Source organism: Lichenostomus cassidix, chromosome 13, assembly GCF_008360975.1.
Source record: "Lichenostomus cassidix isolate B80296 chromosome 13, HeHo_3.0, whole genome shotgun sequence".
Lineage (NCBI taxonomy): Eukaryota > Metazoa > Chordata > Aves > Passeriformes > Meliphagidae > Lichenostomus > Lichenostomus cassidix.
In genome coordinates, this window is record NC_139494.1 from 12,892,064 (window position 1) to 12,964,152 (window position 72,089).

General features: G+C 41.8%; 1 long non-coding RNA gene across 1 annotated transcript; it reads right to left on the bottom strand.

Annotated features, from left to right (window-relative positions):
- Nucleotides 1-33,761: 33,761 nt before the first annotated feature.
- Nucleotides 33,762-38,706, bottom strand: LOC146431294 (uncharacterized). Its single transcript, XR_014854831.1, has 3 exons — nt 37,096-38,706; nt 35,603-35,760; nt 33,762-35,177 (listed from the first exon to the last, which is right to left on the bottom strand). It is a non-coding gene; the product is annotated as an uncharacterized LOC146431294 (long non-coding RNA).
- Between the last annotated feature and the right edge of the window lie 33,383 nt (nt 38,707-72,089).

Sequence of the window (72,089 nt, forward strand, 5' to 3'; positions counted from 1 at the left end):
TGAATTGATTCTTATGAGGGCAGGATTTTAATAAAGTGGAAAAGGCAGCAATTGCACGGTGCAGGCTATTGATTTATAGTTTCCCTTTTGAGCAGAAAGGGATGGGTTACAGGGCAGAGAAAAGCTAGGAGGGAAGGCAAAAGGATAAAAAAGGGTTAGAGAGAAAGGAGGAGAAAGAAGTCTGAAAAGAGCAGCTGTAGAAGAGGGAGAGACACTACAGACAATGGGGCTTGCAGGAAAAGGGCATCTCCAAGAATGCTTGGGGAATTGTGTGGGCAGAGCAACAAAAACAAGGAAAACAGCAATTTAAGTAAAGGGTAGGCAAGCCAAGCGAGAGATGGAATAAAAAAAGAGGTGTGGATAACAGGAGCTGAACCATTTCTTCTCAGTGGTGAAATCTAATCATTCTCTGCATTCCTAGGCTGTTCTCCACACGGGCTGAGGTTCTCCAACACCCCTGCTGGAGGCTCCTCCTGCTCAGCTCCACTTGGGTTCACTGCACTGCCCAGCTGCACCAGTCATGGGTCTGACCAGTTTTCCTGGTCAGTGTTCCTAGTTAGTCTTTTCTAGGGCCTGGAGAGTTAAAACTGTGAGGGCAATTAAAGAAACAACTGCACAGCTTGTTACAGTACAGGCAAAATTGACTCATTAATATAAAGGCCTGAAAGGTAAAAGCAACAGTTTAGGATATGTGTTTAGAGCTCTAGTCCAGGAAACACATCCATCTTTGGAAACAGCACTTGTGGGATTTAGTTTTTGGCTAGAAGACAATGGAAGGCCAGAGTTAAGCCAAATGAACTTTCTCTCGAGGCGCATCGGAAGTTAGGGAGGTGGGGAATGATTCATCATTCCCAATTCTCAGAATAGATCTGCTAAATTTACAAATTCCATGTTAATTCCGATTCTCTTCTCCAGCCTTGACTGGCAACAGCTGTTCCCTTTGTTCTACTCTACTCCTTGACTTCCTAATTGTTCCAAAAGTACCTGTTTTGTGCTGTGAGATCCTGAATTGGTTTGGAAGATGATGACAGGAAAAGGATCAGTCTGTGCTTAGAGAAGGAAAGGAAGACAAATTTTTCCTGGTTTGTTTCATTTTCCACTGCCCATTTTCTGTAATTATTCCAGCAAAGACTGTAGGCGTAATTCTGGAAAGAACAAAGTTTGATGATTGCAGGATATTTGGGCAAAGCCAACTTGCATCTGTTTGGGAAGATTCTTTGGGAGTTCTTTGCCCTCTTTCAAACACAAAGCCACAGTGTGCTGTGACCTTGTTGGTCAATCAAGCAAAGCAAATTGAATTTGAAGTAATTAATCCTTGCCACAACGTGCTTGGGAATATGCTAACAACCGAGAACTATTTGCAACAAATTAGTTCAATTAATTAAACAGACAAAGATTAAACTATTCAGATAAATTATTCCTTTTGTCCAGGTTTAATAATGAATATCAGTGACAGGTTTCTTTTGGCTATTGCACTGCTGATTCCTTCATTGATGAATCTTCTCTCAAGTAAGCAAGAGAAGCATAAAATGTAACATTTTCACAGCATTTTTATTCTGCTTTGATCTGGAATTTTGAAAATCATCTCCTGTCTTGAACTTGTATGTTTTAGAAAGAATGAGGGTTAACTAGTGCTAAGTGATAGGAGGTCTAGTAGCCAGAAATATAAGAATAACTTGGGCTGCTCAACTTTTAGAGAAAGAGGATGCACAAAGATGACACCTAAAAAGTGTGAAGGAGGGAAAACTTTTGTATATTTGATTGAGTTGGGGAAAATTACGATGGAGTAAAATAACACTGAGAAGTTTAAAAATAAATATTCTATGTGGAAGGTTAATTAAACCTGTAGGGGAGTTTCTATAATCTCCATCCCAGGAATATTTTAAGAACAGTCCAGGCATAATTTTAAGTCTAATATGCTCCACCTTGGGACACGGGGCACAGGCACCAGGACCTTTATTGATGTTACTGCCATGTCTGTGGTTCTGGTACAAGCTCTGTGAGAAAAAAAGAATTTAAACAGGGAGAATATTTGTTTTGACTAGTAAAATCTCAGGATTAAAATTCATCTGCGCATCACCTACTTAAAATTGGTAGAAACAAAACAGGGGGGTCTGTGAAGGAAGAGAAAGTAGCTGCACTGCTTTGTACATATATTTTGGGTAAAGTTTTTCCTGGAAAAACTTGTTTTCTATCTGTAAGCCAAGTTTTGCATCTCAAAATCCTCCTGTGGTAATGCATGTCACCTGTAATGAGACAAGTGGAGAGAGAGATGAAGAATGGTGATTCCTTTACCAGGAGCTGCACCCTTACAAGGACTGGGAAACAGAACCATGAGGGTTTGGGTGGTGAGATCTGCCTTGTTCTCCTCATTGTGGATTTCAGGTTATTCCATCAGGGTCTTTGAAAGATCACTGTCAGTCCTGCCAGGCTCTCCTCCATCACTCAGTGCTTCTGATGAATCCCTGGCTGGAGCTGAATTCCCTTCTGTCTCATCCTTCTCCTCTGACAGTGAGAGGACCTTGAACCACCTTCACCCTTTTAGTTATTTTGAGAAGTCTCTCCCTTTCCCAGGAGCCTCTTTTGTGACTTGTGCTTTCTCAAGGACTCCTCCAGAGGATTTGGGGGTGTCTCAGGAGCCTTTCTTAGGCTGCAAGATGGTGACACAAAGCTGAATGTACCAGAATGTACCCAAGACAAGTTTTGACACACCACGTTATCACAACCAGAACTAACTCCGAGACCATTATATGCATTTATCATACACTACTAAAGTATGAAAGACTCAATTAAAGTTTATTTGATACGAAATTAACGCTCCTTTTTTCCTCCTTACTGTGCTGATTACGTTAAAACAAGAACAATGAGGCAGCTGCAGTGGAACAGCATCAGAGAAATTTCTGTCAGCATTTACTATAGGCAAAATTACCAGGCTGGGTTTGCTCAGCCAGTTCCTCCAGCCAACTGGCTGCACATGTTGCAAAGGCTTTTTCATACTATCACGGGCTGCAGAAAAGAATACATTGAAATTTTCCTCCTTTTGAAAAAGTAGGAGAATGGTGCAAACACGGGAAAAATTGCCATATTCAGCTCTTGCATTGTGCTTCTCCTCCACAGCTTCCCAGGGCTGGGATTGAGTGATTTCTCTCAGAGTTTGTGTGACTTCAGGCACCATGCAGGGGCTTTGAAGTCACCCTGGGTCTCTTTTAGAAAGTGCAGTTAAACACATGTCTCACTTGAACTTTAGCTGGATTTGAATGTTGGAATTTTCCAGAGGAAAAGGCTGTGTTTTGCAATTAATTCTATTCATGTGATTTTAGCATGGAGGGGAAACGGAGTGGTAATGATCACCTTTGAGAACCAGTCAATGAAAAACAACCACTCGGACTGTGTGCCTTTTATTTACTGATTTATTTTTTAAATATTGGAACAAAACTTCTCTAAACAGAGTTATTTTTACAGGATCTTTAGTGAAATTTCTCAAGAAGCTTTTTGGGTCTACTCCAATTAAATTTTATGCACTTCTATTCCATGAGAGTGAAAAATAATATTTTGAAGGATAAATCTATCGAAACACTCATTTTTTTTATCATAAGGATTTTTTTTAAGAACACATCCTTCAATTTATTTTTTCATCTATGATGGAGTTGGAATAAGAATAGTAATTTGACAATGTAAATTTGCATGGAAATATGCTGCCTAAAAACCCATTTATTACACTAGTTATAACTCAAGCAGATAGGAAATGGCCCAGAGGTAAAGCAGAGTTGATGGCAGAATAAAAATGTGCATGCAACTTTTTATGAGCTGAAGTTTGTTGACTGTGTGGTTATTTTCATTTAATATGTCTCCAGATGAGTATTAACTTTTTTTTGCTGGTTGTTTCCTTCTGGTTCACTCGTACTGAAATAAGAATAATGGGTGAGCTGATTAATATTTGGTTTAATTTCAGCCTTTGTGTTCCTTGCTGAAATAGAACTTTATGGCTTCTTTTTTTAAGGGTAATTTGATTTTGCTGCTTCCCAGTGGAAGTAGCAAAAAATACCCCTTGGAAGGGATATTCCTATGCCAAAAGCAATCACAAATTGTAGTTAGCTACTATAATTTTTCTCCTTTGCAATAGTGGACATGTAATTCTTTCCTTACGTTCAGATTCATTGAACATGATGTCAAAAGAACAGAATTTTATTCTAGTTTTGGTTTGTTATTTTTAATTTTTTCTATTTTCCATCTATATTATTTCCTGAATTAAAGCTGAGGCAATTAATTCACTATGAATTTTATGACAAAAGTAAAGTGATTTAGGGTTTAATAACAGAGAGCAGCAAAGGCACCTCTTTCAAAGCTATCCAAGCCTTCTTCCACCCTTCTAAAACACACTGAAATGTGTGTGCTCTCAGCTGGTTTGTGAGTTTGTGCTTTCCAGGCAAAGATGACACTTCCTGGAGGGGAGGCAGGAGGAATCTTAAGGAAAAAAAGAATTCTTTTGGATGAGATTTTAAATATTTTTATATATTTATATATATTTAGATATATATATTTATAAATATTTATATATTTTTCCCACTTATGATGCAGTATCTTTTCTCTCTGATGACACAGCTGACTCTGAGCCATGGCTCTGGGGGCTGAAGCCACTTTAATGTTAATTCTGTGCATCTTGCAGCTGCCAGTCAAGTCAGATATCTCATGTAAATTCTTGCTATCCTTCTGAAGAGTCACCAGGCCATAAAATCCAACTTCGAAGCTGAAAATGAAGCTGAAATGTCTTAAAATATTACAAGGGTTAATTGGGCAATAATTGCTTTTCTAGTCTCTTACTCTCTGCTAATGACAAACTAAAAAAAAACAAAAAGAAGGCAAAATTGCTGATGTTCCTATACTGTAGACAATAATGACTACTACAAGGGTTGTTATAATCATCATAGGCTTGTGGTATTTTTCAGCTGAAATAGTTTACTGGTTTTTATCACTGACTAGTCATGTTTGCTGTTTTAGAAATTAGCTCTGTAATTTAAAATATCTTTTGCTCCCATGTATTATGGACATATAAATAGGGTAATATTTTTCTCTCGTTGCTTTTGCTTGGTTTTCTGACTCCTTCCATATTGATTTGTCTCAGTGCTCTGTGAAATTGATTACATTTTCTTGTTTAGAAATGAGGCCTCTGGAATTCTGCATTATATTTGCCACTCAAGAAAAAAACTACAACACAGAAATGAGTTTCTTTTAGAAATTAAACAAAAGCCTCATTCAGATGAGACTCAATTTAATGAAAGTATTTAATCTTCCCCTCCTCCCTATCCAGAAGCAAGAAGTTATAGCACTTTTTTATTTTAAGATCTCCTTGCCATGTTTATTCTGAGCCATTCTCAGTGTACTGGCAGAAATGAATTTTTATTCTGTTAGGCCTGCTGAGATTATCCTGCTCTGTAACACAGAGCTTTAGTCCTTCTTCTGCTTTGAGTATCATCCACAGGCAGAACTGAAGATCTTCTTGTAGTATATTCACTTAAATTTAATATTGTTTGTCACATGAATTTCTATTCCTTTTTGCATGACTGGAAAAAAAAATCATAGAATCATTTTGTCTGTAAAAGACCTCTATAGTCATCAAGTCCATCTGAAATAAAGCAGAAGATGGCAATTGCTCCTGTAGTTCTGCCACGTTTCATAGAATCCTGGGAAGGTTTGTTGTGGAAGGGACCTCGAAGATCATTTATTTCCAACCCCCTGCCATGAACAGAGACACTTTCCACCAGAGCAGGCTGCTCCAAGCTCCATCCAGCCCAGTTTTGGACACCTCCTGGGATGTAGCAGCCACAGCCTCCCTGGGCAACCTGTGCCAGGGCCTCACCATCCTCACAGGGAAGAATATTTTCCTAATATCTAATCTAAATCTACCCTGCTTCATCTTAAACCCATTCCCTTTTGTCTTATCCCTGCATGCCCTTGTAAAAAATCTCTCTCCAGCCTTGTTTTAGGACCCCTTTAGGGGCTCTGAAGTTAAAGCTCTAAGATATCCCTGTTTCATCCCGAGGATTTCACCCATCCCATCCCATTCCATTATCCCATCCCATCCCATCCCATCCCATCCCAGTCCCTAGAAGGTTTCAATGCATCACCACTCTCAGCAAACCAACCTCTTCCTACCAGCTTGGCATGGTAGAACAGACTCATCTTCAAATCTCTTGGGAGCTGCAGCAGTTTGCAGACAAGCTGATACCTAATTTTAAAGACAAGAGGCAAGGCAGCTGCAGCCCAGCTGTGTGGAAATATTTTAGAAGTATTGGGACTGGGATGTGGATTTTTTTTATCCTACAGCCTAGAACTTCTGTTGGAAATGTTTCCTTATGGCTTTTCTGCTTTTATTTTGTGTCTGGGCAGCAGAGGAAGGCCGTGCTTTGTGGAGATGTCACTCAGATCCAAGAAAGCTTCTTCCCCTCCAGGTGTAACCATGCAAATGGGCACAGGAGCCCTGACTTTGAGCTTCTCTTGTAAATCTGTATCTTTACATACCTGTGACAGTGAGCATTAAACTTGACCTCAGGTTCTGGAGATCCAGGAGAGCTGAGCACATTTATTTCCTGACAGCTGATCTCCCGCCAGGAGCTCTGCCAGCAGGTTTGGTTCCTCCTCTGGCACTCCAGGACCTCTACCCAGCCAGAGTGCTGACAAATGTAGAGCACGATAGGGATCTTTAAGAAGAGAAATAGCTTTGTAGCTATGCATTGCAGTTCCATTTAGCTTTCAAATTACTATTGTGTAAAAAAAAAAAAAATCAGATAAAATATGTTTCATGGAAAAGTTCTGCAGATTCATATCATATGCCATGATTTTTTCCCCATTAAAACCATATTATGTCATTCAGATGCTGTGAGAGGGAGTGGGGAGAGGTGAGAGTGAGAGAGAAGTAAGAAACTCTGGCTCTGTGGGTAAGCTATGTGTTTAGGGATCCAAAGTTTGAAGTGGAAGCTAAATCATCCCTCAACGTAAAACATATCCTATAGTGGAATTAAGAAATTCCACAGAAGAAAAATGACCACAAGTCAGGCAATTCTTTCTCTTTCTCCCACTTCCTGCCATGTTTTTATAGCTATTATTGAACAAAATCTGTGTCACCAGATTAATCCCTTGAATGATCCTCCCTTGAGCAGGAAAAGTCTGTGGCCCTGTTTGAGTGTGAGCAGAGTGTTACAACAACCTGTGCTTTATCCCAGGGGACTTCTTTCCAGGGGATCACTGGAAGAAGCAGGAGATGAGAGACTTCTGTGTGGTGTGGTCAGTCAGAGGCTCAGACACCCCTCTGCTATGGGACAGAGGTTGGGAAGCCAAGGGACAGGAGATACAACACCATCATCCTGGCAAAAGGGTGGTGGTTGGAACATCTTGGTGCCTCAGCTGGGAGAGCTGGAATGCAGTGTCTGCAGAGACACAGAACTGCAAGGGCAGCAGCGGAATGGAGACAGATGGAAATGTCCTGCAAAGTGGTTTGCTTGTGTCAGAGATGGATAATACATGGTCGGTTGGGCAGAGGTCATCAGTCAATTCTTGTTGAATTTCCACCAGCTGGAGAGCGTTGCAACCAGGGATGAGATCCAGAAGTGGCTTTTAACACTCTGGAATATCTTAACCCTTTCTCTCTGCTCTATTGCTTGGGGGAAACACCATAGACCTTGTCACCTGCTCACTGCTGCTGGAGGCTGCAAGTCAGTAATGACTGGAATACTCACTTTGCAGTACTTGTCACTCCCACCACAGACTGTTTCAGATAATAAATAAAAGCCTGACAGTACCTGGTTCAAGAAAATATTAATTTGCCTGCAGGGAGAACTTTTGTAATCCTTGGTCCTGATGAACAAACCATTACAGTTGGAGTATTTTAAAAATGGAGGCAATCTCTTCATGTCAAGCAGTGAAATTACCGTCTACTGCTTCAGTATCTTTTAAAATCTGTATTAACAAATATAAACAAATCACCAGGGGATTTTTTTCAGTGTATTATTAGTGACAAGAGAGTCCAGGAAGTGTGTGCTCTCAATCCATTACTAAGATGTAAATCCTTAATGATACCATATATGTCAAGCCTGTATATTACTTAGACAGCTATAATAGTTCTGATGTTCCAATGAAAACATGCTCTGAAGAGAAGTCACTGCACTCTTCACCGCATACTTAATCAGATTTTCAGTCAATGCATTGTGGGCAAGATTTTAAAACTCCCGAAACTACAATTTATAGCAAATTATAATGTTTGACATAGTGAAAACACACTCCTCTGCAAGTCACTGTCTTCAGCTGAACTACACCTTCAGAATATTTTTATGAAGCAGAGAAAATTCATAAATGCTGTTTTGTAGATGAGGCAAAGTGGCTGCAGGGAGCATAAATGATGTTCTCGAGGCTGTGGCAGATTTCCTCCTGTTTGCTCCCCTCCCTGGTGGAGGTCATGGTAACATGATCAGCATACACCACCTTTTCCCTCCTGCAGTTTGGTGATCGTGGGAGTGTTGTCTTCAGGCAGGACTAGAGCTAAGCAGAGCCTCAGACTCTCATTTTGTGCTTCCTGCAAGAAGGAGAAGGTTGTTGGAATAACCTGAGAGTAAATCAGAACAGTGTAGCATTCACTAAATGAGAGTCCAGTTAACAGAGACAAACAGAGCATTTTAACAGAGACATTATATACAAATGTAGACAAATATAGACAAATAAAGCATTAATTATGGTTCCTTCTCAGCTTTTTTGCATTTCCTTGCCTCCCTCTCTTCTTTGGTCTTGTGGTAGCTTTATGTCTTGTATCCCTACAGGAAGTCAATATCCCAGAAAATCTTCCTCCAACGTTTCTTCTCTTGGGTGTTTATAAAAGAGATCCCTCAGCTCCATCATGTGAAGGATTTCAATAGTTTCATCAGGGAAAAAGAAATTAAAAATATGGCAAAATAAATTTTATATTCAGAAACCTTGAGCAGCTTTACTGGGAGAGAGTAAAAGGGGCTGTGCATCCTCCTCATTTCCCTTCCTACTCCAAAATAATCTCTCTCTTCATTTATATTTGGTCTTTCTGGTTAATCTTCCCTCTCATCTCACATGTGCTGAAATATCTCTCTTCTAGAAATGCTGCCTCCTGCATCCCTCCATCTGATTTCCTCTTGGAAACCAGCCAGTCTCAAATTAATCTTCTGGATAGAAAGCTGGCCCTTCCTGCCTGCCTTGATGGGTGACTCATGTCTGTGCTTCTGCCTGCACCCCAAACACAGCAGTTGAGTCACTGTCCTTCACCACATCCCTCTCTCATTTTGCTTCCTCCTCAGTCAGAAATTCCCAGCCGATGTGGGCATGAGCTGCTGGAGCTGTCAATGACCTGAGGGCTCCTGGGGACCCTGGGGTGCTGCTCTTGCCCTCCAGCACTGCCCTGCTGAGCTCAGGGACAGATCTGCCTCACTCCACATCATTGGGAAAGGCTTCTGCTTTCCTTGGTGAACTCAGGACAGAATTGCCTCACTCCACATCCTCTGGGAAAGGCTTTCCCTTCTCTGGTGAGCTCGGGGATAGAACTGCCTCACTCCACATCATTGGGAAAGGCTTCCCCTTCCCCTTCCCTTCCCTTTCCCCTTCCCCTTCCCATTCCCCTTCCCCTTCCCCTTCCCCTTCCCCTTCCCCTTCCCCTTCCCCTTCCCCTTCCCCTTCCCCTTCCCCTGGTGAGCTCAGGACAGCACTGCCTCACCCCACATCATTGGAAAAGGTTTGCTTTGCTGATGGATGTTAAAGAGCAAGTCCCATCTCAGGGTTTGGTTCTTCAGGCACTTCTGGACGTTATCACTGGAGCTAATCATGTAGTTAATTAAACTGCCTCAAATAAATGCCGATATTGGGCCTTGGCCCAGACCTTTTGTTTATGTTTTTGACCAGCCCAGATTCTTCATTTGGCAATATATCAAAACATACAGATGGATCAAAATAGATCATTTCCCAATAAAATATGACTCTTTGCAAATAGTTACCCAGCCCGTCACAGCTGGTACTCACAGGGCTTGAATTATACATGTGCAAGCTGGAAGTGCTTGGAAGGCTCAGCCATCCAGAACAGACACAGAGTTAACGAGGAGCATTCCCCATCCCATCCCATCCTACCTGCTGCTCCAAAGAAGTCCCCTGTGGATGTGGTGGGATGACTTTTGTCCTTCAGCCAAGCTGTGCTGGCCTCGTGCAGAGCTCAGCCAGTGAAAGCTGCCTGTGTCAGAGAGCTGCTCCCCACCAGCTCATGGGCACCCCACATCCAGGAGTTGTCTGGCATTTAAATACTTAAATACATATATATTAGAGGGTTTGTTAGTCTTCAGCAAGCTGGAAGCATCTAATTTAGTCAGATAAATTATTCATAGTAAATAATTTGTTCAGCTCCTGTACCCAGCAACAAAAGGGTTTACTTTTCCTTCCTGCCATGTAAGAGGATTCTTCTGTCAACATTAATGGGGGATATCCAGAACAATCACGGTAATATTGGGTTTTTTGCTTACCTGCATATTCTTTAGAAATGGATACAGTGCAAAACTATACATATATTTGTGTTAGATTTCAGCACAGGGAGCTGTGCCAAGAAATCTCTCCTGGGCAAATACAGTGATGCACATTCCAATGAGAATGTATTTCACAGTTTAGTGGCTACTAAAAATTACATTTTTTTGTTATAATATGTTCATAGAAGTAACACTTTTAGCTGTGTTATTAAGTCCCTTCTCTATTCCTCTAATTAAAAACAACATAGTGTAAGAACTGGGTGAGACTGAACCTCCAACTGGTCGAGTCCAACTCTCCAGCAGAGAGGAAGCCAGGACAGAACAGAATGGAAGAGCTAGGCAAGCACAGAACAGTGCTTCCCTCAGCTTCCAAAAATTTATAACTTGGGGTCATTATGAGTTCATGTTTAAAAATCGCTGAATATTTCTTCTAGGAGTTGGTCAAATGTATATGTAAATTCATCTGTGGCTTTGGTCAGTTCCTCCCTTTCTCCTTCTTTAGATTTACAAATGTCATCTTCTCTTGCAAAAAGCCAGAGTTAGATTTTTTTTTTATGCATCCATTTTAATGTGCCACTACTCTGAATTTCCCTTCCAACCTCTCCCAATGTGCTTGCAGAGTCTCCAAAAAAAGTAATATGTAGCCCCATGCTGTCCTGACTCTTTGAGATATTTGAAAAAGAGACTGGGATTTACAAGAGAATATGTAACAAATTCCAAGGCCAAATAACTTACCTATATTGGTTTTATTTCTCTTGGTGCCTGCTTATCTCAGTGGCCATTCTGCCTCTCCAGACAGAAAAGTACTTTGTCTTGTGAATCAATTATTAAGCCTTTGATGAATATTTTTGCATTCTATATTCCTCTGCTGTCATTACCTTCTCCCTTTCCTTGTTCTTCCTCTTTTCCTTGTAATCTCAGCATTACTATTCGTCTGGCAGTCCCATCCCTAAGGTAGGCATGACTTCAGAAGCTTCCTGGGTAACTTCAGAGGAGATGTTGATAAATAATACTGTATTTAGGCTGTGTAAACCGAGCTGACCTTTGCTCTGTTCGTTCTTTGCAGCCTCCCAACTAAACAAGCAGAGAAGAAAAGTCTGTATGCTCAGCCACCTCAGGCTATCCCTTACTGAAAGCTTTGCTCCAAAGGTTACTCGGAAGGGGAGAGAAGCAAATCTATATCTGTAAATAAACAGCAGGCAAATCAAAAAGATAAACATCAGAGGATGTTCATCAAGGGTGAGCAGCAGAACAGTTAGCAAGAGAGAGAGAGAGATAACTTCTTACACACCAAAAAAATCCCCATGGTACCAATAAATAATTTGTCTGTGGCAAAAAGAATAATGAACAAATGCTGGGGATTCAAGTGCAACAGGCCCCAGAGCTCAGTTCAACCCATGGGTGAGTTTCACTAAAGAGCTGGCAGCCTTTTCCAGCATTCAGTGTCCAGATATCCAGCCTTTGAGCTTTCCACTCAGTTTGGGTGTCCAGGTAGATTTGTGGACAAAGAAAACTGAATAACAGATCATGTGGTGTGGTACTTTGTTATGAATGCACTGGATTCGTCATGGCCAGATATCTTACCAGTTCACCTGGGACAGGAATCCTCAGAGACCATTTCAACCTGGCCCTCTGGTTCTTAACTGCAACTGAAAAGGAAGAAAATTATCTATTTCCTATTCATTTACCCTCTCCTGTCCCTGACACTGACTTTGAGCTGGGCTAAAAGTCACCCCAACCATTTAATCTGCAAATGATCCTAATACTTACTGAAATCAGCATTTCTGAAAATATTTTTGCATTTCCTGTGTGCTCAGTGATGTCACCCCTGTGGCAGCTTTGCTTTATTTTCTATAAAGCAGTTGAGATTTATGATGCATGCCACTCCTTTTTATGAGCTTATTTTATGGTGTGGCTGATCTTATGGCAAACAAAGCTTTTGCTCATATTTCCAGTTGTCTTGGGTTTTTTCCCCCATTCTGTATTCAAGAAAGACACAGGAAATGGGGCTGTTTGGAAACTGTAGCTTTTAAGAGTTAGTAAGAATTTTTATAGCCCTAAAGTATAGAATTCCCTCAAAATGATCTTGTGGCAGCCAACTTTTCATTATGTTACGATTCATGTATGAGCTGACACCCATTCAGCTGTTGTTAGTGCCTTCACCGAAGTGATGTCCAGGCATTTGCTTTCTAAAAGAAGTAGAAATCATAAAAGCAAACAAACAAAAAAAATACCCAAACCGACAAAATTTCTTCTCTGAACTGTTTTAACCACTTCTGTGGGAAGAAGTGTCATCTAAGAAACAAGGTCACAAACTGTTTCCCTGGGAGAATGGTAAACACAAAATCTTTTTGAAAGGAAGGAAGAAGAGAAGGTTAGGAGTTGGATTGCAAAAATACTTTGTGTTCCTTGGATTGCAAAAATACTTTGTGTTCCCAGCCTGGTCCAGTAAATGTAATGGTAGTAGCTGGTACTTCAAGACCTCAAAAATGTATATTTATTACTCAAAACTTTTTATTGAAACATTGCAAGACAGCAAAATCTTTACTGCTCCACATTCCAAAAGAGAGGCTGTTTTCTTCCTTTAAACCACATTTTTTTACCATGAGTAGCTGTTAGTTTATGTTTTAATGCTGCAGAGGACATAAAATGAGGAAAGCTTTGCCCTAAAATATTGAATAGGAAATGGATAGGAGAAAGGAAGTCAGAGGGGCAAACGGTGTTAGCTCTACTTTATAGACAGGAAATTGAGAGTAAAGGATGAGTGGTTTTGTTAAGTCTTTCCAGAGAAAAATGGTGATGCCAACTGTGTGTCTCTACCACATGAGACAGTGAGGGACAGATGGGGATATTGGATTCTGCAAGAGTGTAACCAGTTACTTTGAAATAAAGAGGAACCTCTGGATTGACTCAGAAGAATCTGGTTTTATTTGTAGTGATTTAGTCAGTGGCCAGGGATGAGGATTTTACCCTTAACAAACATCTGTCTCATTTTGCTGCACTCATATCCATCTTGCCTTTCAGCATCCTTAATGTGGTTCAGCAAAGAGCATTGTTTCTTTGTGAATCTGAGTGCACAGAGTGTCCCAGGACTAGTGCAGTATCCATAGGAATGATAATAACCAATTACATGTTCAAAATCTTATATTCGATCTGCAGTGCATCTTGAAGCTGAATTTCTGCCAGTCTGGTGGCTCAGTGCTTTCCACCCCAATTTTCCCCAGCTGACTGTCCCAGTGTTCTGCTTTGCAAACAGCTTGGTTGGAGCTGTCGCTGCCTTTTGTCTTGCAAGTCATTCTCTGTGTGTGGCAGTGGCAGGGGTGCATCGCATTTGAATTTCACTTTCTCATGTGGCTTTTGCAACTCAGAGTTCAGACCTTGCCCAGATGGTCCCTCTGTGTCACAATCCCTCAAGCATTTTCTTTTCCATCACTCATGAGCAGGATCTGGGGACTTGGGCACATGGTACTGTCAGAATAAAAACAAATGCCAAACACAGAAATCTCTTTCACCTTCCCCTTCCCCTTCCCCTTCCCCTTCCCCTTCCCCTTCCCCTTCCCCTTCCCCTTCCCCTTCCCCTTCCCTTTCCTCTTCCCCTTCCTCCTCTTCCTCCTCCTGCTGACTGCAGGTGTTGGTCTCACAGGGTGGTCATGTGAGTGGTTCAGCAGTGACCTTACATTCAAATCTTTTCTTTAAAATATTTGGAATCCATGAAAAGCCCCCATTTGTATTCAGGGCCTTTCAGCACTGAGCAGCATGAAGGCAAGAGATCAATAATCACATTGCATGACCCAACTTCTTGCTGTGCCAAGCTAACTTTTACTAACCATTCTAATATTGAATCCAGTCCTCCCTGATTTGCCCTTCAAGTAGAGTATCCCACCTTCTTCCCTTTCACTTAGCTGTCCTCGCGGGATATTTTCCAACTCAGCTATGATAACCTTATTTTACTTCTTTGCAGTTTATTCCATATCTGTCTTTCTGCTCCCTGATGTATCATTTAAGAATTACTACTGAAGGGCTTCATGCCTCACAGTTATCTTTGTACAGCCTTTATTTCAATGCCACTCTCACTCATTCTGACCCTACAAACTCCCTCCACTCCTTCAGAGGTGTGTGGCAGCTGGAAGGAAAACTCTGATTAAACAGCAAATATGTATTGGGAGGGAAAAGATGGTAGGAGATCTGTGGTGAGCTGACAATATGGCCAAACTAGGCATTTTTTCCTAAGGGAAAATTGTAAAAATGGTAGCTAGGACTGGCTTTTGATTTTCTATGGTCTTCTTCGATGTTTTCACAACTCAAGTAAGTTTTTACCCAAGATTTATGATCATTAGCTCAGGTCCCACTCCTATTCTGTTCTGCCTGTTACCTATCCCCAGGCTTTAACAGCACTAACAAATCTCCAAAGTTGTCTGAAAGTATTTAAAGTGCATTTCAGGTACTTCTGTTGTTTTTGAAAAACCAATTAAATTTTTCCCCAAAATATCTCTTATACTTCTTCCAGCAACAAAGCAACAGCCGTTGGTATCCCCAACTCATTAATGCTCCAGGATGGGAGAAGTAGAGGAGGCAGACATGTATCCAAAACTCAGAGTTGCACAAAGGGAATATAGTGTGGGAGGATGGAGGGAGAGAGAAAAACTAAATGTGGAGTCAATGCCAAAATCTGATGAATGCAGCAAAAGCACCAAACGACCAAAGCGAGGTGCCCTTCTGAGTGACCATGAGCCAAGGCAGGGAGAGAAGGATGTGTTGATGTTTGATTCAGTGCTGCTTTCATTTCATGAGGAATCTTGCAGTCACACAGTTTCTGCTGTGTATCACAAAACTCCTGTAGTAAGAAACCACATAAAAAAAATTATGGAGGGCAAAAACATTGGCATGAGTATTTCAGGCTGTCAGACCCTGTAATGAAATCTTGCTTTAAGTCTGGTATCAAATCCCTCTAGTCTACCCTTACTTCAACCTTATTTATGACCAAGTCTTATTTTTCCACTGTTTCCAATTGCACAGACATAAAAAAAGCTTTGAATAATGACACATGAAAAGTTCTGGTCTTGCAGCATGCCATGCTTAAATGGCTCCTGCTTTGTGCCCATGCGAATTCCTAAGCCAGGCTTAGGCCAAGAGATACCAGAGAGTGTTTGTTAAAGACTGGGGGAAGACCTTTATAGAGCCAGGCCTATTTCAGGGCTGGAATCTCAAGGGTTTGGGGTACTGAAAATGTTGGATCCTGTTTGTCTGAGTTTGTATAATCTGGAGTAATTTGGAGGCATGCTGAATGACAGCATTTGTAACTGCTTCATTGTATCCTCAAAAATAACCATCAAGCCGTGCAGGGTTTTCAATCTTTTTCTAAAAACAGGCAATCTAGGGAAGTGCGGAATATCTGGGACATGATTTGAAAATTTGAGACCCTGAGAGAAACTGCTACCCCTTTCTGTGGAACAAAGATCCTCCATCACTTTCAGCACAGACCAAACCCTGCAAGAGTTACCAAAGAGCCAAATATTTCCTTCCTGCACTGTTTGTTTTCCCTCTCACTTGCACAGTTTTGTGCTGGCTTTAAGTGCAGGAACCAAAATGCTGAGCAGGGATGGTGTGGGAGAAGAGCTGTTGCAATGCAGTTTGAAGGTTAAACATCAAGGTATCTTTGAAATGATGGAAGCGGGTGGTAGGATGTTCTCCTGAGATTTGTGAGCTCGTTTTGCTCTTCTAGCATAAAAGAATCCACACCCAGACTTCCCTTGGCCTATTCTCCAACTCAGCACTGATCCTTCTGGGTTTCACTCATGTCTTGTTTTTGAGCAATCTTCAAATTTGACATTGAATCTTCATCCATAAAAGGCAAAAAAAAAAAAAACTTGGATGTTTCAGGTGTTTTCAAGATGGATAATAAATAGCCAGAATTCCACACTGTTTTTCTCATCACCCACTTGAACATCCAAGGGCAGAGAACTGAATTTTGCAAGTAATTACCAGTGTGCTCTACAGTGAAATTTCCATCAGTTAAAATAAGGCTTTTATCTATTTTTTTTTTTGGTAGTGAGATGGGAAATTCGCTTGCTCTGAACAAACTGAACATATGTTTATCCCATGTGAGAATCTGCTATTAGCGCCCACAAGGCTCTAGTTTACACAACATCTATTTTCTTTTTCAGTGGGTAATGAAAGAAGTGTCAGAGACACCCAGGCTCTGCTTTAGAATCACAGACAGTTATTTCAAGAACCTGGGAGTGAAGGCCATGGCATCCATTCCTCTCGACAGATTCACAATGTTGTGCACAAAAAATAATCAAACTTTTACATATTTATTTTAAAATCGGTGTTAAATCCCCTTCAAAAAGCCAAAAATAATGCAGAAGGGGAGAGCTTACTTAATTTTTTTTTTGTTCTGTTTATTGAATGTCACATTATAAGAAAAGGAAAGTCTTCTGTTGGATTTTGCAGCAAGGTTTTGGCCAGCATTGTTAATTGCTGTTTTAATAAAACAAACTGCCTTGGGCTGGGGCTGAATCTCATAAACCACATGAGGCGAGATTAACTTCTTGTCCTTCTGCTTTTGTGAAGCTGTCAGGGAAGTGTCACTTTTGTTTTTTACTGTTTTTTCCCTCCTTAAAGTGTTGCACAGCATCCTTCAGAGCTGCTTCCCAACTTCATTTGCCTGTTACAGTGCAAGGGGTAAGGGCATTCTCACTGCATTTGAAGCAAATTGCTCTCCAGGTTCACACTCCAAGTACAAAATCCTTTGTCATTTCCAAACCACAGACAGCAGTGTTTGATGAGCTGATATTAGGAGCGCTAACAGCACAACAGGCTGATGCCACTGTAGTACAGCCTGTGAAATCTTCTCACATGCCAGCATTTGCATTTTTAAAGGTCCTTCCTACACAGTGGCACAAACTCCTTCAGGCTTTTCGCTCAGTGGTCTGTTGTAAGCTAATAGGAAAAAATCGACAGTGGGAAGCTGTGCAGCAGAGGTGCAGAGAGGCTCAGAGACAGGGCAGCTGTCAGAGGGGTTAAAGACACTGTTGCTTCAAGTCTTCCCCAGAGTGATCAGGTTTGGATCATTGAACAACTGTGACATCCAAGAGAGCACTGCTAAAATCCCACTGTTCTTGTCATGCCTAATGCTGGGGAGGTGATGACCCAATACTGCTCTTATGTTGGATTTTTTCGCCCAGGGAAAAAGATGCTCTAAGAAATCAGAGTATTTTTTGTCAGCATGTTTGCTGTGAGGAGTCCCACGATTTAAATTGCAATTAATGAATCTTAGTGCATTAATCTGTAGAATTGGAATATTTAATAGAACAAGAAGAGAACATTTCTAACCTCTGAGAATTAATGATTCAAAATCCAGGGACACAGCCTTCAAGTCCAAAAATAACAGGGCAGGAGGTTCTGAGGGTAAGCTGAGGATGCTTTTTCCAGAACAAGTTAAAGCTGAATGAAACTAAAGTATTGGGAAAAAAATCAGAGAAAAATAGCCAAATTCTTTCAGAACTTAGGTAGAATGGCTGGTTTGAAATTTGGCTGCAATTTCTAGAATGTTGTGCATGTTATTCCATGTGACTCAGCAGCGTTTCAAGCATAAAACATTTCAAATTGAGAGAAAAATGTTACTGAAAGGAGGGGATGTGAAAGAACATTGGATTTGTGTAATTTTTTCTATTTTTTAAAAAAATAAAATTATTTATTTTGATCTTGAAAACATGTCTATTCTTTTTAGAGAGGCATGTTCAGAAGGGAAGAGCAATCCCTCCCCAGCTAGTATTTAGTATTGTTCCTACCTGCTAATTAAGTGAGGGGATTGTCAGGGAGCCTGACAGACACATCCATAATCCCTACTTGAGAGCGTTTCAGCAGAGCTTTGTCCCTCATCCCATCACACATTCACACAACAAAATGGCTCTGTGGCATAATGACAGCCGTGTGTCAGAGATGTCTGCGAGGAAGGAGATGGAGAAGGAAGATATTCCAGGCTTTCATGTTGGCACCCTCCTGATGAGTAATTCAGACAGTTTGGAGCCTCCTCATGGTCCTCTCCATCACCCCCACCCCTCTGTTCCCAGCAGCACATTTTGTCTCCTTCAGGAGTCACACCAGCCTCTCAGAGCTAAATGGTACATGATGTTAGATTAATTGGCTGAAAAAGCATCCCCAGAACGAAGGGAGGTGGGGAGGTTGCTTGTCAGAAATGTCATTCTGTAACACTGAAAATCATAGAAATGGAGAAAGGAAGGATCTGAGTGAAAATAAAGGATCCAGATGTAAAAGGGTTGTAAATGAAAACAAAATTCTTGCTTGGAAGTGGCTGGCAGTGATGGGGGAAGAAAGGAGGGACCAGGGAAGGGAGGGAAAAGAAAGACACAGAGTCCTGGAGGTGTGTGCTGCTTGTCACCAGTGCATGCAGGGATCTGAGCAGATGTCTCTAGTGGCTTCTGCCTCACACCAGTGGAGAGAAGCCCTTTTTTTTTTACTATTGCCATTTTCTGCATGTTCTGGGGCCTCCCCTGTGTTGCCAATTTTCTTGTTCCTCTGCTTTCCACCTACACAATTTCCTCTTCAGTGTCCGCAAGGAATCCATAGAACTGCTGTTTTGATTTCTTTTTTTTTTTTTTTTTTTTTTTTTTTTTAGTTTTAATTTCTTCTATGCTTTATATATACAGAATGGTTTTGGTATAGCCCACTGCAAGGACTATTTTGGTTACTGGTTTTCAAGAGAGACTTAAATACCTGTGGTATCAAAAATCTGAGATTCCCTTCGTGGGAATTCTGGGCTCGTTTTGTACTTGCAGTGCTGATGCTCCATAGAAATATGTTGTCTCGTTCATTTTGACTGACATTGGCAGACGTGAAGCTCCTATGCAATAATTAAGACTATTTCTATAAGCAAGCTAATTTTTCTTGTAGCCTACATTTGGTGTTCAAAAAGAATTTTTTTTTTTAATCTTCATTTTATGCCAAATATTTCATGCTGAAATACAACAGATGAAGAAAAATTACTTCTTTCATTCAGATCTGCTGCTGGTTTTCCTTCCTATATAGGGACCAGGTGCTGACTTCCTAGGTAATAGCATCCAATAATGTCAACAAATAGGAGCTGCCTACTGGAGAGGAAAAATAAAAGCAAAAATATTCCAGTGGGAAGGACAAAGACAGACTGAGAGCTTGGAGGAAGTGTTGAAAACGCTTCTCTGGAGGGTCTCAAATACAGGTTAAACAAATATTTCATTTTGGCTTCATTAAAGTTTGTGTTGGGACTACAGGAGAAATTACTGGCCTCATGCTCGTGTTTTTTGTACCTCGAAGATAAATGGATCACAATGGCAGGAGAAAGAGAAATTAGATTCTCCCAGGATGTGAGATCAAGGTGAAGCTCCCTTCCTACCTTAGTGCCAAATCACAGATGCCTCTTTGTTCCGTCACATTGCTGCAACATCTCAGGAGGAGATCTGTTATTTAAAAAAAAAAATTTAAAAAGACAAACAAGCAGCAGTGTTTGCAAACTGAGATGGGCACATTAAAGCATCTTTGGGATGGATTTCTCCCTGTGCTTTTTGTTGACCATTTGTTTCCTTTAATTGGAGTGTGAAAGGACTGAGCATGTCCAATGCGACTTCCCTATGCTAAGTACCACCTGTCAGGAAAATAAAGACTCTCCATCAGTCACTTTTCCTTGGAGATTGTAAGTTTTTCAGAAAGACATGCTGGCACACACCCACGCTGCTCCCCCCCACTGCAATCCCTTCCCATCCAGACTGCTGTGTGACTAGGAGCAGCAACAATGCAGAAAATCCATCCATCTCCATAGTATTTCAAATCTGAAACTTAACCCACAAGCTAGTGACTTACCCCCGGCACCTTCCCAGTAATTGGACTCAATTTTAGAGCACTTTCAGTGGTAATATCTGAATAAAAGGGCAGTAGCTATAAATAAATCCGGATCGAAGAAAGTATTAGAAGATGCTATTAGAAAGATAAAGGTAGATTAAGTGGAAGGGATGAAAAAAATACCAGCCCAGCCACTCCAGCATAAACAAAATAGAGTAAAATTAGAGCTGGCTGTAGGCAGAGATTTGGATGACTGGGGAGTGCATTTGCAGCCTGCTGAGCAAAGGCAGTTCTGCCCCCACACTGACGCACACAAGATTTGGATTAATTTCAGTCCAGACAGGTAGTGCAGCTGCAGTTTGGGGCTGATAGCTCAGCGGAAAGGCAAACCAGAGGGCTGATGCAGACCTGAGTATTCTGCACCTGCTGGGTAACAGAGATATAAATGCTGGAAAAGGGGCAGCCAAAATGCATCTCTTAAGCAGCACACAGTGTCGGAGCAGTTTTAGCACAGCTTCCACAACGAGGGGTGTGATGTGAAGCTGCTGTGAGGACCAAGGCAGCAATCAGTTTTCCCTGTCTTTGAGCTTCAAAGGGAAGCTATAGAACTTTTTGGGAAGGCTCCAGAATCAGCTGGATAGACACCTCTGGGGCGGGTTAGTTTGGGTCTGTCCTCCCTTGGTCATGGTTGGGATGACATTTTCTAGGTGCTTTCTGGATTTATGTTTGTCTGTGCTGAGACAGAGCTACCAGACATCCTGAGCCCTTCCCTGGGGAGGAAGGCAGGACCATGGCCTGTGGAGGTTGCCAGGAGGTTATGGGACAGATTTGAGGAAGTCCAGCATCCAACCACCCTGGGAAGTCAGAGCCATGTGCTGCATACAAACTGCTCCTGGGCTCTCTGGTCACTTCAGCTCTCCAGGGTTTGCAGCACATTTGCAGCTTGTGCCCAGGCAGAACCAGCACAGGAGCTCTTTGTCTTCCTCAGTTTGTATCAGCATTATGGTTAATCCACAAATCTGTTCAGATCCTCATTGTATTTGCTGTTTGCCATTGTTCAATAGTTTTATTCTGCTTTAAGATTTGAGGAAATAGAAATCCTTATGGTCAATGTCCCTTGACTGAAGAACTTTTTCCATTAAAAACCCAAGTCTCTTTAAAATGTGTTTATTTGACATGCCAGAAGATTTCCTCTGTGAAGAAAAGAGAATAAGAATAAATATGGCAATGCAGAGTAAATATATAGGGGAATAAGACAGAAGAAACAGAAATTTCTCTGGCTGAAGAGTTTCCTCCACTCAGGAAGGGCAAAGAGATGTGTTGGACATAATTTAAAGTAGATTTCTCCTTTTTTTTTTTTTTTTTTTTTAAACAAAGAAAAACTTTTCTTTAAAGTCTCTTGCCCAAAACAGCATTTTGGACAGCAGTTTATACCATATAGGTCAGTTGCTAAAGATATGTGTCTTAAAGGTGAACTTTTTGGTTTTATACAGTGGCACAGCCAATCACAGCAAATGTTAACCACAAAGTACCAAATCCCACAAAACCCAGACAGCTCAATGCTTTGTGAAGCAAACGGAAGAAAATTCCTGAAGTCCATATTCAACAAAACTTTTTTGACCTTTCTTACCCATTTTTCTCAGGACATGGGCATTGTTCCATGTCTTTCTGACCTTACAAATCTGTAGGGAATACAAAAGCAGGAGAAGGGACAGCTGACATTGTGACCAGTGCTTCCTACTCTGTCAGCTCTTTGCTCTCCTTATTTATGTCCCTGTCAGAGACAGTGTTGCAAAGCCCTTCCAAAGAGTTGTTTTATTGAACAATCCTTAAATATTTAAAAAAAGCTAAATTATCAGAGCTCTGAGAATGCATGCATGTTCAAGGGAAATGAGCCCACGGAAAACACCTTTAATTACCTCAATGAATTCATCTGCTTTGGCATCATTCATGTAGTTTGTATGATAACAAATGAAGTGCAAATTTGAGAACATACATATATTTAATGATAAAACTGACTTTTTTTCTCTGCATTTCTGATTGTAAAGGCACTTTTCTTTGCATCTTACTTCTATTGCTTTTTGACAAACAACAGTTTCCATGAACTGTTCTCAGCAATGATCTTCTGGTTAGCTCATCCAAAGACTTGCAATGTAATCCATGGTTTCCAGTCAGAAGTCAGGAAACCCAGCAGGAACAGGGTGAAAATCATTATTAGGGGAAATACTGCTGGTGGGTGAGGTGTTGCCCTCTAGGCAATGGGAAGGTTATTTCTGGTGCTTTTGCTTCTTGCCCCACGGGATGGGATTTGTCCTCAGCAGTCAGGCTGGCTGTAGCTGTGTGTTTTCAGGGACAGCATTCGTGGGAGGTGCTGCTGAGCCAGCTCTCGTTTAACCTGGCACAAACCAGGCCTGTTAGAGGAGGCTGTTACAGGCTTAAATCAAGAGAAAAGCAGGCAGGATAGAGCTGTAAATGAGGCTGGGTCACAGGCTAGTAGCTGTAAGGAACATTTTACAGTGCTGCTAAAAATCCTTTATACACAGTCATGCAGAGAAGAGCATTTATGTGCAGGTGCAGTCTCTGTCAGGAATATTTAAATGTTCTCTGTACCAGGGCTAAGAACACTCACAGAACTGTTGGACATGGGAGAAAATAACTCTTTCTCACTCAGCCTCTTTTTTAAACTTCTTCTATTAATCTTGCATTTATTCTCAAAGCTCCTACTCTCTCTCATATACATTAGAGACCACAAGAATGGTAAATAAGTTCATACAACATTCATATCCTGTGAAATATTTGTATTAGCCTATACATGAAGTTTTTATCTAAGTTAAAAAAATATTTATGTATTTTTTCAGGCAGGAGAAAAGAGAACATAAAGGTGTTTAGACCAGTGAGTTCAGGAAGGAATCACTTATGGTCCTTATTAAACTATTGTGAAGAAAAGAGCTGCAAATAAGAGATTCCCATCTTTTATTTGCAAAGGCACCCAACCAATGGGGGAGCTAACTGAATATGACAAACTCAACCTTGCTTAGCAAATGGTTTGAAATTGGCGTGGAGCTGTGTAATTGTGAAATTTAGAGCTAAAATCAGTGTATGGACATTGTGTCTTTGAAAGCACAGTCTTGGGCACCAGATATTTATCCTGAGAGAATTAGGCTTGTTCCATTAGTGTTATTGGCATTAATTGGAGTAGTGGGTTGAAATTCTCACAAATTGCTGTGCAGGTTGAACAACTGAGGTGCCTGCAGTGATTCACGGGGATAAATGAAGAAGGGGAGATGTAACAGTTGTGGTGTGTGTGTATGTAGGTGGCCAGTGAAAAGCTGTTCTGTTTACCTCTTTGATTTTAGTAAAGCAGATCCATCTGATTACTCCAGTTCTCCACGTGCAAACCTTGCTGCCATATGGAATACATTGTTTTCCTACCATAATGGTGCAAAAGTGGATCAAATTCAAAGAGTAAAGTTGCTGCCTCAACACTAAGGATGCCAATAGTCTCCATAACAGCCTTATCTATGTTATTGAACTAGAATATATATGGGATTCCCATTACCAAATACATGGTAATTCAATTAATTTATGGGCATTTCAGCAAATATGACATCACACTGTGTTGAATGGATTTCTTCCATAAAAAAGCTGTGTTTGTTTTGAGCTGCACAATTTGAGTACTGCACAATAACACCTGGAATGTTTTTGGGTCATCTCAGCTGAGAACCAGACTGGCCAAAAGAAAGCTTTTTGTCTCATTTGTGGATGTCAGCATTAGAAATTCTGTGACTTGGAGCACCAGTGTTTGGGCTGGGATAAAAGCGTTGAAAAGGCTGTGGATTTTTGTTATTCTCTGTTGTGCTCCTCGGAGAGTTTGGCTGCAAAAGAAGAGTTGAGGAATCCTTTGTTCCATCCCATTCCTGCTATGTCAGGGAGGGCTCTCTAGCTGTGCTTGGAAATGGCTCTGAAGGGAGCACTGGAAAGTGTCCAGAAGAGCCAGAGGGGAGAGCACAGCTTGTGTTCTGAAGGGCTCCACACACAGTCACTGAGAGGAGTCTGAACTGGCTTTGATATCACTCCAAATCTGTGCCAGGGGAAATAAACATGAACACCACATGCACTCCACTTCCCACCAAGTGTTCCGCAACTGTGTCACCCATCTTTTGGATTTTTGCAAAGTTTACTGATGGCTTTGAACTCCACACACTGGACTCCACACCCCTCTTACCCCATTGAAACAGCATTGTAGCCCTTGGTGCAGCAGAAGCTCATGGTGTAGTCTGGGCATTTCAGAGCAGACAATCCCATCAGAAATTTCCATGACACCATGACAGCAGTTTTCCGAGCTCATTTAAATTACAGAATTACTTCCTGTTTTGAAAGAAAATTGGAAAGGACGTTGTTCTGGAGGTGGATTGGTCTGGTTCAGCTTGTTAAAGACACAGCTTTGAGAGTGGGCTGTTCAAAGCCACTTCCAGGCAGCTCACTTGACTATGGAATAGGCTGGGCCCAAGTTCTGACTCATAGGAAGATGCTTTTCCCTATCCTGCTGGGTCTTGAATCAAAAATACAAATGACCCCAGAGCCTGTCCCAGGCCTAAATTATGGTTGATATACTAACAGGTGTGTACCTACACTGTACAGTAGAGAGGTATGAATTAAGAATTGGACAATGAACGGAAAATTTGGCCAATCTCACAGTTAGTCACAGGATGAGTACATAAGCAGCTAGATTCAACTCAGGAGAAAACAGGATATGAATGACTAGACAAAAATGTTACGCCTACTCCCTGTCAAGACCATAAATCTGGTCCTAAAAATTGTAATGAAAATCTACCAGTCCAGGCTCAAAATCCACTCAAGCACTCTTCCAATGGAGTGATGAGTGTCTGTTGTTTAATGTAATGAGTTAAGAAATATTGCCTGTGTTGGTAAGTGGAATATTGAAGGTTGGAATAAGAATTTAGAACCTGTCTGAGCCTTCATAGATTTGAGTCTATGAAAAGGTTGCTTGATGTTTATCCAAGGATAAGAACATACAAGAGCTCTTTCCACATTGTTATCTACCTTGAGGCAAATTATTCACTGACACAAAATATGGGATCTCTAGTGCTGTTTTCACTGTTGCCAGGATATAGTGAAATCCATCAGCTCTTTAATGGAGATGGAAGTACTGAAGAAATCCTTGATTTCAACCCGGCCATACCAAACTCATATTCTGTAGCTTAAACTCACAGTCCAAACCTTGACAGAACTAGGGGGGCACAATTCATAATTTCATGGGAACAGTTCTGTCCACAGTCTTTGATTTTTTCTCATCAGTCTTCTGCAAATAGAGTCTTCAGCCCCACATAACATAAAGCTGTACACACAAACTATACTGTATATCTACATCAGCAACCAACCTCCTGATGAAAAGGATTAAAACTCCAACTGTGTAAGCAAGGCTCCCTTGACTAACAAAAAAACAAAACAAAAAACAAACAAAATAAAAGAAGTTAAATTAGTTGAATAATTTAATTTCAATGTTGTTTTATCTTTTCCCTAACTAAGATTGGTTCAAGTCCAGCTCTTGGAGGACTTTCAGTTCTTGGTGTTTTATTTGTTTTGTACGTTGGCAACGCAAGGCTATGTGGTACCCCATGTTCATCCCAAAGCAAAAGATATCACTTTTTAGGGTCAGTCTTTAAAATCAGCTTTGGAATCCTTGCATGACCATGGAAAAGGGGACAGAGGGGATCAGTGTCTTTCTAACTAGGGCTGGTAGATGGCTCCAGGTGCCATCACATCACTGGGACACAAAGCCAGGAAGCAGCTCAAGTGCTGTTGTGTTGGGTTGTGTTGTCACAACCCCCCAGGCAAGAGCTGGTCACTGATGTGAGGCTGCTTGTGCCAACCCTGTATTGCTGTCCTGGGAAATAACTTGACAGAATAATATAACACAGCCATTTTACAACCAGCAAGGTGGAAAAAACGCAGCAGCGAGGGCTGAGGGGAGATGAGAGCTAAAGCGTTTCAGATTATCCTATAGAGAACAAATGTGTTTGATATACTATTCACGCTGTCTCATATGAAAGTTTAATGTCTTGGGGGTGCCAGCTCTGTACAGATCTGTGGCTGCAATCAAGCCACAAGCAATGGCTGTGTGAAAGATCTTGGAAAAGTTTCTTGGCATCTCCAATGGATGCGTTGCAAAGCTATGACCCATTTTTCAGTCACTGGTTTGTATTTGATAACCATGAAGCCCTACAAAGTAGAGAGGGAAGAGAAATGAGGTTGCCTGAGCTGAAAGAAATGGCTGTGTGAACCAAACCATTGTGAGGTTTTATATCTTGATTGCTTCTCTCTGGAAAACTCTGCCAAGTCTAAAATAATTTCCATAATAGTGTGCATTGCTGATATAAAACAGATAGAAAATGCAGCATTTCTTTTCAACTTTTCAACTTGCAACTTCTTTCAACTTCTACAATACATCAAATTCCTTTCAGGATATAACTAGAACCTGTTTATCAGTGACCCAAAAGTGCCCTTTTGGGGTTCTTCCTATCAGCACCTGAAGCAGAGATATATTTTCTAATGAAACATTCAGTACAAGCATTTTGAAACTACCCGTTAGCTGACAGATTTTACCTGCAACAGACCTGAGTAAATTCTTGACTTTTTTTTCTTTTTCTTCCATTCTAAGTGGATTTTAGTGGCATCTCTTGACTCTTGTTGGCAGGAATGGAGATATTTACCATCTGTTCAAATGCACATTGGCTATGGTAAACATTTCAGACAATTCCCCAAGCAAAGGGTGTGGGGAGGCAACCAATAGTGGCTGCTGGCTCTTCCTGCAGCTTGGGTGCAGGCAGAGGACAATACAGTCAGGTGAGTTGTTAGCACTGAACTCATGAACAGAACACCTCTCCAGGGTGGATCCAGCAGAAATGAAGTTACGAAATCATGAATGATCAGAAAATATTTGGTTTTGGCTTAAACACCTGCATTCTGTTGGTTTTGATATGTGTGGTGCCCACACATCTTTGTGGGGAAGTATAGGACAGAGTAAAAATGAAAGATTGCTGCATGGAAATGAGCTTCAGAAGCTGTAAGACCACATCAAAAAAACTGATAGTGCTGCGTTAGAGATGCTTTGCTCAGGGACAGCTGCAAGGAAACACATTGACTCCTTGAAGTGTTTATCTGAACCTGCTCCTTGCTGCAGTCTCCCAGCTCTTGACTTTGTCCGTGAAGCAAGGCTGTGTTTTGGTTGTGCTCCCAGCAACCAATTTCCACACAAACCCATCACAGTCGGCAGACCTGAATGGAGATTTGCTCATAAAGATGCCCACGCTGTTAAGAGCTGTGCTTGCAAGTGCAGGTGGGGAATTTAGAAGGTTGCTTCTGGGAGGAGTGAGTGTCTCTCAGTGGTGTCTCTGCTCCAGAAACAACGACTGCTGCCTGTGCCTTTTGTGTAGCAGCGTCTCAGATTAAGTCTCTGCCACTCATGGTGTATTTGCTTTGTGTTTTGCAGAACTTTCCATCTGGAGTCACACAGTACATTTGTTCCCCATGGCATGAATGCATGGCATCTTACTGCTTTTCCCTGGAGCAGGGTAACACATTCATTTTTAATTGTTGACCACTCTATCAGAAATCCTATTTCCCAGAGTTTAATTGTTTTGCATGATGTTTAATTCATGGCTTCCCTACAGAAATCAGTTGTTAACCTTTTTAAAAAAATAAATGTATTATTTAGTATTTATTTATTATTTAGCAACAACATTTTTAATTGTACAGGATGATATAATTTATTTATATTTTCACTATAAAATTCCATGTCTCAGTGGCCCCTCTCCCTTCCCCCCCTTTTTTTTCTGACTTATAATTATGAAGAACAATAAAAGCTGTAGAAATGTTCCCATAAAGGTTTCAAGAACAAGGTTTTGTTATAAGGTCTTATACAGGACAACACTGAAGACACATTTAAATCTTCCTGGAAATGCTAAGCCAAAAGTTTAAGAGCTTTTGGAAATCAGGGCATAGGTGAATACGTTTTCCTTTCCTTCTGAATATGCTTTCTTCCATGTTCTTACAAATGAGCTGCCCTACAGAAAAGTTCAGCAGCAAAACTGAAGCCAAAGTTTCAGAGGATTTGTAGAAACAAGAATTCAGGGTTTCTGCCAGAGACCTGATATGACTGGTGATATTCATCTAGCCAGGAGACCGTGCTATCCAGAATGTGTCTAGCTGAATTTCACACACTGCAAAGTGCTCTTGGAAATGTTCCAGGACAATAATTATTGGATACCAGGGAGCTGCAAATAAGTGCTAAGAAATGAGGAAGCACAGCACCACCACAGATCACATCCCCCCTTCTGGCTCCATGGAATGCCCTTTGCTTTGGCTGCCACGGCGAAATCTCCATCTTTTCTTTCCAGCTCTCAATGAGTGCAGAGAAAGATGAAAGAACTGGGTGCTGGGGGATATTTTGTAGTGTGCCCAAGTCCTAAAGCTCCTTCCAAATGCAGAGACCAGGCAGAAGCTGCAGGAGTCCCACTCTCAGCAGAACAAAGCCTTCCCTTGATGCACAGCCCAAATCCGGCTGCCCCCACTGCAATGATACTCATGAGGGACAGGATCCCACTCAGGCAGAGATCCAGGGAATAGTTTCAGCACAGGGGGTGTGTTTGTAAGGTTCATATCAGCAACATATTCCTTGCCTTCTGTGGATGGGCATTTATATACATGGAAGTATATATATTTTTGATTGATAGAGCTGTGAGGCCAGTGTTTATTTTCCTTCTTTCCTGGGCAAGCAGTGGATCCAAGGGAGCAAGCCAGGATGGATGTTTCCTTGTGACCAATGAACTCCTGTAGCTGATCCTGTGCCCTTCCATCTCTCCCATTTACAAATTATGCCCCCTGTTCTCATCACCCACACAGGAAGACGTCATTGTTTCCCTGCTCCGAGTGGGTGCTGTAGTGTCAGTGCATCATCAGGGGAGGAAGTGCTACATCTGGGCAAAAATCAGTTTACACTGGAAGAATCACAAAGCTTTTAATGATGAAAACAGAAAACAGTGTAAAGCTTTTTGCTGAGTGTGTTTGGTTTAAAAACAAAATTTCCATCAAATCCTGAGGGAGTAGGGCAGCACTTCCTTTCCTAATTTTTAATATAAACCTTGGCAGTGATGAAGACTGAATGGATAAAGCAATTACAGAAAAATTCCAATTCAGTAGGAAACAGGAAAAGAAAACAACTACAGCAAAAACCCTGGTCATTTATAAGAGATATCTATATCTGATACAGCTGCTGCTCTTTCAAGAACTACTTAAAAGAATTTTTTACTATTTTTCTCTGGAAAATTCTTCAATCAGCATATACATATGTATATAAAAGCCTTTCTTCTCACTTTCTTCCTTCTTTCTTCCTTCTACTGCAATGTAAATTCTACTGCAAAGGAGGGAGAAAAAAAAAATCTTTATAGCACAAATGACTCTCACTTCAAGCAAATATTGCCATAAGTAATTATGCTTCTCTCTGTTCTTCTTTCAGACATACTGATGTTACGAATGAATTAACCAAGGAACAAAATGCTTCACTGCCAAGAGAGAGCTAATCCTTGAAGTTTAGCGCTATTACACTTAACGTGTTTCAGTTGGATCTCAAACCACGACATGTAGAGGAACTGATAGCAGTGAAGGAGACGGATTTCTTTTCAAAAAGGAGTCTCAGGATTCTTTTGCTCAAAGGAAATTTGAATGAAGAAACACTCAGTTTGGAAACGTGCCTATTCTACTCAGACAAAGTTAAAAAATGGGTTGAGGAAATCAAAGAGAGCTAGAAAACATTGCAAAGAAAAACTATAATTTCTTAAGTCAAACTTCAAGTTTATAAACTTTTCCATGGGACTTTTTGACCATCCATCTTTCTTGGGACATTACTTCTGCACTTTACCCCTGAAACTCTTGCAGGACAAGGAGTTTGTCTTGCTTGAATGGTCTGGAGCTGCTTGTGCTTTCCAGTGGCTCCCTTGGTGACTACTGAGATGGTTGTGCTTTGGTGCTGGAGCACCTGCACAACAGTGATCCTCTTCTAGGCTAGAGCTCTGTAAGGTGCTGGTCCTGCCATAGATTCTGGATATGCCATGGACCCCAAATCCCTGGGTCTATGCCACTTCATAGCCCAGTTCAGGGGCTCTTGGGTTGCACATATCATCCCTGTGGAGTTCTGTGGGTAACAGTTGATTTGTTTTCACAATGAGGATGGGGAGAGTTTCATGTAGCAAGGAGCTGCAGAACAGATCAGGATCCTCTGACAACAATTTGTGGTCAGAGGAAAGGTTGGTGTTTGCTGCATGAGCTGTCTGTGGTCACTGCTCTCACCTTCTATTATTGCAGGTAGCTACATGTCAGGATGTACCTTCAACACCCCCAGCCTGCCTGAGTTGTGCTTATACATTTATTTAATTATGGTGTGCATTTGTACTCAGACTATTATAAATCCATTACTTCCCCGAGGCCAGAGGAAATGGTTTTAAAATGTGAGGTTTTTCTACAGGGAATTGGGAGATAAAAATACTAAAGCTCTGTACTTGGCTTGCGCAGATCAATGTAGTGCAATAACTGGGAAGACAAACCAAGCTTAAAATATTACAAATGTGATTGCATGAAAGCTTAACTTGACATTGAGTAATTATACCTACAAAAGTCTCCTAAACCACCCTAAGAAAAAAACAAAACCAAAACCAAAACCAAGCAAAGAGGCTGGCAGTAAATCATAAAAAGGAAATAACAGTGTGTATACTTGGAACCAAAGTCTGAGTAATATAATTGCACAGTAGTGAGTGAAAAAACCTCAAATTTGTCCTTCACTTTTTCAATACAATGGAGAAGTGTAGATGAAAATTCTTGGGATGGGAGATATCAAGTGGTTTTGAAAATTATTTTTCCACTAAAAGTTTCACAAAGTTTTTTTTCTTCATGGGTTATTTTGTTTCTCCATCAGGGGAAACGAATTGTTTGGAACAATTAGTTCCAAACCTGACAATTGCTATTTGTGATGGGAACAATGAAGACAAGGAGAACAAGGCAACCTTTCAAACAAGATTCAAAACCTGTCATTAAAGTTCTTACCAAGTTCAGTAGCTGGTGCTAGGTTGAACTAAGGCAAAATCATTCTCCAGGGAGCGATAAGGTTTACCTGCATTTTCAGGACAATTAGATAATATCTCATCCCACCACAGTCATGATGTACCAGTTAGTGAGCCTTCCCATTTTTTGTTTCATTAACTTATATTATGCAGAAAATAAATACAAATGAAATGTTCCCTTTTCTGAAGCACTGAGCCACTTATAGGAATAATTTTTTGGGGGAGGAGTAGGAAGCAAGTTTGCATCTTAGACTTCTGTCATTATTTCACTTGAACAGATGGAAGCTCAGCCACTTGTGATTGAATCACTAAAGTGAAAGGACACCGCTGAAATGATGGTCACTCATTTACTCAATTCCATGTGAAGAAAATTAGCAATGGATAGTGACAGCTATGAGTTTCCTGAAAAGAAAGAAAAGCATCCTTTCCCAATAACTCCAGCCACTGCAGGTTGTATGTCCATATTGCATGTGTTCATGGCCAGGGAGATATGATTCTCCATTTCTACCTGGGATACACTGAAGAGCTGTCCCATATCCAGAAATATGCAAATCACTTGGAATCTAAATTGTGCCACAGTTTATGCATGAAGAAATTCTTTCTTTAAATATTGCAGGTACCTAACTCAGAGCTCTGCAGCAACAAGACTCAAACAGAGATTATTCTAAATACTCCTAACATGTGGGACCATCAGCAATGGGACCCTGAACACTTTTGTATTCTCAGCATGGAAATTATGTTCTTGATTTTGGAACACATCAGTAGCTGCACAAATCCATTTGGGATCTACAAGTGTTGGAATCAGGTCGCTGTCTTAGAGTGGGGTGAAACTCACAGTCTGAAAGTATCCAGTTCTCTTGGCTATTAACTAATGTCAGGTACTTCAGGTGCTGTCTGAGAAAGTGGCCAACACCTCCACTGTCCCTGGGTGTTGAACAATGCAGCTACTTTGCAAAACACAAAAATGTACTTTAAAAAAAAATTAAATCTGCCAAACGTATGAAATATTATTCACTCCTCAGATCTTCAATCAGCTTCTCAGTGCTCCATTTCTAATTATTTGCCATCTGGTGCAGCCCCTTCTCTTCCAAAGCAGTGTGGAATATTCTTCTGGAGCAGGCACACGCAGCAGTGCTGCCTGAACATTAACTGCTTCTGACTAGCAATCCTGGGGAGCCTGATTTTTTGAGGCAAATCTCCTCCCCAGGGATGGCAGGATTTATTCCCTGCATCTGGGCTGCAAGTTTTTTTGTTGGGGGAAAAAAGTGCTTCCGTGTCATTTATAATGTATTTCATTGCAATAAACAGCCATCTCCTGGCATATTATAACCACAGCTTATCAAATAATAAACCCCTGTCACTCGAAATTGCTGAGAGTGGGACCAATCCAGCCAGCATCAATTTCGGTGTCCACTTTGTCATGCCATGAAATCCACTGGGGTTTTGTGCATGTGGGAGTCACAGCTGTCAGCAGGGAAGGACCTCTGTGTGCCCCAGGGGAGCTGCAGGGAGAACAGGGTGTGATTCCTCAGGTTCTGGTCCTTTGTGCACCATCCCACTCTAAGTGCTACCTAATGTTCATTAGGGACGATCACAGAGCCATATGGCCAAACAAATGCAGCACAGAGCTCGGCATGTTGGCAGAATGAGTCCTTGTTAATTCTGTCTCCTTTTCCACCCTCTGCCTGTGAGAGAGGATAGTGAGGAGGCTGGTTTTACTGTGCTGAAGAGATGACAGACTTGATAACTTTAGTATGGAGCATTTCCAGAGCTTAACAATGAATGGCACAAGCTTTCTGAGGGGGGAAAAAATAGGCACAGATTTTCAAATGCATCAGCAGGTTGCAAAAAAAATGTGCTGATTAGCCATTTGTATATTTGACTCGGGATGGTTGGGACAAGGGAAATCTCAATTTCATTTCTATCCCTGCAACATTTTCCCTGTGTGACCTTACTGTATCTTTTAATGCTTGGATGCTCCCACTTTCTCCCTTGGAGAGGAAGTAGGTCTTGGTACACATATATTTATATGACACATGCTGGTTTTGGTGGGGATAGAGGAGATAATTTTGATAGATAGAAAGATAATTTTGATCATAGTAGCTGGTGTGGGGCTGTGTTTTGGATTTGTGCTGGAAGCAGTATTGAGCAGGGTTGTTTTCATGACTGTCAAGCAGGGCTTACACAGAGCCAAGACCTTTTCTCTTCCTCACCCCATGGTTCAGGAGGCTGGGGGTGCACAAGGAGCTGGGAGGGGACACAGCCAGGACACCTGACCCCAACTGACACAGGGGATATCCCAGGCCACGTTCAGCTGGAGAAAGAAGCAGAAAAGGGAGGACATTCACAGTGATGTCTTTTGTCTTCCCAAGTTACAGTTCCATATGATGGAGCTCAGCTTTTCTGGGAATGCTGAACAACTGCCTGGCCATGGGAAGTGGTGAATGGATTCCCTGTTTTGCTTTGCATGTTTGCACAGCTTTTGCTTTACCTATTTAACTTCAGAAAATTCAGGTATTATTTCAAGGTGGATGCTTTCTCAGACACCCAGAGTTAATGACAGCAGGTTATCTAATGGCTTGGAGGGCGCTGGGACCATCCAGTGGTGCTGGACTTGTCTGGCCTTGGGTCTGGCTTCATCCCATGGCAGAGTTTGTCCAGAAGCACCCCTGTCATCATTCTCTGCTGTCCATGGCAAGGCACAGCCTGGAACCCCTGGGGCAGTGTTTCTTGTTGTGACCCAAGGTGATGGGCCACATAAATATTTTTTCCATTATATTTTTTAATATTCAGCTTTCAGATACATTGGTAAATTTGAGGAATTACTTTCCTCAAGACTTCTTTTTTTTTTCCTGCTGTTATTCTCAACGTATTAAATGAATCAGCTCCAATTTATGGTGATTCTTGATCTGCTGAAACCACTGTGCTCATCTCTGTTGTCAAGCCCAGGGCTTGAATGTGTTCTCTCCACATCCTCCAAGTGCCTGCAGGAGTGCACCTCTTACACCACTGCATTTCCTCAGTAGCAGAACAGATGAGTAAATTTGAGCAAACCTCCTATTTGAAACAGACCCCATAGAAAAGAATAAAAATGTCATCATCAGGAAGAGTAAACTACTCTCGCAAATAACAGCAACAGAAGCTTAAAGCAAAGGCTGGCTGTGTCTATATAGAGAAAATACTAAGTGTCTGTGTGATATACAAGGCAGCTTATCTCTTTGAGAGCAGGAGACTATAAAAATACAATTGCCAGAACGAAAGAAAATTGAAGCTGATTGCCATAGCAACAAAAGAATTACATTGATGAAACAGAAGCACATAAAATCCTTGTATGCTACATTAAAGACAAAGCAATCAAAAGTAAACAAGAGAGGATTGAAATTTGCTTGGCTAAAGCTGGAAATGACAAATGTTACCAGGTGATGGAGGCAGAAATGAGCCCACAAGAAAGGAAAGGGCATCCCTGAGGAGGTGGGGATTTATTCCCCATTTCCTCTGTGAGCAGGACAACAGGGACCTGGGAATGCAGCTATGGTCACTTCCCAGGCTTTGAAGGCAGTTTGTGGGGGCAAACTCCAATCAGATGGTCAGTAACTGCAGTTTTCATCTTTGCCTTTTGCACCGATCTCCATGAATTTCTTCACAACGCCACCTTGTTTCTCTCTCCTGCTGAAATTCTCCCGTGGACCTGGGTGAAACAAGCTGCTGTCAGAAAAAGGAATTTTTCTTTTTCCATCTGCATCTATTAAACCACCTTGCTTAGACTGGCACCTACTTGTCCATGAAAATACACCTTTGCCCTTTTGGGTCTGCATGGCACAATGACACTGCAGACACTGCAGCAGAGCCAGCAGCCTTCCAGAGTGTCCTGAAGAAGCCACAATTTCAACCCCCAAGATAAATCTGACAGTTTTCTGATGTGAGGGGTCAGGGTAGTTGAGGACCTGGACCTCAGCACCTCCCATAGCATCCAGGCTGTCATGGCAGATGCAGGGCTGGGCTGCACTTCTTTGTGAGGCTCCATGCCCCTCTTTGGGGATGGATTATTGCAAACCTGCAGGCTGCTCTCCCCTCCTGAATCACTCCCACAGACAGCTGGTTGGATGAATTTACCTGGAGCATAAGCAGCATAAATCTCAGCGGTGTGACACCAGAAAAGGAGGGTGATCCTGTGTGCATCCCTGTCCACACAAGAACAGCCATCCTCATAACTGGGAGAAGGAGACAGTGTTATCTCACTTGAAGGAAGTGTCTATTTGTCATGGTTTGGTCTGGAAGAGTAAAAAAAAATAGGACGTATTAAATAAAAGTTCTTTCCTGAATGCAGCTATAATTAAAATCTTAGCATTCCTTATCATAACAAAGCCTTGAAGTCAGTCCAAATGTTGTACTTGAGCACAATGAAAGCATTCCAAGTGGTGGACTGACATGTCCTTAAGATACAGCAACATTTAATCTACTCGATTTTAGTCTGCAATAATGACCAAACCTTTCAAAGTTACCACAAAAATTCTTAAGACTAGAATAAAGTTGACAGTTCCTCTAATTATACTCATCTTCCTTTCAAAGGAAGTGACAAAAAGAGTTAAGGAAGATTAACTAAGTCTTAAATGCACAGAAATGACTCAAGGCATATTTAAGTAAGACTTAAATTAGTCTTTCATTTGGACATGGGAGATTCCATTAGCAATAATGGAGAAAGCCTGATCTTAAAGCCTTTGCTCTGAGCTCTGCTTGGAGGCTATTTCCCAAGTCCTACCCATCTCCCAAATCTTACTCCAATATGGATTATTTTTCTTTAATATTTCTGTAATATTTTTTTTTAAGTTATATTTTTTATTTCTGGTGTACTTTAACAAAACTCTTTGCCTTAGCCCTATTTGGCGTTACATGTTTCCATTCATGACAACCTATTCTCCTTTGCAGTACTGTAAATACAAAGATATTTTCCTTTGGGTCTGGCGCCGTTTGGGATTTTAGGACACATTTACCAGATGGAAATCTTGCTTTCCATCTGGTAAATAAAAGACATCCATGCAGGTGTCTGACCCTCTGGTGCTCCCTAAAAACCTGGTGTTTAATAGATAACTGCATTGTGCAGCATCAGCAGCTCCTGCACAGAGGTGGCACTGAGTTGAGAGGAGAAAAACAGAGAACAATTCTCCTGGTTTGCACTGAAGTGAAGGTTTGCAGCATCCTGCCATGCGCAGATGGGCATGAGAGTCATCCTGGTCACCATGGTAATAAGATAATCAAAACCAACCCTTGAATTTTTAACTCTGGATGATGAATGGCAGAGACAGAAAGTGTCAGGGCACAGGCAGAAAGGGCAGCATGGGAAGAGGTCTGTGAAGGAGGGTGTAGCTGTCTCTATGGAGCACAGGCAGCCTCACAGGTGCTTCTTTCCCCCAAGGAGACAAAACCCAAATCATTTCAGCAAGATTTTCCTACCAAAGCAGGAGGATAATGTTAGGAGTTTTGCCCAGCCCAACACAAGATTGTTTCCATGCCTGAAAAATGTGTGAACTTGTGTCCAGGGTGGCCATGGTGGGGTCTCTGTGCCTTCCCCAGCGTGGTCCCCAGGCTTCTGTCATTGTTATATTCACCTCTGCAGTCCCTGTTCTCCTAATCTCTGTCTTAAATCTGCCTTGCTCCAGTGTTAGCCCATCAATTCCAGTTGTGTCTAGTGTGGATGTTGGGAGAAGACTGCTCCCTGCCTCTTGAAGGACAACTGCTGTTGTGATGTGCCTCTAAATCTCTTCTTCAGGTAAAAAATCTCAGCTTATTCAGTCTTTCCTTAGGGTCATGTTGCGTAGACATTTCATTGGTCTTGTCATTCTCATTTATTTTTCTTTACTCACAAGAAATGTATCCCCCTTTCCAGGTTTACTCTTGCAATAAAAGGAGTCCTCTGGCATTTTTCCTCTGTACACTGCATCTTCTGACTCTCATTGATTTTTTTTTTTATCTCCATTAAACCAGACTGCAAAAACAGGGGGCAGAGGGAGAATAAACTTCTATTCAGTTTTGTTGGGGTTGCAAATTGGATCCATCCATTTTTCCAAGCAGGGAAACAAAGAAAATGGCAATACTCTGGGGAGCACACATAGCAAAACTATGCAACAAGGAAATTTGTAAACCTACTTTCTCTCTGTGGGTGGCTAAATGGCTGTTTGAAGACATTTAGCATCACACATGCAACTGAAGAAACAGAATAGTAAAAGAAATAAAACCGCATCTTCCAATTAAAAAAACCCCTTTGTTTTATCAAAAATTACTGGATTGCTGATTTAGGATGGCAGGGTTGAAACTCTTTGTGAGGGGGAAACAAGCTTCATTTGGGCTTGTAATTGCATTAACATGCACTCGTGAATACACTCTTAAGGCAGTGCTGCGTGTCCATGGAATTGCTGCTCCTGTTGGCTGGAGTCCAAATGTACTTTGGGCACTGTGGAGAAGGAGACAAATGGGTGCCATTTTCATGGCTAATGATCACAGACATTAGCAGGCACAGCAGCAGGGGCGGGGAAGGAAAGATGATGGAAAACTTGCTCAGGAAATAAAGTCCGCTGGCCTCCTCTGCGCACAGCGAGCAAAGCAATGTCCGTGCTGCTTCTGTTGGGAACCAGAGTTCTTTTTATCATAGACATCCCTAAATTTAAAGAACAGATGTACTGCAGGTGTCTGTGAAGGCCTGGGGGACTGCCAGGGGTTGCTGTGTTTTTAATAACGTGGGTAGGGGTAACATCAGGTCGCAGCAGTAGAGAGGGATCATGTGCTCTGCTAAACTACTTCCTGCCTTAATTGCTCTTTCCTACTAAATCCCAGACCAGTTAGTTGAAAACTAATTTAGCTATTGCTGCAGTAAACTGCTGTGACAGCAGTGTCTACAGACCTGCATGCCCCTTATCTTGCAACACCTAGAGCCAGGAGACTTTCCCACAGGGTGACTTCCAGGTCCCACAAGAGTGGCCGAGATGTGCATTTCAGGCAGCTCACAGATGATTCTGTCATGAAATACTCCCAGGACAAAAGTCAAAATCTGCCTTGCAGCTGGGTAAGAATAAGAAATTAGAGTTCCTTTTTTTTCACTGATATCCTGCCCTGCCATTAAGGGATTGAGGCTTGGATGCTCTGCTTTGCTTTTCAATGTCCTGTGCTGAAGCCTGGGAGAGGAAGTGCAGTGCACAAGCAACAAGGACCTGCTTTCCCCAGCTGGAATACACACTTCTTTGAGGCTTTAAGCTGATTTTCACTCAGACAGGATGAAAAAAAAAAAAAACCTGGGTAAAAGCCTCCAGATAATGCAGTCCTCATGTGCAATCTAGTGAAAAATAAAGTATTCATAGAGATGTCCAGCCTCCAGGACACAGCCACAGCCACAGTCTGCTTGTCAGCCTGGCACACTCCAGTGCCCCTCTGCAGGTGTGGCCAGCTGGCCCTGCTTCCCTGGGGCAGCCCTTGACTTGCAGGGAACCCCTGCCCCAAAGGGAAGAGCTTGGACCCAAAGCAGTTTATATTCAAAGAGCACTGTGGTTCAGGCTCAGGTCTGCAATTACAGGAGCTGTAGTAACTGATTTAGAGCTGTCTGGGCTGGCACATCCTTTTTCCAGATGGGGCACCAGCCTATGGCTTCTGGTTAAAACATGACCACACCAGCTCCATTCAGTTTGGCTTTCACATTCAAAAGGTCTTTGGTATTTATTCTGGAACTAAAGAAAACCTTCAGGCTTTTTCATCACATAGAATCAACCTCCAGTCAACTCAATATACCCCATCCTACACCTGTGGGTTTTTAATTCATCCTCCTCTCCAGCGTCTCAGGAATTCCCTTTTGCAGTCTGAAATAGAAATCAAATCTCCAAATGATACTGGCAGCCTGCCATTTGGAAAAAAAAAAACAAAACAGAAACAACCCCTACCATATTGAAGGGTTAAGAGGAGGGAATCAGGCAGGATGCTGTGTTTGGATTGGAAATAAAAGTAATGTGCCTATTTGTTGACAATCCTCCACGCCTATCAGCACCGTTGCAAAAACTGGCAATACAGACTGTTTAAATTTAAACACTGTAGATCAAGTTTTACACTTGCACACAAGGTGTAAAGGCAATGAGCCGACCAACCTAAAATTAATCTGTGTGGGAATGTGAGATATTGTAGGTGTGCTGGGTAATGGATTCCAGCTCTTCAGTGCACCAGACTGGAAAAGGCAGGGGATGCCCTCAATTCATTTCTAACCTCTTGTGTCTTATCTCCCTTATCATGGGGCAGAGAAGTGACAGTTTTGTTTTTCATAAATTAAGGGAACAAGCTCACCTTCTGTGATGTTCCTACCTTGCCAGTGATCTTGGGATTGTGGAGGGGATTTGGAAAACAGAGAAAGTTAAGCTGACAGGAGCCAGTTAGGGGGAGGAGATGAATGATGGGGCCCTGGGAGACTTCTGCTGCCTCAGGAAACCCCAGGATTTCTAAACAGTTCTTAAATCCCCAGACTTTCTAAATGAGTCACTTAAAGGCACACTGCAGTGCTGTGGCAGGGTTGAGCTGAAGGGCTGGTGTGCAGAGGTTCGAATGATTGAGCTATGTTTTATTTTTAATCTGAGGTATGCTTTATTTTTAATTCTTAGATGTGACAAAAAAACAGTGACAGCCACCTTCACTTCCTCATTCCTTCTGCTTTTCTCATCCTCCTCCTATTCCCATTTCTCCAGGATGGCTGCCTTCACTTCCAGCTCTCCAATTCAGCACCACCACCGCTGCTTTTGCTGGTGAAATATTCCAGGAGCTCTGTCAGCACCCTCATCTTGCCAAATCCTCCTCTATCCCTGCAGGGATCCCACAGGATCACCCTGGCTTCTGCTCCCGGTGGGATCCATCACAGACCTGGAGCTCTGTGAGACACATGGATGAACCCACAGACCTCTGGGACCAGCCTTGTCCTCACACACAGCTCCTTGCTGCACAAAAACTCTGCAGTTCCGTTATCCTTTATTTAGATTTTAGTCCCTAGAGGAATGCAGAAACCTCAGTCCTAAGAGGGCCTTGTGTGCAGCTTCCTTCTGCTCATGGAGAAAATCTCACCGAGTTTTGCATTTTCACATTTGGCATTGCTGTGCTAAGACCATACAGCACCAAGTTTATGGATCAGCCTTGGAGAAGCAGAGGGGATGATTCCCTCAGCCTGAAGAGTACAAATTCCTGACCTCCTGGAGAAGGAGGAGACTGGACAACCTGCAAATTGTTCTCTGAGTATGGCCTGCAGTCAGCCCTCTCCAGAGCAGAGAATTTACACTCTGCAGGAAGCTAATTGTCACGACGATGACACAAACTTGATTTATCATTAAGCACAGCTCAAGGGAGAAAGGCAGGATTGCTACAGCTTGTGGTGAGGCCTTGTCTCTGCACGGCCTTATCCTGATGGATGGATACACCCAGACAGGCCAAAGGATTTGTGTATGACCACACAGGTAGGCCGTTAATGGCTTGAACCTAATGAAGACAACATCAGAGGTGTATTGTTCCACCCAGAACTGGCACAGCAGCGTTTGTTTGTCAGTGTTCCAGGGAGAAAGTGAGCCCCATGTTTAAGTGCTCTGACACAGAGGCGTGGGCTCCATCAGGGCCCAGCATGGCCATTCCCAGTTTAGTCCTCACTCCCTCCTATCTGCCTTACATCCTCCCAAGAGATTTGACAGGCAATTTATTAACTCCACAAGCCTTCACACAGTCAAGACTAAATTTAGAAGTATTATTCACGGAGATGAAAGCTAACATAGTGTCTCCATTACCTCTTGAATTCAGGGGTCCATTAAGGACCAGTGAGGTAACTGTTTCCACAAGGTGCCATCTGTTCACAGGCACATGTAATCTTTCAGTTCCAATTATCCTCAGAGATCTCATTTGTTTCTCAAAACCAGGAGTTGGCTCCAATATGAGACTACTCATTCTTTCACCAACTCTTTGGATCATATTCTTTCTGGAAAATGCACTTTTTTTATTTAGTGCATCTGTCTTTTGAGGCTTGAAATTCTCCCTGAGAGACCCCAGGCCTGGACGTTGGCTGGTGGAAAACTAGGCTAAATCTAGCTCTTAATGTCTAAAAAGCATGAGTTATTGCTAAACTGAATAATAGCCACAGTATTTATTTATGGATTTGCTATGCCACTGCTACTTTTTCTTAACTTATTACTTTGTAAAGCACTTTGGGATATCCAGAATTTGAAAGGTGATATATTAAACTGGGTTCTATTATATTTCCTGTTGCTACCAGCAACTTCCCTTTTTAGCCTGGTTTGAGGCACCTATGTGTGTTTTGTGAAATGCATTCCTATTCCTGTGCTCCAGGCTCCCGGATGTCCATTTTAGGTAGTAAAGACCAAATATTAGGGGGTGTTAACAACTAAGATTCTTTCAGAGCACCAGTCTTTAATCCTGTCAGAAGTACTAAGAAAGGAGTTTGAAATGAGAGGGCAGAGATTGGAGCAACGCATTCCTCATTTGTCATTTCACTGCTTGGGAAAATAGTATTAAACTCAGTAAAATAATATTAAGTTCTGCAAAATAATCAGCCTCCTTACCCTGAAGAAAGATTTTATTTTTTCAATTTCTCAGAAGACATTTCTTTACCACCAGCCACATATTCTGATACTACCTTCTCCCCAAAAATTCACAAAACCAGATTTTCCCTTTTTAATTCCAGCATAATAATGTGGAATGATAATTCTTACGTAGCCCATCAAAAATGGTAACAACTATTGACAGGACAAGGCGACAAACTAACAGCTGACTTTTACTGTGCCCCATGAAATGTCACACAAGGGTGCCATGTAGATGTCTGAGGAGAAATTAAACCCCGTTGCAGTGGATCATTTCCAAATACAGAATAGGACCTGCTTAGAAATTGGTGGATTTTTTTGCTCTGAGGGAGCAAGAGTCTGCAGATGTCTATGGCATTGCAACAATGAAATATTAGAAACCTGCCTTAATCATGAGATCCCTGTATAGAACACAAGTTTATCAAGAGTCACTTACTGAACCAAGCTTTCTGAGCAGACATATTGTGGTGTAAAAATTTACAGAAGCCTTTATGACAATTAGCATTTACCCAGGAGTAAAGATGTCCTTGCTAGAAGCTGGGAGATCAACCTTCCTTCCCTTTGTCATTTTTGGAAAACAAGCATTTCATTTCATAAAAATTTCTTTTGTTCCCTTTGTTCTGGGAGATTATCTTCTTAACAGTCTAGGCACTTAGATCAAAGTGTCTGATTTCAGAGGGATTTTATGGTTGTTGTTGCTGTTTTGTGTTTGCTTTTCAAATCTTTCCTGATGTATCTTGCAGCAAGAAAAAAGAAACTATGGGTGGGTAAGCTGAACCTAAACTTCCAATCCCACATGGAAGATGCTGCAATCAGGCACATCCCATCAGTTCCAACACAGTGATGAATCCAACTGAGTTACTTGTAATAATATCTAATATAGTTTAAAAAGTCCCGCTTCGTGCGCCTTGGCCGCTACGGGCTTTTCGGAGCTCCTGCACGGTCAGGAAGGACCCCGCAGGCTCTCCGGGCAAGCGGTCCGGACTCTTCGAGCCGCGGCCAGGCGGCAGTGGGGAAAGCCTCAGGGTCGCCCAATGTATCGAGGAGACCCCGGCGCTAAGGCCAGTGCCAGCCGCGCGAGCACGACGAATTGGGCCGGATGCCCTCAGAGTAACACAGTCCCAGGCAGGTGAAGGCGAGCAAGGCACCAAGTTTATTGAGGAGAGCAGGCGGGGGAGGTGCGTCGCTCTAGCCCTCGAGGCGGCCCGGCAGGGAGTCCCGGTGCAGAGCACGAGAAGGGTCCCCTTAGCAACCAGGTTGCTGAGCCGAGCAGCCCCGAGCGCAGGCAGGACACAACCTTTTAAGGGGGGCTACGGGGTTTCTCGGGGCGGAGATCAGGGGCGGGGCCAACCGGGGAAGGGATAACATCATAGGGAGCAAATCAGGTAGAACTGGGAGGGGAGTACACAGAACCAATGGGAGCGGGGCAGCAACAGAACTTTCTGGGGGTAGGCGGCAACAGGGGAGGAGTTGGGGAGGGGACAGCAAACTTATAACCAATAAACTTAATACAAACTTTTGGAGGGAGGGAGAGTGCAGCCTACAGCCTGGCCTCCTCCGAGTCCCAGGAGATGTTGTCGGGAGAGGCACCCGCTTGTACGGGGTGCAACTCGATATTTTGGGACTCGGGATCAGCAGCCTCGGGCTGCTGCACTACTACAAATATCTAAGAAAACAGATGAGCAGTTGAATCCAGATTTTCTAAATAATAAGTTTCCACCAGGAGGCTGCATAATTCTTTTTACAGATGGACATCCCTGTAGACTTTTAGAACACTTGACTATTATTAGAATGAGGGAAATGGGAAGAGAATATTTTAATATTTGAGATTTTGCATTTCCCTTACTACACTGATCTCAGAATTATAGCTCTGGGACTTTTTTTTTTTTTAATGAAGATTTTAATGCTTATGGACACTTTTAATTAAAAATACACATTCTCCATCCCCTCTTCTTTACAGCTTTCATTCTTCTTAAGTTGCTGGGATTCAAGAGGAACACTGGGGCTGGAGCAGAACAAAGAAGTGGGTGGATGAGGGTGCTTCTATTAAGTCAGAAACATTAAAAATCAAAGGCTTCTGAGACACAGATTTATCCTACTCAATCCTGGACCTAAAGCCCATGCTCTGACAGTAGGCATTTGGGCTTCTACCTTCAAAAAGCTATTAAGATCAAAGATGAATGAAATGTTTCCAATTAGACATAGTTAATACTGAGGATTGCTGAGTCTGGTGAATTCTGTAGTTCTGTCATCTCTCCCCATGCACACACACGTGTGATCACACACAGAGGGAACTCTGGAGGCTTTTTGCAATGGTCATTGGTTAGTCTGAAATTTTGGCTTAGGAGACAAAAATCAAGGGATTTAAGGATAAATAAGGCAGGCAGAGAGAACAGGAAAGGGTCCATTGTGTTCATCCTGAATTCATCCCTGCTTTCTGCAATAGAATACCCCCAGATCCACTGCTGAGGATCAGCATTCAGATTTAGATGTTACCATGGCTATCGGAATGGACATTGCACTAATGTTTAAGAGTTTTAAAATTCTGGGTGCATTATAAGGAACATGTTATTGCTGGTTCTTTTCCAATTCCCAACTGATATATACACACATGCACACTATTTATGTACTGAATCAACACTGAATAAATGAAGACCCCAAACCACTTGCAAAATTAATTTGGATTTAAAAATAAGATCATTTTGGATTCATTCCCTTTCAACCTTGTGCTTTTGCCAAATGATAAAATAATGATTTTAACTGTCTGGCATTCTCTCTTCTGCCACAACATGAAGATTTATTTCAGAGTAGATGCAGGAACAAATACTTCAGCTGTCTAGTATTAGATGCTTATGCTAGACGCTTGCCTAGTGCAGTAATACAGTTCAGAGCAATGACTCTCACCTTGCAGAGTAGAACCAGACCATGGATTTAACAAACCCATTGCATACTCCAAGTGGTCTCTTTTTAGGATCAACTCCCCTTCAAGCTGAAATTAGTACAATAAAGAAGATGTATCTGATCCAAGGAAGTTTAGCTTCAGACACAGCACGTTGCAGAACTGATTGCTGTGAAAGCAGCGCTGTCTGCAGAGAGCCAGGGGCTGCTGCTCTGGTAATAAATCAGGGAGAAAGTCTCAAAGGCAGCAGGGCAAAGGATGGGAAGAGAAGTCTCACAAAACCCCAGTGACTCCAGAGTCTCTTGCTCTGAATAAGGATATAGTTACATCTCAGCAGGTCGGGAATCAAATGCTGGTATCCTTCCAGGAATCACTAAAACACCTCCAGCCTTTCAAAGCCCAAATTCTGGGGCAGAATCTGGTGCTGCTGCTCTTTGTCATGGGTACTTTGTACTGACATGTGTGTGAACCTGCCTTGTCTTGCACCTGGGCTGCATCACGTGCATGAAATAAGTTGTGTCTCTGATGAGAATTGCATCATCTCAGCAGACCGTTGACAGTTTTAGGGAAATGAAGATTTCAGAAGTTTCCCTGAAATCGGGAAAAAATATTGCTGTGGGGATATCACAATGTTCTCTTGCAAAAAAAAAATTAAATTTTCTCTTTGATTTTTATTTAATTTTGGTGTTATAATTGTCTCTTGATTGATAATATGCAAAGTATTTGCAAAATGAAATGTCATCTCAAATCCCCAAAGATCAAAATATTCATATGAAACCAAATTAAATATTTTGACATTGTCAAAGTGCTAAAGTTCCTTATTTTTCCCTTGGAAAATCTAATAAAAATCAACACAAGTGCATGCAAATGTACAATCTCATCAAAACAGACTTTTCTAACAGAAAAATGTTCTGCCCAAAAAAAAAGAAGAAGTATTAGAGTGTCTTTAACATTGACTCTCTGGGTGAAAAGATTAGTTTAATTATTGTTTTGTTGGCTAAGGAAGTCACTCAATTCAATACTGCTATTCTTTTAGTGTAATGGCAGTATTTAAATCCTGTATTTACAAACAGGGACCAGAGAGGAGGTTTCTCCAGCTGGGCCATTGACTCCCCAGAAGACTAATAGGACAAGCTGACTGAAAGAAATTAAGAAAAAGGGAAAGAAAGAGCCTTCACTTTGCACTTCTCCCTCCTTCTGGAAATTAGACCACAAAGTTTCTAGTTCTGGCACGTAGAGTGTTGCATGTAACAAATACTTACATGTTAAATGTTCATGTATTTATGTAATCCTTTTCAGTCTATTAGAATGTTATTCAATTCTCTCATGTCTTTGTCCTGCAGTATAACAAGTAATGTCCCTCTTCCTTGTATTTCTCTTGTGCTTTCGAGTTCCTTGATTATTTCAAAAATTTAAGCAAGGTGAAAACAACTAAACAATTTTATCCATTTTGGTCCCACAGCCCAAACTTGACACTGAGAGAATCCTGAGTGGAAAGGGAGTTCAGCCATTGACTTTCACGCCCCTCTTTCCCATCACAATTAATCAGAATGATGGATGCTTCATGCTCACTAAATGAGGAGGTTTATGGATAGTCCTTTGCAGTCCCACAGCACAAGCACTATCAGATGCTGGCAGATTTCCATATCCAATCTCTCATGCAAATAAATATTGACGATCCATTTCATTCAACTTATTAGTCACTGCTCCCCCTCCCTTCCCCTTCTTATGTCTGTTAAAATTATTCATTCTTGAGAAGCATTAGGGGAATAATCCACAGTCAACATCGTGTCCAGTGTTCAGCCTTGCTGTTTGCAGAATAACTGATAACAGATCCAAATGTCCCCAGTGCTCCAGGCACTTAACTGAAGGGGACAGACAGCCTCCCACTACTGAGTGACTCTTCCCTGCAAACTCCATTCAACAGCACATTTAATATGCTTAAAATTAATCATCCTCATTCTTATTCACCACAGATTTCTATATGATGTTAAAATCCTTTACTAACAACGAGCCTGGGGTTCATTAGTTTTGGCTGGACAGGCAATTTGCACAGTATTTTCCTATCTCTTTATTGGGATGAATATGCAAATATTTCCATGACAGATACATGCATAAGCAAACTTACAAGTGGGTATTTGCAAATATGCGTGCCACTCTGAAATTAGCTCTCTACAAACAATCCTGCCAGTAAAACTCATTGTTAGAGTGTTTGCAGAGAGCTAACAGATGAGAGGGTGGATATAGCTGGACTGAGCTCATTTAAATATCCAAGCAAATAGTTTCTGAAGTTTTCCATTATTTTCCCAGTTTAATTTTAAAAACATTATGGAAGATATAGATTTGGCACCTTCTTAAACTACTGAGGACAAACAGAAAGATAACAGGAGTCTCTGACGGCCATTCTCATTTTGATGTCATTCTCCACACATTATTGATCTCCACTCTGGAAGATCCTTTACAGCCTGGGGTTGGTTTTTCTCTTGTCTCCAGTGCATAGTCTGGCAGACCTGAAGTGTTCCCACATGTGGTATACCCAGAAGGGTCACAGTTCATTCACAAGAATCATGTTCCAGCCCTGCAATGGAGTGACCAGGCTTCTGCTGTCACCACTGTGACTCATCAGTGGGAGAGAAGGCAGAAATTTGCAGAACAACAGGCTTCAACCAAGCCTAGCACGAGCATTATCAACTCTCCCCACATGGTAGATAAGCCATGGAATAAACCCACTTCATGCAAGAAAAACCACAGTGGTTCCAGATAAATATATCTGGTCCAATAATTTCTGTGGACATTTTGTCTGTCACACTCAGGTGTGCCAAATTTTCTTTCAACAAGTAACTTATTTTACTGTGTTGCTAAACACATCTTTCACTTCTTTATTATTCTCTCTTCTCCTCAAACGTATTCCAATAACAAAAATGCAGGAGCACTGTGAAATTGTATGGATGCATCACACTTCACAGATACAGCTTTGAAGCAGCAACATTGAAATGGGAATAAATGGAAGCTTTAAAAGGAATAAATTAACTAAATTCAGATTAATATCTTCATATCCAAGAACATGAAGTGGCTTTGATTTCCAGGTCACATAATTTTCAGAGTAATTAGTAGCAATACTTTTTAATATATCATTAAAACTGATTACAGAAGGCAGAAAGTAAGAGCATCTTCACAGGAGTTTAATGCAGTTTAACTGATATGCTTTCACTTCAAACCCTCAGGTAATTCATCTTAACTTGCCCAGATGTCCTTGTGCACCTAAGCAAGTGAAGATAGATGACGTGGAGGTGATTTCTTGCTCATTTCCAGCTGCCAGAAGCGTACCTGTAGCACTGGGATGAACAGAGGGTATCTACCAAAAAAAAAAAAAAAAAATAGCTGCTGTAATTCTGCTGTGGATTTATGGCTCGATCAGATGCTCTGTGCCTCTGCTGCCTGCAGTGATCTTAGGGGTATTATGTTCTTTGGTGTGCAGTTGTCATGGAGCAGCTCCTCACCTTGCAGCAGGGGGGAGAGAAGGGTCAGGATTTCTGCTGGTGTGATACCAAACAGGGTTGGGAAGGCAGATGGTGCTGAGTCTTCTCACGTGTGCAGGATCCCATGGATCACCAAGCTCAGGATCCAAAAGAGGATTTCTCTGTAGTCTGACAAATTGGTAATTTTTTCATCTTTAAAAAATGAAATTTTTCCTTTTTTTTCTCCTCCTTACTGTATTCTATTGTCCCAACTCTCCAAGTACGTAGCAAAGGGGAGCTCTAAACTCTGTAAAGCAGCTACAGTTAATCTTTGCTTAGGTTAAAAAGTAAATATTTCTACTGAGAACACATAAAAAACCCTGGACCCTATTTTTACCCTCCTTCTATGATTTGTGAAAGTGATCATGTCTTATGCTTTTCCTGATAGTGATGATAATATGACCTCTATATTTTACTAGGAGAAAGGAGATATTTTTTTCAAATAACTACACACCCAGACAACCATTCTTTAGTTGAAAGTCTGCTCAGGCTCATTACAGAGGTTACACATTGGTTGCTGTGTGTGAAGGGAGGTGGAAGAGAAAGAGGAAGAAAAAAAGAACTTAACTAGAAAGAGTGGAAAAATCCAAGAAGAATGTTGCAGAAGGAAGACTTTCTATAGAAAGGAAAAGAAAATAAAGTCTATATTTTACAGAGAAAGCACATTTTAGCATGAGTCTGCAAGCCTCCTTTTAGATAGGATAGCATATTTCCTCAATGACAAAAGGAAAAATTGACTGTATGGAGGAAAAAAATCCTGGTTTAAAATACAGGGGAAAGGTCTCTGAACTCAATTTGGGGGTTTTTTTGGAATCCAAAATAAATAGTTTGAGTGGTTATCAAACACAGCCAAGTTTCTCTGGGTTTGCCCAATCTTAGTCATCCTCTGGCCTCTTCTGTACTCCTGTTTGCTCTAAAATACATCAAAGGCACGTCTGAGATAAAACACATCAAACAGCAGCAACCTCTGGAACGAGGGAAATTGTAAGTGAGGAATGCAGAAAACAGCAGGATAACCATGTTGAGTACAGAGAAATGAGACTTCTGAGGAATGATCCCCAGTGGACCTCTTGGTTTGCCATAAGGATAATGCCATCTGTGAATTTAACTGGCATTTTCTTTTCTAGATATGACCAGAATTTATGTCTATGAATGTCCTCTGAAGCTGCTGGAAGTCACTGATGGTCCTTCTCTCACTGATTCTTAGGAACTGTGTTTTTCTCAGCTGGATGATCAGAGAGGTAATGGAGCAGTTGCATTATTCCAGAGGTTTTCCCTGTGAGAGGCTGTTTGGGGTCTGATTTCTCCTGGTGCACCTTGCTTGCCCATGACTTCTATTTGTGGTGGGAGAGGGGAGACCTGGGATGAACAACCCCTCAGCCTGCAGTTACCTATCCCACTGACTTTTACATCCCATTTAATTCAAGTTTTTTACTTGGGAGCAGGCAGAGCAGCATTGCAGTACCTTGTGCAGATGGAAGATGAGGATGGCAGCCACACTGCCCCAGCTCAAGTGAAGTCAGAATGTGGGTAGGAATTCACTGTGAAATATCGAACTTGGAGGTCACCCAAGGCACTTTTTGGTTTTCTTTGTAGTCCTCCATCATTTATGTATAGCTCTGGTTTTGCCCACAAGAAAAATAGGGCAAAACCAGTAAGATAAAGTGTGAAACACTTCATTTTTGAGTCATCTTATATAATCTGTCTCCTTGGGTCACTGGTGAGGTATTGTATTTTGTGTTTCCACAGCTTTCATGTAGTGACAGGTTGTACCACCAAGTAGAAATTGTGGCTATTTTGTGACTTAAAAGCTGCACATGGAATGGAAAAACCTCCAGCTTCTGCCAGCCTGCAGCCTGGTTTGTGAGCCCCAGTTTGACACTGAAACCCTGACAGACCATACTGGCCATCTCTGACAATTTAAGTTGCTGTGACAAGGAGGTCTAAGGCTAAATCACAGCAGCCATCACTATAAAACAGATTAAAACCCACACAGTGTGTGTGTGCCTACGGAGGTGTAGCCACAGAGCACACAGGGCTGCAGTGCTGGGATTAGAATCAGGGGAGGGAACTTGTAAAGAGCTGTTACCTTCTGTTCCCCGTTCCCTGTAAATACAAATAGTCTGGAACAGCAAGACTTCCATTGTATTCATAGTCACAGAATGAATTTTACAATATTTAGATTGCATTTATTTTGCCAGGCATGGAAACAGATATGAAGTTCTTGCCACCATCTCATCCATTACCTAACCCCAAACCCTGTGTTAAGGACTGTAATTGCCAGGGTGGACATATGAGTTCAGTCAAAGCAAATTAAAAGGTCTGGTTTTTGAGGACAGCAAAATATATATGCAAAATTAGATATGCAATATATATTTGCAAAAATTTTCTTCCTATCTCCTTTCATTATCACGGTTCTAAGTTGAAATGTGCAGCAATAAATCAAAAGTTTTCTGCTGCTCCCACACCTAATTCCTTTCCTATTTTCTGTGCCACTAGCTCTTTTTTTACAGAACTATTTTGTCCCAAATGGCAACAAAATAAAATGCCAGCTGCAAGATTTCTTTCTCCTGCTGAGGGAGAAATGCCTTTTTTTTCCCAGTCATTTTCAGCAGCACACGATATCAGGATGGAGCAGCTGTTTGCAGCCGCCAGCTCATGCAGAGGAGCCATCCTTGCCAGGGAACAGAGGAACCTGCGGGGTTCTGATTCCTCTTTGGTTTCTTTCCCAGTTAACCCTTCCTCATATTAACAATAACATTTCTTGAGTGAGATGTAAGTGCAGCACTACTTGGACAAAAAAGTGCATTCCAAGGTAGATCAGTTGAACAGGAATGTTTCAGGTGGGACAAATGGACTAAAACCATGCCTTTAGCAAAAAGAAAGGAATAGCCATGAGTTAGAACCTCTGTTGAAATCTCTAGAAAATCTTATTTTCCTGTCAGTTCAGCAGATCTTATATCTCTCCTTTAGGTTCCAGGAAGAAGCAGAGAAGGGTATTTTGGTGACAAGTGTGAAAAAAGTTTAAGAAATATTGACTGGCCAGCTGAGCAATGTGTTATTCCGCCTTCATAGATTCTGAAATCTACAGAGTCCTGGCTCTGAGGTTTTTATTTATCACTTTTAATAAGGCTTCTAATTGACCTTAAAGAACATGGAAGATGCTGTGATGGTTATGTTGTTAATTTTCTCCCTCACAAAACCCCAAATTTAAGTGACTTTACTCTGAAAGGAGTGCAGAAAAATACATCTATACTCCAGATGTCAATGTTTTAGGAACCAGTTTGCTGTCACCAAGGGTTGTACTTTTCTGGAGATACTTCAGGGTTCTCTTCAGACCTAGACTTTGTTATGTAAGGATGCTTCTCTGGTAGAATGGGCTCTCTTCAGCCACATGGACATGAATACTTTGGATGAATGAGAGGAGAGGAAATAAAATAGGACCAATGTTCTCCACAGGTGCAAAAGATCCTTTTAATTTATTTCTTTTTGTGCTCAGAACTGTGAAGGGCTTTTCAGAGAGGGATGGCAGGAATTGTGCATAGATTTTATCTCCCTGCAGAAGGAATTTGTCAGGCCATGCATAAGCAGAGATGTGGATGTGCTGAGCTTGTCCCCTTTGCCACGTGTTCTCCATTTCCCATGATGTGGACACCAAAGTTGCTCTGAGTGGTCAAGTTAAAAAGCAAGGAAAAGTGAGATGTGAAGGACACAGCAGGAGGGAAGCAGCCAGCCTGCAGTTACATTGCAGGAAAACTGAGGAAATAGAAATAGCTCTGATGCTTTAACAGATCTTCGTACAGAGATCATTAGCTGGGCCTCCCAGCCCAGAGACAACTCAGGTTCCTGGAGGGATTTAACACAGAATCACACAGAAGAGCTCCATGGGTCTGCACTGGATCCTTGGGCCATAGATACATTTCATTACACCTAATTAGCCACCAGCTTCAAGTGCAAACTTCCCCAACCCACTGCAAGCAGGATCCTTCCTGCAGATGGAGTTCCCCCTCCTGCTCCCTGAAGGAGCTGTGTGCTGCAAAGCTCATTGTAGACAAGGTCTTCTGCTGACCACAGAGAACAATACCAGCTAAGCCCTACTGCTAATTGGTTTTCCACAGCCAGATGAGCTCCCAACCCCCATCTGAATCCATTTGTCCCCAAGGCTGCAGCAGCTCTGCACGCTCAGGAATTTTCAGCCTGTGGAGCTCTGATAAATAGAGGCAAGTAATGGCAGTGCAGCTAGACTGCATTCCTGGAGGTCTGCTCTCTATTAGCTGCAGGATGACTCCTGGTGAACCCCAGGTTTAATGGCAAATATCTTCTTTAAGCAGCTGTTCCCCCAGACATCTCAAGTACATGCACCCTGAACTGAACTGCTGGTCTTGTCCCACCTGTGAATAAGCCTCTGAATTACATTTGAAAATGGATTAACTTTGCATTATGGCATTGACAACCAAATTCTGGAAAATTTAGACAATGGTCTCATTTTTGTTACTAGTAAAAAATGGCAGCCTGAGCCAAAGGCTTCAGAAAACTTTCAATATTTGTAAACATCTCCAAAGCGGAACTATTTAAGCTTTAGGATTCAGGGATGCTTCAATGTCTACAGAGGAACCTGAATTTTAATTTAATAATTATATGTGGAGCCAGCATCCCAGCTTAGAGCAGCTCAGAACTTCTATTGTGAGATCTGTTTTAAGCTGTTTACAACTTGGACCAGTTTTGAGAATTTGAATTGCAGGCTTTTGAATTAATTTGGTCTTTGTAGAAAAGCATCTGTTAAATTGATGTAGAATTCAGTCTGAGAATGAGACAAGAGGAAAAGTACATTGCTAAAAAACTCCTAATTTACTTCCAAATTCAAAAGCAAGGACTTGACAGGTCCCAAGGAGAAGATAAGGTGGAGGAGTTGTCTCCTTGCCATTATTCTGGGAAAAAAACCAAAACCAAAACAACAAGACAAAACAGGAACATAAGGAAATGTGAACCTCAGGGGCAGAAAAATCTATTAACAGAATTGGTAGAGTCTGGCACCTAAATTTGCTGAAGAGTGTGTCCCAGCCTGCCAGTCATGTTCTCTGAAGTTGATGAAGACTTAACAGATCATTCCCTTTCCCCAGAGTGTCATGGGCAAAAGAACCTAAATTTGGGGACTTTTTACTTAAATTATCAACCCAATCAACAAAAACATCTAACCAGCGATTTGTTTATTGAGCAAAAAGAAAGTGCAAATGATTAACAAAGCACTCAAGTAAACACCCTTCCTCCTCCAGCCTCAAATTAAGTCAAATGCCTGCCCTCCCACCTTCCCAGCGTGAATTTTTCATGTTTTCACTCTGGGTTACACTCAGTCTGTCACAAACCTTCAGTGAGGCACTGAGTGGTGAATCGAGGTGGTTTGTCCTGGTGCTTCTCACTGTGCCCACTCTGGCATGGCTCATCCACGGCCACAGGGGTGGCCTGGAGTGTCCATGGCCATGGAACTGGTTGTCCCTGACCCACAGCAGGACATGGTCACTTCAGGCTTGTACCCTCAGGCATGGAGCACCACCACAGGCTTTTCCATGAGCAAGTCTGGAATTGGAACCATCGGTGGTGTGAAGACTCATAGTTCAGAGCAGCCAGCCATGGAATGAGGATGGATCCTTCATCTTTCATTGCTGTGGTTGCTGCTGAACAGCTGCTCCTGGGAGATGCTCGATTTTCCAGGTGGAGTACCATGGCTGGGACAGTGAAGATGCAGAGGGGCTGAACAGTGTTTTTCATGCTGCAGTTGTGCTGTGGGCTGGACATGGGGAGCAGAGGATTCTGCCCTTCAGCACCTGCAGTGCAAAGGCTGCAGCTTGTGCTGTCAGTAAAACCTTCAGAGAGGTGGAAAGCTGAGCCATCCCCAACAGTGCTGGCAGCCTATTGCCATCCCCTATTCTGTGATCTACTTCGTTAACAGAGCACAGAACTAGTCCACAGTGCTTGTGGGAATCACCTAAATGCTGTATGCTGGATTTGCAGCAGGGGAAGAGGAAGACACAGAGTGTTTTTTTCTCTTTTTTTTATGTAACTCACATGCAACAAAAATACATTGGGACTTTACATGACTTCAGAGGTGAGACCTCTTCCACCCTGGTTTTAAACAGGCAGCTGTCTCATTTGATTCTTGTTTCCAAAGACTCATCATTTCTGATGTGGAGAAGACTCAGAGGCAGTCACGCATACTTTCTTTGCCACCTGCACAGTCTCGAAGCAGAAGTGAAGCAGAAAGACATGAAGACTTTTATTCCTGGAACTGGGAAGCAGAGGGACATATCAGGACTCCAGTCTGCAGTAAACTGTAATAATTTTGGAAACAAGCTACCATCACAGCCCCCATTTTAAGACTGACAGTTCTTACACAAAGGTCCTGGCAGTGCTGATTTGCATTTCTGCTCAAGCCCTGACAGCAGCACCTCTCTGGGAGAATCCCACCAAGCACAGTGCCTGTGCAATGGGACATGACAGGCTGTGTGTCTGTGGGCGAGTCCCTCAGGGGTTGTTATAAGACTCAGCACTGTGTTCTTTTAACTGCCTGAGAGAGATTATAATCATTTTTCTGTGCCTGGTGGAGTGTCTTCCCACTACTATAAAATGCAATTTACAAACAAAAATAGGAGAAAAGGGAGTTTGGATGATCTGGGCACTGTCCAGGGCCAATTACAGAGCACTATTTTTTCTTGACTACAGCTGTGAGTAAAGTTTATAATAATTTACTGATGTTGTTAAAAAGAAGTAATTCTTTACACATCTGTTTTTCATAGGCACTTACTGGCCTGAAGAAAATGTAATTAAGCAGGATTCCTGCCTGTCGGTTTTTTTAAACAAGATCTTTCTGTTCCACTGCTGCTGTTAAATTCACTGAGAGGCAGGCACCCAATTTAATCCTAAACCCAGAATTTGTCTTTGAGAAAGGCTCCACAGTCTCCAGATCTTCCTGGTTTTCTTTGCTCCATGCCCAAGCTGTGCATGCCCCTGCTCACTACAGCTGAGTCTCACCCCAGTTAGTGGGTGGAGTGGTTGCTTCGAGTCAGGATTTAGGAAAACTCCACCATTAAAGAAAGATAGTGGAGGGTGGGGATGGAGAGGCTCCTGGGAGTCCCTAATGCAGTCAGTAATGGCATGCAAAGCCTTTCATCTCTAGGTTTCTAGGCCAAATTAGCTGTAGTGACCCAAAGCTTTTTGAAATCAAGAAGGGATGTATTTTGTTTTAACTTGTAATAAGTAAGAAGACAATTTGACCTGATTTTTTCAAAGGGGTAAGCGTGTGTATGCCCTGTTGGGAGTTCCTCTGAAAATCAACAACTTGTCTTTGAGTAAAAGAGAGGCAGCTCTTCTCCCTGGCTGCCTTTGAAGCTTCCCAAGCAGCCCCGTCCAAAGCCAGGGCATGTCTCCTCTGAGAGAACCAGGAGGGGGAATGCTCTGGCCTTGGGCAGCCTCTTCTGCCCTCTTCTCATCTCCTCTGCCCTCTTCTCATCTCCACTGCCCTCTTCTCATCTCCTCTGCCCTCTTCTCATCTCCTCTGCCCTGCTGACCCAATCAGCAAGTTTTCTTAAAGGAGATACTCCCAAACATTGACTTCAAGAGTTTGTTTGCAGGAGAGACATTTGTCAAGTGGCACAAGGCACATGGGGACAGGTGACTTTATCCATCCTAGAACAAGTCTGGAAGTAATTTTGGAGTATGTAATTTATATAGGTATTCACTGGCAGCAACACCCCAGGTTTTTTCAGCTCTAAGAAAAAATGCATCATTCAGTTACATCTGTTTATAACAGCATAAGACAGTCCTGACTGATGAAGTGCCATGTGGTATTTTCAACCATTTACTTCTTCACCGTTTTTCCCTATCAATGTCAACAACTTTTTTTCTTAACATCCTATAGGCTGCTGTCTTAGGACACTTTCTCCTTGTTAGTTAAGGAAAAACTTGATTTAGTCTCCAGGCTATGTTAAATATATATATAATGAAGAAAAAAAAAAAAAAAGGAAAAGTTCTGTGTATTTTTCCCCAGTGGCAGATTGGCAGGATTCCCTTTCCACCTGTCCTCCAGCAAGGAAAATTCCTTATCTCAGCAGTTTTGCTGCTGATAATCAACAGGAAATATCACCACAATTTTAATGGAGGCTGACAATAGTAGGACATCTGGTATTAAGTGAAGCTGTTAACCATATGCAAAATCTAAGTATAGCATGACAGCAAGGAAGTTATGTAAGATTCCTTGTCACTTTGGGTTGCAAGTGTAGTAGAGTATTCTTACACAACCCTGGCACACAGGCCTGCGTGGGGTTTCTAAGATTTACACTCTCCCTACACCAATCCCCACACTGGTTGCCCTTGACTATTCCCTCCCTCCAGCCCTCACCCTGAGCTGCCCAGTACATCAGTTCCATCCACTGGGAACATGGTCCTGCTGCTATTCTGGGTTTTTTTGGGTGCTGCATGTCAGACACACATGTCAGACACACAATCACCTCTAAATCCACAGAATAGTCAGCAGAATTTGTCATGCTGTGTCTGCTGCAGCCCTGGGGAATTGTCCCTCCTGCCATCAGCCCGGCAAGTGCCATTGATGTGGCACTGAAAATCACAAGTTGTCTGATGGCCAAGGAGGGCACAGGGACCTTTGTCCACCAGGAGTTTGCAACATAGTGAGGAACCAGCTCAGGATAGTGTGTCGCTGTTGAGCAGCTAGCAGAGTAAAGAACTCAGTTCTCAGTGGCAAGAAGGAAAGACCTTTATTGTTTTGATTTCATCATATATATAGAGTTTTCAAAGGTTACCCAGACTGGTCAGTTAGAAACCTCCCCCTAGGCCTGATTGGCCAGGCCTGCACCGTCCAGATCTTGGGACACTGTTTTTAATAACATCCAAACTTTATCTTTATTTATAAAACACAAAAAGAGTTCTCATGGGAAAGACCTGTGCTAGCCACAATAGTGCAGTAGAAAATAACAAAGTGTAGGGAAAATGGGACTTAGCTGTGGGAATATAGACTAATATCATAAGGCAGTATTTTAAATTCTAGGGCTCTTAAGTTGTCTTTGTATTTATGAAGCCAGAATAATTCTTTGACATTCCTACTATTAGTGGCTTTGTACCAAATTTGGAGAATGCTGTGAATGGTTTGGGGGTATAGACTAATGGCATTAAAAGGACCAATGGGGCCAAATTCTTTTCTGGGCTATATTTGTCCACTGTTAATGACTTCTATAATTAAAGGCATAGTATAAGCCTATGTGTCTTTAGTATTTAGGTACAAATCCTCCTTTTCTCACCCACGCAATTAGTTCTACTTAAGGCTGTTAGGACAGAGAGGCAAATGGGCAATCTTGGAAATTAAGAGAACTGCACTAGAAATGAAGAGGCAGAGAGTAGACCTCAGATCCCATTATCTGAACTCATTTTATTAAGGGCATATTTGCACTGTATTTGCAATTCCCTCAGAATCGCCTACCCATTGCCGAGGAATGGCTACAGAGCAATTATGTTATCGCAGATGCTAATGCGACCTCGGGGAGGGAGGGAACCAGGAATCCTGCAGCTGTGGAGAGAAAATCTCAGATTTTAACGATGGCTAATGAACGCTTGGCATGGCACCTTTGTTCTTCCTCCTTCCTTCTCATGGAAGCTCGCTCCATATGGAGCTGGAAAGCCAGTGGGGCTATACATTTGCCTGCTGGTGAGATATAATGTAGCAGCTGTCAGCAAATGAGTTGTTCCCTACATAGTTAAATTAGGCCTAATCTTTCTTTGCTCTGTCTGTGCCAGGTCTTTTTTTTTTTTTTTTTTTTTTTTTTGCTGTATCTCAGTTGAGGCTGAGACAAAGGGGATCCGAAGTATTCATGTGGTTTTCCCTCCCAAGGCTCTGAAAATTAAAAATGAGTTGTCACTGGCCCAAGCCCCATGAAAACTGGGAATTTCAATCGACATTTCTGCCCCATTTCACTGCAGAGAGTGGGATGTAATTATTACAAATGTCATGGTAACAAACTTGGTGGTTTTCACAGTGACAGTTGCCACTGCAGAAATAGCACAACACAGAACAAAAATTACCTGTCAAGCAATTCATTATGTTCATCCAAATCCTGCTTGTTCAATTCTCCATTGGGCTGCACCTGACACAACACTTCCAAATGCTCTCACAGATTATCCGTGTGGATCTGTCTCAGGCCATAAACATCCTCCCACACCCACCTGGGCAGCCAGCATCAGGGTCCCCGAGGTCTAGAGGGATTTGATGCATCCTCAGAAAATGTCTGACACCCGGTGCAAGCCCAAACTCTTAATATAGGGTCTGGAGAGAGTGAGAACCTTGCAGAGCTGGCACTGTTGAGAGGAGCATTTTGTGGAGGTGGCTGAGAGGAGACACATTGAATCCTGACATTCTCTGGAGCTGAAGTGCCCTGGGTTGTGACCTGCTCTTCACAGTGTGGGAGATGTGACTGTTCTGCTAAAATCATAGCCCACGAGGCAGTGTATTCACTCTGAAAGCAGGAAATTTGGGTTAAACTTGCCTGTTTCCTCTGATCTGGTGCTTCCCAGGCCCCGGGAAGTGCCCCAGGCTTGTTCCAGGGTGGAGAAACAGGAAAGCAGATGGGCAGGCAGGCACAGAGCACTCAGTCTCTGCTGAAGTTAAGTTACTGTGCTAAGGAGAATTTAGGATTCATTGGACCAGAGATACTAAGACAATTTAACACATTTGAGTTTTTCAAGACCATGGTGAGGTGACCTTGGACCATGGAATATCACAGGGATGGCTGAGCACATACTCTTGAACTGAAGTGGGACTCAGGTGCCTTAAACCACTGGAGGGACATTGGCATTGAACCTGCCAGTGCCAAAATGTGACTGACACCTGGTGTTCCCTGGGTGACACCAGGGATCTGCTTTGCTTTGCCTGCCAGCAGAGCCAGCCTGGCAGGAGGGAGCATCCCACGGTGCTAACCTCATTTTTTCTTCTTTGTTTGTCCTAATGCAGAAAGTGACACTTCTCTGCCTTTTGGAATTTAAGTTCGTAAGATGGTTCATTCTGTTCTTTTTTACTTGAAAACAACCCAATAAATACATTACTGAATAGGCCTTTTATCTGATAATGGGTAGGAATCTGATCAGATCACAAAATGCAAACACTGCTTGCATCCTTTAGTGCTCTCCCTGAGGGGAAGGGTGTGATGAACACAAACACCAGGCTATTAAGCAATGTTTTTTCCAGCCCATAACTCACAAGGGGGAGTCATATGTCTACTCTTTGGATGTTTTACAGTGAGTTGACTGATACTCTGAGCTTTCGTGCCTTATGGAAAGCAGTGCTGAATATTTTCTGTCTTTTGCAACCCACAAAATCAGGAAGGTGGAGGAAGCAACAAAGTTAGCTAAGGTAACAGTTGTAAATTCACAAGGAAAATCTTCACTGAAAAAAAAAATATGTCTTTCACTGGTTCTCTCAGAAAAAAAACACCTCTTTGAGGAAAAGAATTTCAAAATCGGGAAATGTTTGATTTTGAGCCAAACCTTCATTAATTTCTACCATTTTTTTATTTGAGTACAAGAAAACTGATCCAAGTAAAATAAGAAAGGACCTTTCACCTCCACCAAAATTTCAACTCTTTCTATCTCTTTTGACTAGGGAAACATATCAGTCCAGTGCAGCCATGAGGATACCCTGCTGCATTCAGCAGCAAGAAATTCCCTCCTGCTCCCCAAAGTGATATGTGGCCTTGAAGTCAATAATTTCTATGTGTAATGGATCAACCTGGTCTAGGATGTTCTTGTATAAATTTGTACCACATGAGAATTTTGCTCAAGATATGATTCAACCACCTAAGGATGAACAAAGTAACCCACAAAACAGCCATTGATTTCCCAAAGGGGTGCTTGCAATATGGAATCAGCTGGCAGCATGCAGAATTAGGGCTTTAGTTGCTCCTAAACCAAAATGATGTGGAACTGTATTTTTAGCCTTTCAGAGTGTGTTCACTATTGGAGAAATTCTGGGATGGGTGCCTATAAATTGATGCAGCAAATCTTTTTGACCTGGGCTACCAAGGGATTGACTATAGCTCAATGAGGAGCATTTAAGAACCAGATGCATTTCACTTTTTTTTTCACCCCATGATTAAATATTTTGCCAAGTCTGAACCTGAAAAGAGCAAAATTCCACCCGCTCTCCAAAAAGAGCAGCCCAAGATTTTTTTTTTTTTTTAATGTTTCACAGTTTTAAAATGAGGAATATGCTTTTATTTGGCTAACACTTTTATTAAGGTTTTTATGTACATCTGGAGGTGTGAGATTCTCCCTGTTTTCTACTTTATGTCTCCATCCCTTCTTTTTTTTTTCATTTAACTAAGTAAGAAGGGCTGAAAGGAGGAAATACCAAAAGATGGAGATTCTTTTTTTGCCTACTATTTTGATCCTTCCTTCTCTCCAAAGTAAAATTTTGTAAATTAAAGAAAACCCCAACAATAATAATAATTATTATTATAGAACTTCTTTCCCTTAAGTTACAATGAGTAGTTTTGACTCTGTTTTGTCTGCCAGGCTAATAATATTGCATCTAGAGAATGCATGTTGGTTTTGGGCAGGCCTCTCAGCAGATGAAAAATAATTTTAATAAATAGAAGAAACTATTGGCAGAGGAACACAGTCTCGGTATTTTTAACACATCAAAAAAAACTATTTTCAGCCTTTGACCTTTCAGATCAGAAAATTCTGAGAAACAGTCAAAACTAGTTTGTTTTCAGCTTTCTCCATCATTTATACTCAATCTCTTCTCCACCCACAGGTTCACCCACTCCATTGCTAATTAAAACAGAACTCAATATCTTTGTCTTTTATGCCTGTCTTTGCAGTCAATAGGGTCCCTGTTCCCTTGGAGCTGGAGTGCTTCCCTGTATCAACACAGAAGGGCAAAGGGAATTGTTATGCAATGCTGAATGGTTAAAGAAGAGAACATATTTTCCAAGCTCAAGCGAAATGAGAAGGTGGAGATTAATGAGCCTGAGTGGGCTGAGGTCCTCTTCTTTTGTGCTGCCAGCATGGGGGACATGCTTAGAAAGGGGAGGTGGTCACAGACAGGTGCTCTTGCTGCCAGGGCCCCTAGAAATTATAATTTTTCTATAGATTTGAAATCCAAGTTGTGATCGCTTGAGTGTCCCTGGACTAGATTAATATGAGAAGAAGGTGGGGAAGGTTAGAGCAGGGGAGCTGCACAAGTTTTTTGAAGCTGGAGAGAAGACAAAATCACTTTATTTTAGTGGTTAATTTAAGGTCTTATCTCCATGTGCTTGGAGCTCTGTATTGGCTGAAGTCACCCTTCCCTGCAGGGCTTTGTCCTCTGAACTCTTCATGAAGTTTCGATGACATAGCAGGGATAAAAGGTTAAGAACAAAACCAGAGAACCAACTTTTTTTTTCAAATTCTTGTGGATTTGATCTCAAAAAGAAGAATATTCAGAGCCACAATCCAACTGGCAGATCTATGCTCCTTCCCCCATCCTGAAGTCTTTTCTGGGACATTTAAGCCAGGCTCCCACCAGGCAGAGATTCAGAAGCAGGTCTACAAAGCTCAAAAGCCTCCCAAGAGGAAGGTCCTTTATCTTTCTCTCTTATGAAAACCCTATGGTGCCCCTCTGGTTGCTTTCCAGCAGACCCAGCTTCCAAAGCCTTCCCTCCAAGCACAGAGGGGCATTTCTTTCACCTAACTGTCCTCTTGTGCTTGGAAAAACTGTGAAGAGAAGCCACTTGTGGAGCATGTTTAGTAATAGGATGTGTCTCTGCTGCTTTGTGATGTGCGTCCTATAAATGGCTTTGCTATGGCATTTAATCAATTGTTTCAGCTGTTTATTACCTTGTATATCACAATGCAATGGAGATAGCTGCTTTGGTTAACTTTATTGGATCTGAAATAAATACACAGCATCCACTTAGAGTTCTCTTGGAACGATATGCTTTGAATGCACTGAACCAAAGCAGGCAGTGAAACTCACTGCCCAACAGCAGAACAAATCTGTGTACAAAATTAAGCAACTGGCTCCGTGCTTGGCATAATCTGTTCCACTGCCTTGGAGTGCATGGTGAGTTCTAAGACCTTGGCAGAGGAAATGTTTCTGCCTTTGCTGTTCCTTCTTAGATGACTCCTGTAGTGTTGTGAACTATGGCAGTGTTGGGGGCCCTGGTTTCACCTACCACAGTGACAGCATGGAGTAAACAAAAATGTGTGTCCCAGAGCTTTTGGAGAATGGTTGGAGAAGTCCCAGCAGCAAGGACCAGTGAGCTCCAGGTTCAGCAGCCTCACAGGAGGCTGAAAGTGGAGGAATCTAGGAGGCCATATATCTCCTTGACTCCACTGATTCATCCTCAGTTTGCTTTGGTCATATTTGACAGACACACAGATGGCCTGGGGATAACCAACAATGAAATGGAGATGCCACTACATATCTCCACATAGAAAGGGATTGGAACAGGCACAGGGCATTGCTGGGTGTAAAACTTGCTGAGAGCTCAGTTTGCATCTTAAATAGTCTTGGTTGGTTGCTTACCCTCATGGGATGGAGACAGACAGGCTTTTTTTCCATTGAGAAAACCAAATTAATTAGAGGTCAGAGTTCCTGACATTCCTGCAAGTCTGGCTCCAGCTCTAACCAAAACCTGATTGCCTGCAGGCAAATGCAAAACCTCCATATTGACAGCCCTTCAGACAGAGATTTGGCACAGACTCCAGGGACACAGGAGTCAAGCAGTGCATCCAGTCCCTGCTGAAGCCTCTATGGAGCTGCATATTAGAGATATAGAAGATATCCTGCCTTTCCCTGTGTTTTGATCTAGAACCAAAATGTTCCATTGGTCGTATTTTTTCTTCCCAGCAAATTTTTGTCTGTTTACCTTAGGTAGGGCCTCTCCCCAGATATTTTCTGGCAAAGTGTTGATGGACACTATGCCCCAACCCCGTGCCACACACATAATTCTGAGTTAACAGCTGCAAAGTGTGGACAGCCACAGACAGTTGGGGGACACAGGTAAAGGGGTGCCTTCATGGCAGGGTAACAGAGGTAAAAGTGTCCTCCTGGAGCCTAGAGGATGGTTCATGACCTTGTACACTGACAGTTTGGTTCTCTGAGTAAAAAACCACTCTAAAATCAGGCAAGTGGGATGCACCTGCTCTGTTTCAAGAAGCCAGACCCAAGCATCCTCCACAGTGATCACTGGGCTTCCCACTACCCACAAGGAAAACGCTCCTACATGCCCAAAACCATCCTGCCAGTTTTAGGTTCGCAGCAGTGGCTATGTAGGTAAAGTGAAAGCCCGGAGAAATGTTGTGAATTAATCTATTCCAGGCAGTGAGCAGAAGACATGAGCTGCTCTCCCCTGCTGCTGGCAGAGCCTCTGAGGGCAGCACAGCAGGCAGAGCTGCTCTGCTCCGACTGCCCAGGCTCTCCCCAGCAGCTCTGCAGAGAGCTGCTGTCATACTTAGTGGAGCATCTAATGCTTGCCAGCCAGCCGGCAAGGCATCGGAGACAGGAATTCAGAGATGCCTCAAACTCTGGGGAGCACTAGTCAGCAAGCTGCTGTCCAACAAGCGGCAGTAATCTGAAATAAATCACACAAGCCCGGCTTTTTCCAGCGGAGGCTTATTATTGCAAAGGAAGGACACATCCAGTCAATGAGGCGTGATGCTGCTAAACAGTTGGCTCAACCTGGGTGTGAGTAAATAGAGTAAAACAAGTCCTGCTTCCCCCCAGAGTGAACACTCAGACCAGTTCTTGAGAGGTGGGAGCAGGAATATTGATTTCCTTTTCATTGTTTAAATTAGAGAAGATGGCCTCTGCCTGATCCACTCTTACATCACTTGGGTCATGGGTTTTAGTGGCAGCCAGGGACTTTTCTTACTCAACGTCCTGTGAGATCCCACTTGTTTCCCCAGAACAAAAGCTTCTCCTCCCATATTGCTTTCACCCAAAACTCAGGGCAGAGAAGCTGCAGCCCTGCAAGGATGCAGAACCAGGGTTATCCAGCAAGATGCTGTATCTTCTTCAGGCTCCTGCTTCAAAGAAGCCTCCCTGAAGCAAAGTATTCGGGTGGGGTTTTAGCACTCACCATGCCAAGGTCAAATAATTGCATCATTCTATTCTTGCACATCCCCTTCCCATGAGAACACCAGGCTGGACACTCCTTCCAGCAAAAGTGAGGGTCTCATGAGAAAAGCATATTCCCAACTCTCCCCAGTTTGCCTCCTTGAGAAGTGTTTGTCAGGCTGATTGTCCTGGCCATCCATCTCCAGCCTGTCGTTAATCAGTCAGTACAGCATGCACACACAAACTGCAGGGCACAAGGGCAGGAAGAAAAGCTGGATTTTAATTTTTCATGTTTATCATGTTCATAGTTCTCCGCGGCAGCACAATGATTTCTTTCTGTTCATAAAAGACAATTGGGAAAATTAGTTGGTTTCAGTTTAACAAGGTAATGATCCAATTTAGTGCAGATCAAAGCAAGCAGTGTGGCAAATACAGAATGGTGAAATTAAGTTACTTTATTAATGCACAATGCACTTGCACCGGGATGATTGACTATCCATTAGGTTTACTGAGCTGCAATTAGCAATTATCAGCAACAGCCTCCTCTGTGTGGGCAAGTAGAGGTCTGGATCATGTTCCTACTTCCAGACAACAAACGTTTCCACCTTGTAAAATCCTGATCAATGTAGTGTTACAGAAAGAGTAAGTAGGACTTTACCTGTGACTTCTTTTTCTAACTGATGCATCATAATACAATAAAAAATATGCATATGCAGATCATTTTCACTATTATGCTGATGGGTAACTTGATGACTGGCAGTAGTCTAAAATTTGAAGAAAATCAAGAATAAATTAATTTCTCTGATCGAATTTGGTGATTTGTCTATCAGCCAATAGCCCCCCCTCATAATAGATTACTTTCAAAAATCAGTGGTAGCCATTCTGTAAACAAAGGTATCAACAGAGGAGGTGGAGTCATTTTTTAGTTTAAGTCATTTTAAGCTTTAACTGAAATCTGACAGTGTGAGGATTTAGGTTCACATTAGTGCCTTATCTATGCACATTTCTTTGTATCTTCTGAGACAATTCTGTGATCATTAAATTCTCCAATGACAATTATGTCACTTTATTAATTATTTCTCATCCTTTGATCTTTCTAAATGCTGGAGAATAGGATCTTTATTTATGTAGTATTCATCTGTTCCTGTTCCTTGTTTCTCAGGCTGATAAACCTACAGTCATCTGAAACATGCCAAAGCATTTTCGTTTCAGCATTGGCTCCATGGGTTTTATCCTGCAAAGTGGTTGTGTATGCATATGCCTGTTCATTTCTGTGCCTGTTCTCCCTTAATGACTTTTGATCTTGCTGTCCAAATTAAAGCAAATTTGACAGCCAGGAAAATTCCTAAATATACCAAGTTCTTACAAGTCTTTTGAAAGTAGGTTGTCAGAGAGAGTAAAGAGAAGCTATTAGCAGAGAGAAGCTGCCTTTTCAACTCCTACCAGACATCAAACAATCTAAAAGAAACAACAATGTAAGAAAAAAGTTTAATTTGGCATTTACATCTTGTTAGACATCAGAGAACCTAGAAGACACATGGCCATAACAAACCAGGCTTCCTGCATTGCCTTACTTAGCTTTTGTAGCTCTTATAATCCACCCTTGAATAAAGAAATACTGCCTTTGTTGGCTGAATGTGATCTGAGAGAAAACAAGGAACAAAAGAGCTTAAAATGGGAAGACATGGGGAGAACATGGAAGGAAAACAGATCAGTTGTGGGAGCTTTGTGAAGGTGATGGTGCAGGGGGCACAGGCTGTGAGCAAGGGCAGTGATAGCTGAGTCCTGTGTGAGTTCTGTGTGCTTGATGTTCTATTAAGGATCAGATCAAGTGGCTCTGCTTCCTACCTTGGAGCTGTTTATTCCCAGTTTTCTCTAATAAACTGCAACAGCCCCACTGAATTTCCCATTAAGGAACAATGCATACCCAGGATGCTTGTTTCTATCACCCTAAACATCTTTAGGCAGACTGGTTAGGGGTATTGTGAAATTCAGTGCTCAATTTTTCCAGTAGCTGGGCCCTTCCAAGGACTGTCATTACATATTCTCTATTTTAGCTATGTATAGTTTGCACAAACCTACAGTAAAAAGTTTGCCTCATTGGGGAAATTTTGGGGTTTCCTTGTTTGAATTTGCCATTTTATTTTTAACATTTTAAGCTATACCTTCGCACATGTGCAGACATGCATGTGAATTCACATATCAGTCCTTCTAGACTCGTAGACACGTTCCTTCTGTATGAAATTAGGAGTGAGTATAAGTATATATGTCATCTGCCAGCAGATAATTTGCACATTGCTTTTGGAAGAGACATCTGGTAAAATTTAAAAATATTAGTTTTGCTACTAAATCCCATGCTACAAAAAAAAAAACTTGCCAAGTAGAGAGCCTTGCAATTTGTGTAACTTGATTTTCCATGCTTGATGGCCATATTGTTCAGTGTTTAGTATTTATTGAGCTGCATTTGACATCAGGAGTTCTATTTACATTTTAGTCAAACAGTTTGAAAGTTGCTAAATTGGCCATGTGTCTCCAAAACGTGCTTGGCTTTTCCCCACACACACCTATCCATCTTAGTGACTCTGTTATCAGCACAATTATTGGTTTTATCTGCACTGAGGAGCTGTCAGAAGCACAGTCCTGGTGCACAATCTATTTACTCTGCCAAGATAAAATGACTGATGTCCCTATGCATGGGGACTGGGTATTTCCTCTGAGCTGTGTAATTTGGGAAAGATTGGAGCTGCTGTCTTATGTCAGAGCTCCTTCTCTGCTGTGCTTCATTGCTTTCTTCCCAAAGTCACTGGGGAAGGTCTCTGCACCACCTTCTTTGGGAACTCTGTCTGTCCTGATCAACAGGACATCATGTATATGTAGGACACTAATGATAGCAGGGAAACTAAAGTAAATACCTATTCGGGGAGTGGGGTTTTAGTCAGACCATAAGAGTTTGTATCACAGCAAATGGAAAACTTTCTGAAATTTCCATTTACAAAAACATGCAGGCCATACCCTTAAAGCACACATGAGTAAATACTTGACAAACAGTACTTATAAAATAGTAGGAATTCATGGGATGTTTGTCTGGTGGAAAAATATCAAATCCAGAAAGCAGTTTTGACAATTTAGGCATATTTGCCCTCTCCAAACAGGCAACCTGCAAGATATGAGGGGATGATGAAGAACTCTGTTTACAATCAACAACGTCAGTCCGAAAAGACATGTTGAAATTTACAGCATAATAGATGATGACAGGAGAAAAAGGCTTCAGCAGGGCCTTGCTGCCTCTTGTAGCTCCTACCACATAAGTGAGATAAGCAGGACTCGATTTCCTCCTGGGGAGCCCATAAGACAGATGACATTCCTGGCACTGAGGCCATGGCTGAATGTCTCTCCCGAGGGGCTCCTCCTCTCAGAGCAAGCAGAACCACAAATCTTCCATAGCAATGCACAATTTACTCTCTGACATCAGGGTTAGGGTGGCAGGGGGTGGTTTAAACACATTCCAGCAGAACAGGACATTGCTCTTGACGTGATAATAAAGAGCATTTGTAGTTGGCTCTCAATTCATTTCCCATTTTGTTCTTCACTCAAGGACAGTTAAAAGGGATTCACTTATCTCACTAAAATTTCTCTAATATGCCATGCCATAAAACTGAAAAATCCTTTGTGAATCATATTCTATCAAATCCATTATCATCTTTTGAAAAGACAACAGTCCTCCTCCTCTCTGGAGAGATGACATTTCAGCTCCAGGTGAGGCAATTACAGAGCTGATTGCAGGGGATGGAAACTGCTGTACCAACTCCCTGATTAAGAACTTGATTTGTATTTATTTATGTTTGATATGTGTTTTATTTAGATTTTCCATAACTAAATGCAATTGGCATTCCATTAGGAGGTTTCCAGTGAACAAACTCTGGGTGGTTTTTTTGTTGTCTTGTGTTAATGGTAAATATCAGAACCTTTCATTTTTCGATTTGGAATTTGAGTGTGCTTTTTAGTGCTTCATCATATAAAAATTACTGCATTCATTCTCAGGCACTGAGAGATTTTGGATCCAGAAAATATGTGTGTTTAAAGGAGCACACAGGAAGCTTTCCAGCACTTCTAAAATCTTTGGTATTTTTCCATTCACAGTGTTGTACCACTGTTACATCCATCTATTACTCATTCCTTGTATCGTCCTTGCAATTGCTTTGTTAGCTAAGCTTCTTCCCCAGAAACTGCAAAGATCTAGAGGCTGAGTTAAAATGTCTCTTCTTTAATGCCAACTCTTAAAAATCTATTAAAAAAAATAAAGAATTAATCCAGAGTGAATGGTTACCTGGTCAAAGCAGTGGGCCCATTAGAATGACCTCCTCTAAACGTGTATCTGAATTTTGGTTCTGTGCATTTTCAAGTTTCCTCACCCTGGACACCACAGGGACACTGTGCATTTGCTTCTACTTGGCCTCCTGTGGGATGAGCATCCAAGGGGTCATTTCTTTTCCCTCTGCCCTTGTTGCATTTCCACGTGCATCTTAAATTCCTTATCAGTCAGGCTGGGAACACAAGTAGCTCCATCCATTTCACCATAACGAATTCAAAATACTACTGCAAATGTATAATATGTGTCTTGATTTACCAAATGTTCATATTTTGTGGGGGAAATGGGACTGTTGAGGGTAATTAGCATTCCTCTTGGCTATGGGGATTGGAGGTCTCTGCACTTAAAGGGTAATTGTTTCTTTCTTTGTTCATCCACTAATATCTGTGGTGAGCTGCTCTCTACAGCACCAACACCAATAGAGCACAAACATCTGACCTAAAAGTAACTCAGTATTCACCAGGAAGGGTAGAGCTGGAAATGTGCCAACCTACCCTATAATTAACAACACTAATTAGTGGGGCTTCAGGCTGGGCCTGGCTGAGCTTTTTGTCAACAAATATGAGGCCACCTTAGCTCTTTTATATCTCTCAGCTGAGAGAGGTACAAAACGCATTTAGAAAATGATGATGGCAATGACAATTTATAGGAAAAGTGTACATAGCAGAGATATTACTTGCATTTTTATGATCACAGATACCCTGTTAACTCCAAAGAGATGTCCTGGTTTTGAAGTTGTGTCTTCCTGCTGTCACTGCTTCTTCTCCATCGGTGCTTTGGGACATCTTCCCCTCAAGACTTTCATCTCCATCAATTCAAACTGTTTCTGTTTTTGTCCCTCATCCCTTTTCCTGACTTTTACAGATCTTTAGCAATATTTCTGTCATCTCTAAAGTTTGATTGGCTTCCAAGGCAACACCATCTGCCTATTTAACTAATATGCTTCTCCTGCCTTCTTCCTGATCACTAAAGGTGATGTTAAATAAGAACAATCTTAAGACAGATTCTTCTGCTATATTTTTAAGCTGCAATCTGACAGTTTGATGCCTCCATTGTTTACCATCAGTCAGCCAATTTTCTGGCCAGCTATGGTGCTCATATCCAGTTCTGCCGAAATTATTTTCTTCAGGCCAATTTATATTTAGTACAGCAGAAAATTAATCCTGTGGTAAGATAGTTGTGATGAATTGTTCTCTGCTCATGCTTATCCTCTCTACTGAAAATGGAACAAGCTCTATATCCCACCTTGACTCCATAAAGATTTGTTAAATTAATATAAATGTCTATTTCTCTCCTACTTGTCTAAGATACTCCATGGCCATTTTCTTTCTGATTTACTTGGAGAACTTAGTAGTGCAAATGATGTTACAATAACAGGCACTGTCCACTGAATGAACTCTTACAATTTTTTATATTAGCAGAGATTTATTTGTAAATGGTTGATAGAGGGTTAATAAACAGTCATATGTACTAAAAGCATACATAATTACTATTCCAAAATTGTTACACCATCAGCAGACATTACCTAGGTTTGAAAGCAATTTACTGACCTAGATAACAATCTGTGTGTTTAATTGAAACATTCATTATTCACTTAGTAATCTTTTATGAACCGTTAAGAAAATAAATGGAATGTGAAGTGTGACAGCAACTTCCTCAATAAGGTTTACACAAACAGGACAAAAAAAGCCCAGGTATAATCTGTGCCTGAGGTTGTACATAAAGTCCATTGAAACAGTACCAATGCATTGTTGTCTGTACTCTCAGCAGAGCACATGGACCCAGCAAGTGGATGGTTTTTATGCCCAGCTGGGCAGGAAAGTGAAGTTTTCTTAGCAAGCCCTGGGGCTGGGAGACTCTGATGAGGACCCTGGACTCATCATGATGTTGAATAGAAGCAAAGGGGGGGAAAAAACCCAAGCAGAAATCCCCTCTAATATTTCCTATATTACTCTTCAGCCTGTGTGAACAAGAACTGTCCTAGCAGTCACATCTTAGGAAAGGAAACTCAGATATTCAAGTGGCCTTTGTCCTCTTCCTGTCAGCTGGTAGAAAGGACACTGAACTTGCTTGCTCCAACGAAAGATAAAAGAAGAAAAATTCACAATGCCTTTTTGGTTTGAGCCGATTATGGTTACTGCATTGCCATCACTCTTCCAAGCACGTTTTTCCCTGGAGTGTTTTCTTTTCAGAGCTCTCCATGGCATTTGTCATTATACTAATATGCTTTGTATATTTACTTTGCTCTTGCAAAGTGCCACATGCAAAGGCAAGGAATTTGTCAGTGTCAGTAAGTTCTTCATTGTAGAAAAAAAAAATCAAAACAAGCAAAAAAAAGAAAAACAAACAAACAGCAACAACAACAACAACCAAATCCAACAAGTGGGATAAAGCAGCAGTGATTTTGGGTTTTGCAGTGTTGTATCTTCAAAATCAAGACAACAACTATGGGCTCAAGATTAAAGGAATATATTTCTTTGAAAGAAAAAATATTTGACTTGGTTGGTTTCGGGCATCCATGCATCCACACTGCAAAACTCTCGGTTCTATGACTGGCAAACTGAGACCTAAAAATGTGTCAAACTATTCAAGACCTCCTAATAGCTAGTAAAGAAACTGTTCATGTTCATTGCATGGGCTCTCTTACAGAGGGAGGACTCCAGCATTCAGCACTGCTGCTGAAGTATTTTTCATCCATATGTAGAAATGTTAATGAGAAATAGCTTGTTGAAAATCATCAGAGTTTGATTAGCTGCCAACTGTTGACATCATGGCCAGGAGTTTCACTGCAGCATTATCCTCATCCAGCATTTCCTGGAGAGCAGGGCATGTGCCCTCCTGCTTGTTAAAGCCTGTGGAGCTTCCAGCAGCAAGGAGACACCTTTGGAATCATCCTCCAGTAGTGATGAGGGGATGGAACAGCTCTGGCAGGATGCTGAAGCAGAGGGATTCACTCCTGCTGGGAAGATGGCTTCTCAGCCAGCAGGGCCAGCCAGCTATGAGAGGGATAATCACGGAATCAACTCCTTCACAAAGGCTTCAGCTCCATTTTACAATTGCTTCTGACCCAGTTGGTAGTTAGAAAGCTTCAGTTAATTTTCAGGTTAAATCTGTCCATGA